The sequence below is a fragment of the Coffea eugenioides genome, chromosome 7 (assembly GCF_003713205.1).
Source record: "Coffea eugenioides isolate CCC68of chromosome 7, Ceug_1.0, whole genome shotgun sequence".
Lineage (NCBI taxonomy): Eukaryota > Viridiplantae > Streptophyta > Magnoliopsida > Gentianales > Rubiaceae > Coffea > Coffea eugenioides.
The window spans coordinates 33,801,123-33,873,211 of record NC_040041.1 but is presented as its reverse complement, the minus strand read 5'-3'; the positions used below and the strand labels follow the sequence as shown (position 1 = coordinate 33,873,211).

Here is a 72,089-nt window from a genome sequence, read left to right as displayed (position 1 = left end):
GAAAAGGAAATTCAATTTAAAGGATGAAGAAATGGCTGATGCTGATGAGGATGAACTTTCTAGCAAGAAAACTAAGCTGACAGAGGTAAGGATAAGGGAGGCAGCGATGGAAGTGGGGGCAGAGGCCAGCCAAATCTGGCCTCTAAAGGCAATATGAAGGTTCTGGTGTGGAATTGCCAAGGTGCAGGGAGCCCCTTGACAATTCCCCAGTTGAAGGAGGCTAACAACCTCCTCTCCCCCAACTTAATCTTTTTATGTGAAACTAAAAATAAAGCTCAATATATGGAGCAAGTTAAAAGGAGGCTGCATTTTGAAGGATGCTATGTAGTAGAAGCAATGAAAAGGTCTGGAGGGATGGCATTACTATGGCATGATGATATTAAGATAAAGATGATTCAGCACACCTCTTTTACAATTGAAGTGCAGATTCAAGATACAGAAACACAAACAGACTGGTGGTTCATTGGCATCTATGCCAGTTGTTGGGACCAAATGAGGAAACAACAGTGGAAAGTAATAGGAGAAAGAAAAAGACTTTGGGGGGACAGATGGGTTATAGCAGGAGACTTCAACGACATTTTGACAAATGAGGAGAAATGGGGTGGAACACTAAGAGAGGATTGGTCTTTCACTGACTTCAGAAAATTCATATCAGAAAATGACCTGATTGACATAGGCTTTGAAGGACATCCATGGACATGGAGTAATAACTGGGAGAATGAAGGAGAAGTGAGACAAAGGCTGGACAGATCCTTGGGTAGCCAAAGTTGGTCTCAAATTTTTCAAAGGGCTAAATGCACACATGTAGAAAACTTGGGGTCTGACCACAGTATGTTGCTGATTGACTCCAACCCAAGCACTCAGAGAAGGAAAAAGAGGTTCTTTTTTGATAAAAGATGGTTACAACAGGAGGAAATACATCAAGTGATTCAGAAGGCATGGAATGAGGAACAAGAAGGCTCAAGAATGTTTAAGGTTACAAAGAAGATAGCTAATTGCAGAGTAGAATTACTCAGATGGAGGAGTAATTTTCAGGATAATGCTAAGCTGAAAATCTCAAGCATCAAAAAGCAGCTCGAGGAGGTGCAAAGGGATGGGGGGATCAATGGAAAAATGAAGAAGAAAGAGCTTAAAGGTCAATTGAAGCAAGCATACATGGAGGAAGAATTGTATTGGAGTCAAAAGGCAAGATGTAAATGGCTCAAACATGGGGACAAAAACACCCAATTTTTTCATGCTAATGTTCGAGGGAGAAGGAAAAAAAACAGAATGCAAAACATACAGCGAGATGATGGCTCTTGGGCCGTGAGTGAAGAGGATTTGGGGGCAGAAATAGCAAAATATTACCAACAATTATTCAGTGGTGCAGAGGTAGATTGTCTAGATGAGATTTTGGAGGGTATACCACAATCAATCTCTCAACAAATGAATGCCAAGCTAACTAGGAAAGTGCAGGAGGGGGAAATAAAAAAAGCAGTGTTCTCTATGGATCCAAACACAGCCCCTGGCAGTGATGGTATGAGCCCCTTCTTTTTCCAAAAATTTTGGTACATTATAAAATACGACATCATTAGAGCCATTCAAAGTTTCTTCCATTCTGGTCATATGTCTAAAGCCTTTAACCACACGGTTATTTCTCTTATTCCTAAAATTGACAACCCCACCAATCTCCAACATTTTCGACCTATTAGTCTTTGCAAAGTAGTGTATAAAATCATTTCAAAAATTCTTGCAAATAGACTCAAAAAGGTGCTGGATGCTTGCATTAGTAAGAACCAGGCTGCCTTTGTTCCTGGTAGGCAGATTTTAGACAATGTTATCATTTCTCATGAATGTTTGCACTACTTGAAAAACAAAAGGAAAGGAAACAATGGTTTTTTTGCTTTGAAGTTAGATATGTCTAAAGCTTATGACAGGGTTGAGTGGAATTTTCTGGAGGAAATCATGCATAGAATGGGTTTTTGTGACAAATGGACCACTTGGATTATGAGTTGCATCAAAACAGTTACCTATTCTTTTAACGTGAATGGTGAGGTAAGAGAATATGTGAGACCAGAGAGAGGTATCAGACAGGGAGATCCTTTATCCCCATACCTTTTTTTGATTTGTTCTGAAGGCCTTACTAACTTGATTCAAAAAGCAGCACGAGAAAGAAAGATCACAGGAATGAAAATTTGCAGAGGCGGACCAGCAATCACTCATCTCTTCTTTGCTGATGATGCTATCATTTTCAGCAAAGCAGACCCTGAGGAAGCATTAACGCTGATGAATATCTTGAAACAGTATGAAAGAGGTTCTGGCCAGATGCTAAACTTAGACAAATCTTCAGTGTTTTTCAGCAAGAACATCTCTCAGCAACAACAAAGAGAAGTGTGTAGGCATCTTGGCAATATCCAGAGGGTACATCAAGGAAAATATCTAGGATTACCCATGGTTATTACAAGATCTAAGCGACAGGTTTTCAGCTTTATCAAGGAAAAATGTGAGAAAAAGATGCAACACTGGAAAAACAAACTCTTGAGTACGGCTGGGAAAGAAGTTCTCCTCAAGGCGGTCACTATGGCTATGCCTACATATGCCATGTCGTGCTTCAAACTACCTGTCCGTCTATGCAGGGAACTAAGTAGCTTGATGGCCAATTATTGGTGGGGAGAGGAACAAGGGAAGAGGAAAATGCATTGGTGCTCCTGGCAAAGAATCACACTGGACAGAAAGAAGGGGGGTTTAGGTTTTAAGGATTTGCTGAACTTTAACAAGGCTTTATTAGGGAAACAAATCTGGAGGCTGATAACAAGGCCCAATTCTTTAGTTAGCAATGTCCTGAAAACAAAGTACTTCCCTAAATCCACAATATTCAACTGCCAGGTACAACACAATTCTTCATGGATTTGGCAAAGCATCATGGCAGTCAGGGAGGATGTGCAAAGAGGGCTAATAAGGAAAATAGGAAATGGAAGGAGTACAAAAATTTGGGATGACAACTGGGTACCAGAGATCCCCCATGGAAGGCCTGCTTCAACGAGGCCTCGAAACTGTAATTTGCATAACGTGGCAGACTTGATTCAAAACTTCAGATGGAAAAGAGCCTTGGTTTTCAAACTATTCAAGGAAGAGGAGGCCAAAATGATACTCAGGATACCAATTAGCTGGGCTAACAGGGAGGATGGGCATTTCTGGTTACATAGTCGTAATGGCCAATATACAGTGGCCTCAGCTTACAAGGAACTAAACAAGAAGGGTGAAGAACAGCAGCAGAAAATGCATACAAGAGGAGAAACCAGCCTAGAGGACCAACACCTGTGGAAACACTTGTGGAAGCTTAAAGTGAAACACAAGCTGAAGATTTTTATCTGGAAATGCCTGAATAAGGCATTACCTGTTAATGAAGTGGTGTTTAGCAGAACCAAGAAAGGATCACCAATATGTGAGAATTGTGGTGAAGCTGTGGAAACTGTAGAACACCTACTATTTCGTTGCAGGATGGCAGAAGAAGCATGGCAAATAGCACCATTGAAATGGGATGGTATTGATGACCAACAAGGGAACTTTAAAAGATGGTGGAATGCTTTAACAGAGGCTAGGAATCGACCTGAAGGGCTGGAACACATTGCACTCACTGTAAACATTTTGTGGCAAATTTGGAAAGCTAGAAATGACTTTGTGTTTCAGAAAAATAGAAGACCAGCAAGTAAAATCATACATCAAGCTCAAGAAGAGTGGCTGGAAATGCAGAGAATCCAACACAGCAAGGACCAGATGAGCATTCCAAAAACAACAGAAGCTGTAGTGCAGCAGGCAGTAACCACAAGTACTGAAAGTCCTATAACCATTTGCCTAGCTTTTGACACTCAGAGAAAAGCAAGTCAGATGGGAATAGGCATAGTGGCAGTGAGGGGAAATGATCAAGTGCTAGCTACATGGGCAGTAAAGGAATATAGCACAGGGAACATTCTCATGGATACTGCAGTGGCCATCAAGCTAGCAATGATAAAGGCAAGGGAGCAGCAATGGAGGAGAATTCAAGTAGCAATCACACAGCGACAGCTTTTGAAGATGATAGAAACCAAAAGGGCTACGGACATTCGACTTCATTCTCATATTGAGGACATCTACGATTTAAGCTCAATGTTTGTGGAATGCTCATTTGTTTTAGCTAGGGGGGAAGTGACGAATAGCTTAGCTAACCTCAGTTTTTATGCGCTAAGCATATTTTTTGATGAGGAATGGTTAAATCCTCAGTGTCGAAGACACTTGTATAGTGCAGCTTGAGCCTTTGCTCATTAGGTGTAAATTTTTACACAAGTTAATATAATTCATTATCGTTTCCGGAAAAAAAAAAAAACAGCTCCAACTATAATGGAATAATCCGATGACAAGATTGTCAATATGGTTAGGCTAACCCAAGCCCAGCCCATTGAACCTAAAAGTTAATCGTTGGACTCAATTGCTATGATACAGTGTAAACTGAGTCTAGGCTAAAAGTATGGAGATAATTTTAAAAATCTCCCCTGAGATTTCTAACTATTTCACTTAGTTCCCTCAAAATTTTAAAAATTACACTTACCTCCATTGATTTGACACTTTGGTAACCAAACCTTAAAATAGGTCAAAAATTTAATGAATATTCTAAAGTGTCCTTATCTTATAAAGTTTAATCTATTCTTCTAAATAATTGTAAAGTAATTTTGCACAATTATAAAAGAAATGTGCGTCAAGTTTTTCATGCCAATATTTGTTGTTTGATAATTAACTATAACAATAAATCTTTTGCTATAATAGGCTACTTTTCATATTACTTTATTAGGGATGTAGATTCTTTTTAAGATAGGGAAGAAATTATTATCTTTTTTTTTAATTTATGAACTATTTTTTTAAGCAAAGTTTATGGACTATTCAATGATGAAACCACCATAGTTTGGTAGTGATTTTAAGCTATTTTTTTTTAGTTATTTTTATTTATTCTTGATTTTGATACAAAAAAAAAGAGCTACAAAAAAATGGATGAAATTAAAAATTATCAAAAAAATATTACTAGTTAACATCAGGATAGAAGTTAGAAACAACATTAATAGTTTTCTATATTTCTAATGAAATATAAGAAAAATGAATAACAAGAGAAAAGGAAAAAATGATAAATTCCATCGTTTGTATAAACATGGCAATAGCATAGTTTTATTAAAATATTAAGATTAGTATTGTCATTTTAAATGGACAAGGGACGTAGGTGTAATTTTTGAAATGTAAGGAGTACTAAGTGAAATTGTTAGAAATCTCGGGGGAGGTTTCTGACATTATCCCAAAAGTATAAGCACAATGTTGAAATGGGCTAAATTTGGTCTATACTAAACTTGGACCGATAAGAGCCCAACCCACATCCTATTATGTTGAATTAATCTTGTATACATTAACAGTATATAAACTTTTATTCTTGAATCTTGGATGTATGCCACTGAATCCTAAATTAAGTTTGAATATCAATTTTTTACATGTGTTATATATTCAAAGGTGATAGTGTACACACTGTGATGGTCAATTTGGTTCACAAACCGAATGAGATGGGTTGACTCACATTCGAATTATTAATTTTAAGTTGATTCATCCTCAGATTATTAATCCAAATTATCTATTATTTGGTTGGTTTTGAGTTGGATAAGATATGTTGGAAAATAATCCTATCCTTAGTTTGATTGGAGATTGGATGAGGTAAAATTACTATTTTAATGAGTAAAGTACCACTTAATTTGCAGATTCATTTTGATAAAATAATTTAATATTTTATAAAATAATAATAAAATAATTTAATAAAAACTTAATATTTATAAATTTTATTAAAATAGAATAGTTTGAAACTTTAGAATTATAAAGTAAATCAAGGATTTTGATATATAAAAATTTGCATTGACTCAAACTCAGCCCATTCAAGCTCTAAAAAATAGAGCTTGATGGAGTTTTTTAACCTAAATTTGAAATCCAATTAAATAATAGACCAACTTTTGATTAAGTTAGGGTTAAATTGATTAAAACCTAACCCACTTAAGAGCTTTAAATAAGAGTTGAGTCCAATATAGAAAATTTTCCTTTTGACCAAGTTTGACTTTGAAATCCTCATTCACAAAACCCAATTGTTAGTATAGACACCAAAATTTTACCATTTTATTTTTTAATTTTATTTATTTTATTTTATTTTGTTTCACTTCCATTTCTTGAAAAAAATTGATTTTTTTTGAAAAATTGGAGAAAAGAAAAATCAAATCAGTTTTTGTTAAAAAAAAAAATTTTGCTCACGCGCGCGTGCAACATACACGCGCCGTTCATGGCTTCATTCGGTCATTCCAAAGCCATGAACGAAACCCAGGTACAAAATGGCAGCAACAAACTCCATCCCATTTCCACTCAATTTTGTTGCATTTTTCTTTTCATTTAAGCCCCCCAGTACAGGGGACAGATCATCTTCCAATTCTTATCCCAAATCAACCATCTAAAGGCTCAAAATCATCCCTAAAAATCGGTTTCATCACACCTATTGACATTAGGTTGGAGGGGATTTTGATTCCATATAAATAGATAAAAATGGGGTCTGAGAAAGAGAGAGAAGGAGAGGAACAAGTGAGGAGGCGGTGGAAAAGAAACCAAAAGAGAGAAAAAAGTGAGAAAAGGAAAAAAATAGATTTTTTGGAAAAATACGGTAACCAGGTTGAGCCGTCAGCCTTCTTCATCACTAAATTCCAATCCTGTTTCGAGTTCTTGGAGCGGATTCTCTGTTTCTATACTTTCTTGGTAGGGATCTGAACAACTTTTATTCAGAAACTGTTTGGAAAAAATATCTCCAAATTAGTTGAATCAGGGTTCCAAGTTCCAGGTTCACCATCGCTGAAATACCTACGACAAAAGGAAAATATGGAAAATGGACTAGTATGGCTTTTTAGCCTTAATACGCTCATATCTCCTCTATAAAAAGGAAAATTGAAGTCACGAACCTTAGTCTTTCGTACCCGTTATGTTGCATTTCTCTCTTTTAGTTCACGTATATTTATATATTATAATTTTTCTTTTTCTTCGAGTCTCATTTTTGCACATTCGTGACTTCTTATAAGAATCATTTTTGGGCATCACAATTAATGTGATTCGCACCAATTAACTTTTGAAGAGATATTCCGACCCTTTCAATATTTTTTAGGTCTAGATTTGCATCCATATAGGAAACACCCTAATGTGATAAGTTTTATATGTTAGATTAAGAAAATTTTCGACTAAATCTCGTAACTAATTTTGGTTAGGTTGAAAGGGTGCTTTAGATTTGATTCTATCAAATCTTTGTCTTTCCTTTCTTCAACCGTGACTCCTGACCTCTTTTCTCTTGTTCTCAAAAACCTACAGTCGTCTAAAAAAGATTTTATCTATTTTTTATTAAAAATACATTTTTAGGTGATTTGATACACCTAAACTCGATACCAAGTGGCGACTCCTATTTTTTCCTAAAAATTCTTTTTAAACTATTATTTTGGGTCAAAATCGTCGCACTTTTTAAGTCCCATCTTAGGCCCTTTTTCTTTTATTTATTCTTTAAAATAAAAGACTCATTTTTCACTCATCATTTCCAAATAAACTCAAAATTTTCAATAACCTATATATAATATAAAATTATTTTATTTTTCAAAAAATGGGACGCAGCAGCTGGCGACTCCACTTAGGAGTTTTAGAGAGTCTAAGCATTTAGTTTTGTCAATTCTTTTCCTTTTCTAACCCTTCCACATATCACATTGGGATGTTTTAGATTGCATTTTTCTTTTCTTTTTTCTTTTTAGGGTATTTGCATTTCACACATGTAATCGTCTCTCAATATTCGTGTATACGATGAATATTTTATTTATTTATTCTCATGTATTTATATCACGTCTTGCATCTTGAGTAGGGTGGTATAGCTACCCTAGAACCTTCACACTTATTTTAATGTCAATCCCTCCTCTCAAAGGAGCACTTCATACGTGCATACACTATTTATTTCTAACCCCTCATCTTATTTTCTTTTTAGTGGTTGTCACACCACTCCTTCCTATTAGGATTTGGATCGATCCACTTGAACATATGACTGTGGCACAACATGCACGTAGCAATGTCTGAGCGATCACTCAAACCATCAACTAAAGGCCTTGGGATTGATGACCCTCAGTCTTTTGGTCTGAAGGTTTGGGAGTCTGAAACTTTATGGAGTCTAGATACATTAGTGAACCCAACCTCATGCATCCATGTTAGAAATTGCCTAAAATAGAGTCAACCTTACCCTATTAGAAACACTAGACACGAGGGGAGAGATTCTTTCCCACTTTCTTCAATTTCTGCTTTTATATCATTTATTGCTCCAATGTGTTATGTATTATTTGTTAAACTAACCTTTCCTTATTTCCTCTTGCATTTACCAATTTTAGAAAATAAGAGTTCTGGTATGGTACTCTTTTAGAGCCCACCTTAGTAGATGGATTCTCGCACGTTTAAATTATGAGTTATTGCATTTTAATATTGCACATCATTTTAGGCCTACCCTGACATATAAAAAAGTTTCTTCAGGTCACGTTTAATCCCCATTATTGCATATTTATTCGTTTTAATAAGCTGGCATCATGTATCAACCTTAGAAGGGAATACCATTTAGGGAATCTCACTTTAAGATTATGCCAACCTTTTCTCTCCTGGATATCTGACTCGCTATGGGATTTGGATATTTAAAATTTTAGTTAAAACTGGAGGGGTGGGGCCCGTAGGTAATGTATTTGACTCTAATTTTGTAATTCAGATGGACAGCCCTCGACGAATCAAACAGTTGCTGGTAATTCCGATCAAAATTCAGAGGTGGCCCACACTCCTTTCACCTGGTGAAATCCACTAAATAGCATCTCATTTGGGGGCAATTGGAAATCTCAAAAACGTTCAGTCAGATGGTTATTTGGTAGAAGCTTTAGTACATCTATGGGATCCTAGTTGCTCGACATTTAAGATAGAAAATCGAGAAATGACCGTAACAATTGAGAAAGTATCCAGTCTTCTCAATTTGTCGGTGCATGGCACCGTAGTCATAATCCCGCTTGCGTCCGAAAAAGGTGAGTTTTGTCATTTTATTGGATTAAAAGAATCTATAATACAAGGGTCTGATCAAAGTCTTTCTGTTTGATCGATTTGCGTTAAGAGATGGGTTTGACAGACATTTTGGAGATTTTTCATTTGTATCTAAATTAATGTGGGAACGAAAGAGACCGTGGGTGTATGGACTTGTTATGGCTCGAACTTACCTTTTTTCACGAAGAAACAAAAAGATCACCTTTAGGATCACTATGCTTATATTCGACCTCTTCGTTGGAGTTAAAAACCGACCATGCTCTGTAGTTCCGACCATTTTAGCCGACCTATTTATCGCCTGTACCAACTGTCAGAGAGGAGCGAAGTTCTTCCATGGTCCAAATTTGATCCTTCACATGTGAGTTATGGAACATTTCAAGAGAAAATTACCCATTTTAGATAGTTTACAGTTGGTTGGGTACAATTGGATAGCGACCCATTACAAGAGGATTGATAAGAATGATTTATCGAGAGTGCATCGGAATACGTGGGTTTCTTGAAGATGCTGTCGGATCAAGAAATTAGATGAGTTTCAGATTGGACTGATTGTTTCAAACCCTCAATACTAGGAACACAAGGCGTCATGGCTTACATGCCAAAGAGATTTCTTAGACAGTTAGGACGAGTCCAAGGATTACTGCCTACATCTGATTTAACTGAGTTCACTATCATTTTAACAATGGAATCTGTTCGAGTGAAGTTCCAATGAAGGTGTCGATCATCGAAACTTGGGGAACATTGTCAGATAATGAAAGCATTGCCTACATTCCAAAACTCAAGCAAAAAGCTTTGGTCACCCCACAATATGAGGATTGGATTAGAGACTCTAGTACAAGAGGACTACAAGAAGGACGATTCGATAAGGTCAAGAGACTATTGGCTATTATCGAGACAAAGGATAATGAGAATCTACAACTGAAGAAATCCGTCGAAACTACTAAGGATTTGGCAGAGAAAAACAGAATGTTGTATGAAGAAATGCGAGAAAAGCATCAAGAACTGAAAAGAAAATGTGGAGAGTTGTATGATCAAACGGAACGCATGAGCCATCCTTACTCCTGAGAATCCAAAGACGCTGTAATAGATAGGTTGAAAAGTACTAATGAATTTGTACGAAACTGCCTTCGGGAAATGACGTAAATATTCTGCGAATTTAGCAATGAAATGACTTATTTCTTTCATGCAATACCGTTGCTAAAAACAGGTTTGATGAACGGATCTTACTCTGAAGGTGTTGCATTATGTTAGATCAACCCTTGACATAAAAAGAGCTCCCTCTTAGGACATGCATCCGAATTATTGTGATGTTTACTAACTCATACCTTTTTCTTTTGAATAAATTATAGCAATCTGATAGAAAACACACTCCTGAGCCAATTTCTCTTCATTATCATCAGGTACTTTTCAAAATAACTACCCGTAGAAGTCCCATCATGACGCGGTCCCGCAGCCAAACCTTGAAAAATCGTGAAAACATGAGTTCTTACTCAGAGTCGTCAGAGAGATCTACCATAATTCCATCTTCAAACGCTGCAAGTCTGGGGACCTAATTGAGCGAAATGCTGAATAGATTTAATGAATTAAGTGCAGAAATAGCAACACAGAGGCGCATGATTGATCAATTGGCCTCAAACAACACTGGTGGTATCCGAAACGATCAAATACCTGTCGAAAATAACCAACACAAGTTAGAAAATCCACCATCCCACATGTTACACCATCAAACTACTTTTATTCCGCCTTTTCTAAGTCCATCTGAAGGCGCTTTTACTTATCCCATCCCCAGTTTGCTACATACATACTTAAGCAATATCTTCATCAACCAAATTAGCCATCAAATTCCCTAAAGTTATTCACAAATTAACATGCACATTCCCTCTGACCCTCAAGGATCTCATCACCCCACCACAGAACCATTCATGCTAAACACCGCCTTTCAAGCAAAGGCAAAAATAGGTGAGCCTTCTGCGTCAATTAGCAAAAATCTACTAAATAGATTGGATCATTTTGATGAATTCATGCAAAAGAACCAGGGATTGAACAAGCATGGAAGCTTGGATTACGACGAACTCTATGTTTTCCCGATATGCAGTTGCCTATGAGTTTCAAGACTCCTAAATTTAGCAAATACGATGGCACCGAAAATCCAAAGATGCACCTCCGGATGTTCGCGAACAAGTTAGGAAAGCCAGTAGATGATGAAAACTTGCCTGTGCGTCTGTTCCCTGAAAGTTTGGAGGGTGACGCTCTCGACTGGTATTCTAATCTAAAACTTGAGAAGATGAAGACTTTGTTAGATCTGTTTACTGCTTTTGTGAGGCAATATGAGTATAACTGTGAGTTTGCGCCGACAAAAACCACGCTTGAGGGACCAAAAGGAAGCCATCAGGAGATCATAAAACATATGCTAAACGAAAGCTTGCTATTAAAGTGGAAGCCCCCATGACCGAGAAAGAAATTGTTCGCACATTCATCAAAATCCATGACCCGCCGTACTTTGAGGAGATCTTTCGTATGACTGGATGTTCATTTGCAACTATTGTTAACAAATTGGAAGAGTTTGATGAGTTCATCAAGGTAGGAAAGATAGTTAACATGTCAATGTTGAAAATGCAACTGGAAACCCTGCAAGGTCAAAATAACAGTGGAAAGCAACCCCAATTCAAGAAGAAAGAAGGAGAAACCGCTTTCATTTGGGATCAAGGCCCCTCAATTAGACCCAAATTTCAGAACCACCCCACCTATTCATCACCCTACCCATATTACCAAAACTCTCGTCCTGTCTACCATACTACCGTCAACCATCCTCAATCTCGACCAAACTACACAATTGTACCCACACCACCCTTTCAAATTTCTCAACCAAACTTGCAAACCCAACCTCGGCCCCCATATAACCCAAGACCCGTTCCGTCACACAACCAAACATATAACTATTCTCAATCTCTTGAAATCCAAAATCAATATCTATATCAAATCTTTACCAATTTGGGCCGACCTCTCGACCAATTATACGAGCAACTTAAGACTGCTAGTAAAATTGGTGTTGTATCTCCTAAAACCTACCTTGGGGGGATCCCTGCTGGCTATGATCCCCAAGTTATCTATGCCTATCATTCTGAGAGTCCCAGCCACTCTACTATTAATTATTGAGCATTAAAGTATAAAATTCAAGACATGATTCAAGTTAGAGACATAGTTTTAAGGAGAAGGGATGAGTCAAGGTCAATCGTCAGCAAGAATCCTCTTCCTGAGTATAAAGGAACTGTAGGGGCTATTATCACTGAGGAGGAGTTTGAGGAGCCTAGCCAATATATTGTAGATGAGAACGAAGTAATTGGAATAGTTGAGAAACCTTTTGTGCTTGAAGAAGAGTTGTTGAAAAATAATGGAGAGCCTTTCATTCTGGACCGGTCAAAACCTTTGGTACTTGAATTTCCTAAATAATCACCTCTGCATAGTTTACAAGAAGTACCATGGGTTTATAGTGAACCTGCTTGATTGATTAGGGATATCGAGGTATCAAAAGAGGAGGGGGTTACTGTCACTAAAATTGGAAAGACTGTGGATGAGAATATGATGCCATCCAAGTCATCTGTGACCGAGAAAGAGGCATTAGATTTTCTTAAAGTTGAAGAAGCGAGTTTAATGTCGTGGGACAGTTGGACAAAATGCCTGCGCGAGTATCCATTCTTAATTTGCTTTTAACATCCAAATTACACAGGGATACATTACTCAAGGTCCTGGAGGAAGCGCAAATACCGAAGAATATCCCAGTTGACAAGTTTACTCACATTGTAGGGAATATGTTGGCTGCTAATCACATAACCTTTTCGGATGAAGATTTAACCTCTAATGGGATCGGGCATAATAGGACATTGTATAACTCAATGAGGTGTAACAGAAAGCATCTACCAAGGATTTTGATAGATAATGGATCCGCCCTCAACATCTGTTCATGGAATACTCTTGTGAAACTTGGACTTCCAGATGCTAAGTTGCAACCATCTGCCACGATATTAAGAAGGTTTGACGAAGTCAGAAGGGAATCAATGGGCGAAATTGACTTAGTACTGGGATAGGGGCCGCCCAATTTCAAGTAGTTTGCAAAGTTATGAACTTTTCAAGTGTTTATAACGTTCTACTTGGACGACCTTGAATCAACACTTCTAGTGCCGTTTCATCTTCTTTCTATCAAAAGGTGAAGTTCATTGTCAATGATCAGCTCACCACCATGTTCGCTGAGGATGATTGCACTGTGATCATTAATTTTGCATCAAAGGAGGAGAATGGTAGAAAAACTTTGGCTTCCCCCCATCATGTGGCTGACATTGTGTCCATAGGTGAGGCATCTGAACAAGATTTATTGACTAAGACCGGCCTGCCAGAAGCTAGCATCATGATGGCCAAAAAAATGATAACAGGAGGGTATAAGGTAGACAAAGGTTTGGAGCAAAATTTGCAAGCCAGGAACCTATAGAGCTTTTTGAGAAGAAAGACACGTTTGGATTGGGATTCCAACCGACTGTTAAGGGTAAGAAGGAGATGCAAACTTGCAAAAAGGTAGAGAATGAGGGAAAGCAGATCACTATGAGGACGAGCTACTGGAAGAAATGGAGTTCGCGACCATCCCTAAAGAAGCCATGCAAAATTGGACTACAGATTACCTTTTCTCTCAAAGGGAATTTCAGTAAATTTAGGGGATTGTTCTTGGCCAAAATCAATGACAAAAAGCTACTTTATTTTTAGTTATTTGTTTCCTCCCAGTGTCATGTTAATACACGTTTTGTTTAAATGAAAGTCCGTTCCCACTGCACAGTTCTATCGAATATGTATTTGTTTTGACTAATATTTTAGGTTGCAAAGTTCTTGTTTTTTATTCCAATATCTGTCTGCTTCCTTAAATTCAATGAAATGGAAGATTTTTGTCCATATTTATTATTTTTTACTTATTTATTGTGCATGTTTACTTTATTTTCAGATAGCCAAAAATAAAATCATTTGACCCTTCGGATATCATTGCTCTGGAATTCAATGATTGCCAACTCGATATCTCTCACGAATTTAAAATTATGAAATTCAAAAATCAAAAAGAGAGTGATAGCGAGGAAGAATCCGAGTTTATTTTAAAGATTTTTGAACAATATGAGAAGAAACCCAAGCCGAACTTAGAAGAGACAGAAATCATTAACATTGGCACTAAGACGGAGGTTGAAGAAATTAAAATCAGCGTGCATTTGAATAAGGGGCAGAGAAAAGAGATGATTGAATTCTTAATCAAATTCCAAGACGTGTTTGCATGGTCGTATGCAATGTTTTGAAAACCAGACCGGACCGGCCGGTTCGACCAGTTGAACCGCGAACCTGCCATGGCATCGGTCCGGTTCTATGCTTTGGTTGACTTTGCTAGAGAACCGGTCAAACTCGGTCAAAACCGTGAAACCCGGTGAACCGTGTTGAATCGGATTGAACCGCTTTTTTTTTTTTTTTTTTTTTTACTTTTTGCAAAATGCTTCTATCAAAATTCGAACTCAAGACCTTTGCAATAGAAGACCAATGTAGTAACCATTGCACCATCACATTTTATTTGTTTTTTTTGATAACTTATTTATATAAAACAAACATCTATATTTCATTTTTCCATTTTTCTTACAAAACCTCATTCTCTCACGACTTTTTATTTTTAATCTTCAACTCTTTCTTTCTCTATCATCTTTTCTTTTGTCACTCCATTTTTAATCAAACCTCATTAGTTTTAATTTATTGATGTTTTCTTCTATCTTTTTATTTTGTTTTTGTCCATTAAATTGGAAAAAGTTAAAAAAGAATTATTTTTCTTTAGCCCAAATTATTTAATGCCACAACCACTCACTTTTATCTCATTTTTTGTTTCTTATCAAGTTTGCATTTCTATTTTCAATTCTCTTAACTTCTTTCGAACTCTAAACTTTCTTTTTTAAATTACAATCTTTAAATCTCAAAGACGTAAATTAAAATTTAAGTTCACAATGTCAAATTCTCATAGACGTGAATTTTGTATAATTTCAAAATATTGTGATATTTTTGGGTTGGATTTAAAATTTTTTTGGTAGATATAATTGAAATTGAGATGAAATTTATTTGTTTTAACTTATAATTTAAAAATTTTATTTTTGAAAATCCAAATTATTCAAAAATAGTGAACTTTTCATCATATGAAGTTTTAAATTAGTCCATTACATGTCTTATTTTGTGCATATATATATTTATATAAATTATTTTTAAAAAAATTCATTGAACCGAGATTGAACCGGTCCGACCGGTTGAATCTCGACCCTTTCACCTCACCGGTTCAATTGACGGTCCGGGTTTTAAAACATTGGTCGTATGATATATGCCCGAAATTTCAACAGACATAGTAGTTCACAGATTGCCGACTGATCCAAATTTTTCGCCAGTAAAGCAAAAGCCGCGCAAATTTAAGCCAGATATAAGTCTCAGAATCAAAGAGCAGATCAAAAAGCAGTTCCATGCCAGAATCATTATAGTGTCTCATTACCACATGTGGCTTTCAAATCCTGTACCTGTTTCGAAGAAAAGTGGAGAAGTGCGAGTCTGTGTCGATTATAGGAATCTTAACAAAGTTAGTCCGAAAGATGATTTTTCGCTGCTAAACATTCATATTCTTTTGGACAGCACCACGGGACATGAAATTGAATCTTTCGGTGATTGTTTCACCGGGTATCACTAGATCTTGATAGCTAAGGAAGATAGAGAGAAGTCTGCTTTCATTACTCCGTAGGGAACCTTCTGTTATCGGGTAATGCCATTCGGATTGAAGAATGGTGGAGCTACCTATCAATGGACCATGACCACTTTGTTCCACGATATGATTCATAAGGAGATGAAAGTCTATGTGAACGATATTATCATTAAATCTAAGAAAGTTGAAAACCATCTGGTTGATTTGAAGAAATTATTCGAAAGGTTGAGGAAATACAACTTAAAGCTGAATCCTGCAAAATGTGCTTTTGGAGCTCCAGTCGATAAATTGTTACTTCCTCCGTCCCATATATTTGGTTTTATTTGGGGATATGTGCTTTTTATGCATAGTACACTTCACCAAAAAAAATTTTCTTTTCTCCACTTTTGCCCTGATGCACAGTACACTCCACTTTTGCCCATCACCCTTATCTGATACAAACACTTCTTCCGGAGACATTGATGTGACAAGTGACAACTCTTCAAATCACAAGCTACAAACTTTCTTCCGGCAAGAAAATTTCATCGTCTTTTACTACTCCACTTCCTAAATTTCTTCCATCTTTTGCTAATAAATCCTTAAAATTTTGTTCCACCTAACTTTCGATAGCAAGTTGACGCTAATGCTCAAGGAAGAGATGAAAACTCTATGGGATCCAATTCTTCAATAAAGGTTCATCTAATTTGCACTGCCTATATTTGAATTATTCATCTAATCAAAACATATCAAGATTGAGTTTTTTTTTTATTCTCTTGTTACGATTTGTTTTTATTCTTTTTTTTTTGGGTTTATGTCAAGAGGGCGTTAATTCTTGTCTTGCTTAATTATAATTTCTGGTTTTTTTGTTTTTAAGATTTACCGCCAAATTGGTCTAAAACTTTTGCAAGTTGGCGGATTTCTAAAAATTGAATTGCCTATTTTAAAAATTTGTTAGCTAAGGAATACGACTACTCACTCCTAGTTCTACTCTGTATATAAATATAAGCATTATGCTCTGTTTCATTGGCGACTTTTTAAAGAAAAATGGATATGCTTGATGACATTGAAACTTCCTGCAATCGTATAAAGAGATTAACTAATGAAGAAAGGCAATCCATTTTTGAAACTCTCTTGCAGTATAGTGATGGTGGAAAATTGAGAAGAGGGACAATTAAGAATGTTGTAGACTTATTTCAGATAAATGTCATAACTGTTAGCAGGATTTGGAAACGAGCGGCAGTCTCTTTTGCAAATGGAGGAGTAGTTGATGTAACTCGGAGATTTACAAAAGGACCTGGACGGAAATGAGTGGAAATAGATTTCACCTCCGTTATGACAATTCCTCTTCGCAGTCGAACAAACATTCGTTCTCTCTCCAGTGAAATGAAAGTGGCTAAGTCAACTCTTCATTGACAAATTAAAGAAAGTGCTATTCGGCCGCATTCAAATGCATTGAAACCACAGTTGACGGATGAAAATAAGCAAGTAAGACTTCGATTTTGCTTGTCAATGCTTGAATATGAAAGTCTCAATACTAAACCAGTTTTTAGGAGTATGTTTAATGTTGTTCATGTTGATGAAAAATGGTTTTATATGACTAAAGAATCCAAAAGGTACTATCTTCATCCTGAGGAAGAGCAACCTCTTCGAACATGTAAGAGCAAAAAATTCATTGCAAAGGTTATGTTTCTAGCTGCTGTAGCTCGACCTCAGTTTGATTGCTCTTACTACCGAGAATTTGATGGCAAAATTGGTAATTTTCCCTTTGTACTAAAAGAGCCGACAAAAAGGAATAGTAAAAATTGGATTGCTGGTACATTAGAAACGAAGCCAATATTGTCAGTGGCTAAAGAGATGTATAGAAGATGCCTAATTGAAAAGGTTTTGCTTGCAATACACAGTAAATGGCCACGTGAGAATGGTACTGAAATTTTCATCCAACAAGATAATGCCAAACCACATATTAATCCCATAGATTCTGAATTTATTGAGGCTGCTTCAATGGATGGATTTGATATTCACTTGTTATTTCAGCCTCCTAATAGCCCAGACATGAATGTTCTTGATTTAGGATATTTTAGGGCCATACAATCACTTCAACATCAAGAAGCGCCCAAAACAATTGATGAGCTAATCCTTGCTGTTGAAAAATCATTTGATCAACTATCAACTGACAGCCTCAACAATGTTTTCTTAACATTGCAATCATGTATGGTAGAGGTGATGAAGAACTTAGGGGAAAACAATTACAAGTGCCGCACATTGGAAAGCATCATTTAATGAAAGATGGTTCTCTTCCTCTGCACATTGAATGTGAAAAAGAACTTGTTAACCAAGTTCGAAGTCATATACAAGCTTGAAGATGGTTTCATTGGATAGGTTCACTTATATGCAAAACTAGTTTGTGCTTTACAGTTTATGTTCCCTACTTCTTTGTTTATGGTTGTTTACACTAACTTTTGTTTTTTTTTCTTCTTTATATAGGTATTGAAGTATACTAATCAGGTTTTTACAAGTAAATGGCAGTACAAGTGGTTCGATTTTGCATCTTATATTTATGGTAGTTTACACTTACCTATATTCTTTATCTTCTTATTTATTGGTACTCGACAGTATAAGTGCTTGGATTTTGCAAAATGTAAAAAAGGACTCAATCTTTCTTTTGATCAGTTATTCTTGTTTGCTTAATGCGTATCTATGAAATATTGATATGGCAATTTATAAAGATGCATATCTATGGAAATTGGTAAATTATTCTTGTTTACTTAATGCATATCTATGGTTGTTTACTTATTAGAAATATAAGTTGAGTTATTGGATATGGCAATTCATATTTTATTATTTTTTAGATTGATTCTTTTGATATTCTCAATTATCTGCATCTTTATTTGTTGTTTTGATTAACTCAAGTTTTTTCTCATCTTACTTGCAGGGACTTAAAGTCTAAAAATTCAAACTTTTTGAACTAGATGGTGCAAGTACTTTAATTGTGGAAAGATTGGAGTACTAAAAGTGCTTACCAATTTGTAAATTAAATGTTTTTGCTCACTTTAGTAAAGTGACTTTTGTAAAGCATGTACTCCATATAAAGGCTCATTTTGGCCGAATGTTTTTGGTTGAATCTTGTATGCTAATGCCTTTTTTTCCTCTTTGGCTGGATCATTTTGATTGAGTAATAGGTGTGGGCTACTTCTCTTACTCCGTTTGTGCCAATGTGAATTTTTATTTTTTCATAAAAAAAGATGTGAATTTTAATTTGTAGATCTCTAATTAAAATTATAGAAAAAAGATATACACTTTGTCCTGCAACCGAGAAAAGAGAAGCACTTTGTCTTGAAACCAATGATTGTGGGACCCATACACTTTGTCCTACAACCGAGAAAAGAGATGTACTTTGTCTTGAAACCAAAGATTGTGAGACCCATAGCATTTTGTGGGCCAAACTATAGTATTCTTTATGCATAATTAATGAAGGGTATGGAGGGAATTTCAGAGTATAAAGTAGTTAAAAATAGAAAACATGACAAATATTTTGGGACAACCAAAAAATAAAAGAATGACACTTTCAATGGGACGGAGGGAGTAGGATTTATTATGAGTAAAAAGAGAATTGAGATTGATCTGACAAAAATCAAAGCAATTCAAGAGATGCTCATACCGAAAACTCAGAAGGACGTGAAAAGTTTTTGGGAAGGATCAATTCTATCGACAGATTTATCGCTCAATTAACGTCTACATGTGAGCCTTTGTTCAAATTATTAAAGAAAAATGTGCCGATGCACTAGAACAAAAAATGTTAGCAAGCTTTCGATAAAATTAAGGATTATCTGTTGAATCCTCAGGTCTTAGAGCCATCGAAATCAAGTCGACCTCTGATCATGTATCTGTCCGTGTTGGGGTGAGGCTATGGGATGCGTGTTGGGACAGCATGATGACTCGGGGAAGAAGGAGCAAGTGATCTATTACCTCAGCAAGAAATTCACCGCCTACGAGACCAACTATTCTTTTCTTGAAAGGAGTTGCTGGGCCTTAACTTGGGTCGCTCAAAAGTCGAGGCATTACTTGTTTAGTCACACTACCTACCTTATTTCTCACTTCGACCCTTTGAAGTATTTATTGGAAAAATCGATGCCGACGGGACGTATGGCAAAGTGGCAGATGATTCTTTCAGAGTTCGATATCATTTTCACTACGCAGAAGGCAATCAAAAGTCAAGCCGTAGCGGATCATTTGGCCGAAAATCCAAGAGAAGATGATTACCAGCCATTACATACATATTTTCCTAACAAGGAGATCTTATTTATTGGTGTATTTGAAGATATGAACGAGCAATACCCTAGGTGCAGGTTATTATTTGATGGCGGTTTGAATTCTTTTGGAGCCGAAATCGGAGCTGTTTTAGTGTCACCTGAGGGAAACCATTACCCTGCTGCCTCTAAATTATGATTTTCTTGTACTAACAACATGGCTGAGTATGAAGCTTGTATTTTTGGACTAAAAATGGCATTTGAGATAGAGATAAGGGATTTGATAGCGTTCAGTGATTCTGATTTGCTAGTGCATCAAACACTTAAGTCGTGGGTAACGCGAGACTCAAAAATCATGTCGTATCATTGTAGTCTACTTAGTTTGGCCTATAAGTTCAGAAGTTTGAAATTCAGGCATATCCCTCACACTTGCAATGTTTTTGTTGATACTCTGGTCACTTTGTCTTCTATGATTCAACACCCGGACGAGCTGGTAAGCGAACCTATTCAGATTCAGTTCCAAGATAAATCGACACATTGCTTAACTATAGAAGAGATCTCTGACGATCATCGGTGGTATAGCGCCATCAGAAATTTATAAAGACGGGATCTTACCCTCTGGTTGCTGATTCAACTGCCAAAAGCTCCTGGCGCAAAATGTCATCAAGATTTTTTCTGAACGGAGAGGTGTTATATAAGAAAACATCTGATTTGTGCCTTCCAAGGTGCATCAATAGAGAGGAAGCTGAATATATGATGAAAGAAATTCACAGTGGTGTATGTAGACCCCACATGAATAGGCACTTACTGGATAATAAGATCATGAGAATGAGGTATTTTTGGCTCACCATGGAGTATGACTGTGTAGATTTTGTCAGGAAATGTATTAAGTGTCAAATGCATGCCGATATTATACATGCTCCTCCTACAGAGTTACGTAGTGTGACTACTCCTTGGCCCTGCTCAATGTGGGGAATGGACGTGATTGGAACTATTGAACCCCTAACTTCAAATGGGCATCGATTCATCCTGGTAGCGATCGAATATTTCACCAAATGGGTTGAAACGGCATCTTACAAGAGCGTGAACAAGAAAGTAGTATTCGATTTTTTGAGAGACCACATTATCTGTCGTTTCAGAGTGCCAAAGATGCTGATCACTGACAATGCCAGAAACCTCAATAATGACATGGTAGATGGATTATGCGAACAATTCAAAATCAAACATCAGAATACGGCTATCTACAGGCTTCAGATGAACGGAGTAGTAGAGGCTGCAAACAAAAATCTGAAAAAAAATCATTCGCAAAATGACGGAAATGCATCGAGATTGGCATAAGAAGAAGCCGCATGTATTAATGACTTATTGGACTCCAATTAGAACTTTTATTGGGGCAACGCCTTATTGTCTCATGTACGATATGGAAGCAGTATTACCCGCAGAGGTTGAGATCCCCCCTTTGCGCATTTTAATGGAAACTCAGTTGGATAAAGCAGAATGGACTAAACAACAACACGAGCAACTATCCTTGATTGATGAAAAGCGATTAAATACCGTTTGCCACGAACAGTACTATCAAAGGCGAATGGCTCGTGCCTACAATAAGAAGGTCAAACCTCATCTATTCCAAGAAAGGGACAAAGTTTTGAAACGAATTCTTCCCATCCAAGATGAAGCTAAAGGAAAATTTGTTCCAAATTGGCAAGGACCTTTCATTGTTAAGAAGGTATTGCCTAGAGGAGCACTTATTCTCATAGAGATGGGCGGACAGATTTTTCCTCAGCCAATCAATTCAGACATGTGCAAGACGTTTTTTATCTGATTATGTGAATTTTTTTGAAATACGGTTTAAGGTGGACTATAAGGCGGGCCTTTTTCTTTTTCCTTTGAACATTTTATCTCTAGTTCTCCCCTTTGAACCTCCAGAATAATCTACTCCTTAGTTTGGTAACCGCCTAAAGATCGCAAACCACACACTGGGGCTAATTTTATCTTACATTTGTAAATAAATTAAAAAGAAAAAAGAAAAAAGCAAAAGCCAAACTGGGAAAAATTTTTAAGTTTCAATAGCCCTATACTGGGGCAAGATTTTATAGGATGTGATCTTAGGATTTTTGAAAATCCTAAAAAAAAAAAATTTTGCCTTCCAACCATAACATTTCTTAACACCACGCCTGACCCTATTACAAAAGCCTTAAAGCCCCGACTTCCACCTTAGCAGTGACTCTAATAGAAATTTTTTTAATCAAATGGCAAATGATGTCAATACACTTTCGTCAATTTTGCAAGGGAAGGATTGTCACACTGATGCCATCAATTCTTGAAACATATTTCTAAATCGATATAGGCTATTGGTAAAATTTGTTAATTAGGTGAAAACCTGAAAGGGCACCTTTTCAAAAAAAAAATAACAACAAAAAAAACAAGCAAAAGCAAAAGTAAAAGAAAGAAAATAAATGGGTTGGGGCAACCTTGGTGAAAACCCGAAAGGGTGCTAAGGTAGCGTTTTGAATCATGGACTAAGCTAGAAATAGAAAGCCGAGAGATTCTATATTCGTTTGGATTTCTCCTCGTGTTGAGCTTCTTTTGGCAACACCAAATTTCAGAAATGTGATATCTGAAGGGGTCAAGTGTGATGTTTTTCTCATCATAGATGGGTAATTCGAATTTGTATTTGAGTCTCCAAATTGTTCCGTAAACTTTGTAAGAGTCATTTTTCTTGTTGAAGAATTATTTTACTCCATTTGGTGTCCGCATGAAATAATTTTGTCTAAAATTTTTATTTGCGTTCCATTTAACTCACCCAAAAGACAATCCCTGTAATCTATCGTAATTGGTGCATAAACATATTTCTTATGGTCTAAACTCAGTTGGCTGAATACAGATGCTAGCAGATCAAGAAGGGGCTACACAAGATTTTCGAATCAAACAGTTGTGCGATATTAAAAGGATCAAGTTTCCCAAGACTCGAGGGATCACATGCTAGTGGCATTATATTTCGTTGTAATTATTTCTCTTTTACAGGATTGAACTACACACATTTTCTTAAAGGATCAGAAAATCAGTAATCATTCAGTCAAGTCTAATCTATACTGGGGCAATTTTGCCACAAAGGTGACATTTTATCATTTAAGTAAGTCTAATATTTGTTTAAAAAAATAACAAAAATCACTTCGCACCTTTTGATTCAAACACATTTTTTGTCTAACTCTTTTATTTTGTTAGATTTGGATTTTATCCCACCGAACATTTATTTTGTTAGATTTGGATTTTATCCCATCAACCTTTTATTTTGTTAGGTTTGGGTTTTATTTCATCAATCTCGTCGGATTTGGGTTTTATCCCACCGAACGCTTATTTTGTTAAGTTTGGGTTTTATCCCATCAATCTTTTATTTTGTTGGGTTTGAATTTCATCCTACCAACCTTTTATTTTGGATTTTATCTCACCGAACATTTATTTTATTGGATTTGAATTTTATCGCACTAACATTTTTTTTTTTGAGTTTGGGTTTTATCCCATCGAATGTTTATTTTGTTGGGTTTGGATTTTATCCCACAAATCATGTCAAATTTAAGTTTTATCCCACCGAACGTTTATTTTGTTGGATTTGGGTTTTATCCCACCAACCACATCGGGTTTGGATTTTATCCCACCGAACGTTTCTTTTGTTGCATTTGGATTTTATCCCACCAATCTTTTATTTCGTTAGGTTTGATTTTTATCCCACCAACCACATCGGATCTAGTTTTATCCCACCGACCGTTTATTTTGTTAGGTTTGGACTATCCCACAGCTCCTTTTATTTTCTAGATTTAAATAATTAAGTTTTGCTAGTTGTTTCGATTGTAATTGAGTCAGATAGATAAATAATTGGGTGTCTACATCTTTATCTTGAATTTTTTCGAAATCTAGATAAAGAGGGGCAAGCTATAGACAACAAATTTTATCATTTTATTTTTTAATTTTATTTATTTTATTTTGTTTTGTTTCACTTCCATTTCTTGAAAAAAATCGATTTTTTAGAAAAATCAAAGAAAAAGAAAAGAAAAATCAAAATCAATTTTTGTTAATATATATATATATATATATTTTTACTCACGCGACGTTCATGAATTCATTCCAAAAGCCATGAACGTAGTCGAAGTACAAAATGGCAGCAACAAGCTCCATCCCATTTCCACTCAATTTTGTTGCATTTTTCTTTCCATTTAAGCCCCCCATTACAAGGGATAGATCATCTTCCAATTCTTATCCCAAATCTACCATCTAAAGGCTCAAAATCATCCCTAAAAATCGATTTCATCGCACCCATTGACATTAGGGTTGGAGGGGGTTTTGATTCCATATAAATAGATAACAAGGGGGTCTGAGAAAGAGAGAGAAGGAGAGGAACAAGTGAGGATGCGGTGGAAAAGAAACCCAAAGAGAGAAAAAAGTGAAAAAAGGAAAAAAATAAATTTTTCTGGAAAAATACGATAACCAGGTTGAGCCGTCAGCCTTCTTCATCACTAAATTCCGATCTCGTTTTGAGTTTTTGGAGCGGATTCTCTGTTTCTAAACTTTCTTGGGAGGGATCTAAACAACTTTTATTCAAAAACTGTTTGGAAAAAACATCTCCAAATCAGTTGAATCGGGGTTCCAAGTTCCAGGTTCACCATCGCTGAAATACCTGCGGCAAAAGCTCTTTGAGTTTCGTTTCCAAAACCAGCGCGATTTCTTGGAGGCATTTCATGTTCATTTTACTTCATCGGGGTTCTAAGGTAACCATAGTTTCTCCTCTTGTTGGTTTAACACGATTTTTCATGAAACTCAAACCTGTTAGACATGAATCTTGAGTTATTTTGCTGTTGAGTTTTGCTTCATATTTCAACCGTGCTCATTTTTAGATGATTGGCTTGGTCATGGCTCTTTGCTGTTTGAGTTTAGCTTTGGGATTGTGAAATAAAGTTCATAAGATCTCATTTGTTTGGATTTTGTCTTGTGTGGTTTCTAGGTAATGAAGAACTCAGAGTTGTAGAAGAAGAAGAAAGCTTCTTTGTACTAGACTGCATGGATTTTTTAAAATTGCACTTAGATCCCTTAATTTTTTTACGTAATTTCACTATGATCCAAAAGCTTCTGCAAATGAATCAATTTTGCCCCTTTTAAACTTTAATCTTCTTTTGGATGTTTTATGTGACTTGTTAGGTAGATTAATTTTGAGATTTAATACATAATTAAGGTCTAGCAATTTTTTGTAGATTTATCACTTTGTTGGATTTTAGTAAAATAGGTTAGGTTGGGTTAAGTTTTTTTTTATATGGGCTTTTGGTTAAAGTTTGAGGTTTATTTTGTTGGGTTTCACATGGGTTTGGAGGGTTAAAACCCAATGTTTTCGATTGGGGTTTAGGTGATAAAAAAAGAACGGGTTGGCCTGTTTGTTTTCTTGGACTTTTACTTGGGCTAAGTGGTTTCTGGCCCGAAGGAAATAGAAAAATGGCCCAATGGCCCAATTTCTTAAGAGAATCTGATGACAAAATTTGTGCTTTGACCCCCGGACTTTTAAATAATTATATTATGGCCCTAAAACTTTTGATTTCTTTCAATTAAGTTCCTATTTTAATTGCATTTTGGTCATAAACTTTATTTTTCTTTGATTTTGATCCCTAATCTTTGTAATATTTATAAGTTATCCCAACAAATTTCTTAATTTTTGCAATTAGATCCCTGACAGTTTTATTTCTTAAATACAATTTGTTTTTCTCTTTAATTGTTAATTACACCTCATTTAAGTGCTTTAATTGGTAGATTTCATAGTTATTTTCATTTATTTGTTAATTAAATTGGTGTTTTGACCATTTGTTGATTTTGAAGTATAAGTAGAGCAAATTTCACTCCATTTAACCACAACTTCAAGGGAGGTAATCTCTTTCATTATTTTAAATTCTTTTACGTGTTCCAATGTATTTTTATGTGTAATTGCATGTTTTGAGTGTTTTTTTATTATTCATGTTAAGTTTTCATTTTTTATTTAATTTTGATGATTATTTGAGAGGCATTAAAACGTCAAATTGTAATAGATAGGCGCTCAAGACATGTATTTAGCTAGATTATATAATAGATAGGTTTTAATTTTGCCAAAAATGTAATTAATTAGATAAATGTAATAGTTAAGTTATTATTTTTAAATTTTTTCTTAAATTGTAGTTAGGGCCCCGAATGTAATAGTTAGGCTTTTATTTGTGTGCGTGTTTGCATGCTTGTGTGTTTACGTGTTTATCCGTTTTCACTAGGGTTTTGCATTTAGAAATTATGCCTATGTGTTGTGTGTTTTATGTGCATTATGTGTTTACTTGCTTTAATTATGCTTTATATGATTTATTTAGTTATAGTAAATGCATGATGTCACCACACTAGTCCAACGCTAGTTGTGGCTTTTCTCCCCGATGTCTCACTAATCCAACGCTAGTAAAAATTTTGTAGAAATGGGATTGTCCAATGCTAGACCCTTTAGGTTGTTCTCGAGCTAGATTCATATTTTGCGTGACATTCATAACATTTTATACATATTTTCCATTTTTAGGATATTTTCTCATCTTGCATGATATCTCCTATATAATCTCCCTTGTCCTTATGTGTGTGAAACATAACATTTAGAGTTGCATTTCATTTAAAAAATTAGAAGTAAATTAGTACATTTGCTTGATTAGATTAAGAGAATCACCCTTCAAATATGAGAAATGAACGAGTATGACTTCTTAACTTTAGCACGCTCATGTCTCCTCTATAAAAAGGAAAATTGAAATCACGAACCTTAGTTTTCTGTACCCGTTATGTTGCATTTCTCTCTTTTAGGTCATGTATATTTATATATTATAATTTTTCTTTTTCTTTGAATCTCATTTTTACATATTTGTGACCTCTTTTAAGAATCATTTTTGGGCATCACAACTAATGTGATTCGCACCAATTAAATTTTGAAAAGATATTCCAACCCTTTCGATATTCTTTAGATCTAAATTTGCATCCATATAGAAAACACCCTAATATAATAAGCTTTATAGGTTAGATTAAGAAAATTTTCGACTAAATCTCGCAACTAAATTTCGCTAGGTTGAAAGGGTACTTTAAATTTGATTCTATCAAATCTTTGTCTTCCCTTTCTTCAACCGTGATTCCCGAACTCTTTTCTCTTGTTCTTAAAAATCTGGAGTCGTCTAAAAAGGGTTTTATCTATTTTTTTATTAAAAATATATTTTTAGGTGACTTGGTACACCTAAATTCGATACTAAGTGGCGACTCCTTTTTAGACTATTATTTTGGGCAAAAACCGTTGCACTTTTTAAGTCCCATTTTAGGCCATTTTTCTTTTGTTTATTCTTTAAAATAAAAGACTCATTTTTCACTCATCCTTTTCAATTAAACTCAAAATTTTCAATAACCTATATATAATATAAAATTATTTTATTTTTCAAAAAATGAGGCGCGACAGTTAGGGTTATGTATTTATATAAAATTTGGTTGAGAAAATAAGCTTAGTAAGGGTAATTTAGTCCAAGGGCAATATAGCCCTTTTATTATCATGTTAGTACGGGCAAATTAGTCAAAACATTAAATTAATTACTAGGGGTAAATTAGTGATAAATTTCAAAATAATGAATAGGGGCAAATTAGTGAATTTTTTTTTAATATAATTAGTAGGGGCTAATTAGTCTGTTTATTATCATATTATTATGTAAGAGTATGGTTATATAATAGTCAATATATCATTTATAAGGCAAATTAGTTCAAATATTGTTATATTTGTAGTAAAGACAAATTAGTCAAAAAAACTTTAAAATTAATTAGTAGGGACAAATTAATCCATTCATGTTATATTATCATGTGGGAGTGGGGTTATATAATTATAAGAGTATACATTTGTATTATTTGTAAAAATAAATTAGTCTAAAATATTATCATCTTATCTGTTAGTTATCCTGAGATAACTAGAACTACCTCCCTCATAAGATTATTTTATTCCATGAATAGGGATTAATTCGATTAATTAGAATGTATCATCTCATGTATAAAATGTAACCAAATATGGGATGACACATGATGATTAATTCAATCATGTGTCATTCCATGAACCAAACAGACCCTCAGTGTATATAAGAAAAGCTCTATTAACAATTATAGTATAGCTTACGCATTGTTTAGAAACTAGGTAGTGAGACCTTGCGTTTGACGCGGGGTGCTCTTATTAGGTGAATTGGCTGTTGTTTGTTGGAAGACCTTGTTGGGAGAGAGGAATCATTTTTTGAATGGTTAATACAATAGGGTCTCTGTGGTTATGATATAGTTTGATATATTTTATTAGATGGTTGTGAGACTAAAGATTTGTTAAATCGATAAAAAGGATCTATTAGAAGAGCAACAGGAGTGATTTTAGTAGAAGTAACTAATACTTGTAAAAATACTACGATAATTTGCGAGTAATATTAAGCTTTTGGTGATTGCAAAGATGGATACAGAGGTGAGAATCACATAAATTCTAGTTTATCACCAAAATAACAAAAGAACCTTGTTGTTTGAAGCAAAAGTAATGCATGCCTAGCTAGTGTTTTTGCATGTCTAGCAAAAGTAGATTTTTTGTCATTTTTTTGCTTGACTGTGAAGTTCAGTTAAGCTTTGGATGCTTTGCTGTCTTTGTCAGTTCTTCTTCAAGATTTCATTTTACCGAAGATGAGGAACCTTTGTGGTTGCCTTGATCTATTAGGATGACAGATAAGGTTGATGTTGGAGTGAGAGTCGGGGAAACTTGTTCAATGGAAGCCACGTTTTCTGTGGTGCTGTTTTTTAGAAAGGATGGCGGAGTTGCAACTAACTCTGATGGTTGTGCTTCAACAATTTGATGAGTTTTTGGATCTTGTCCTGGTTCTTCTGGGATGAAGGCTGTGAGGAAAAATAGTGGGAGAAGATGTTTTTGAGAGGGAAGATATGATCTCATCTCAGAGAAGAAGTTTTGATTTTGCAGTTTTTCATTAATTCTGGTAAAGGGCGGCGATTCTCCCTGTAAAAAGATAACTTCTATTAGTCATTTTGGTAGACAATATTGACTGAAATTGTATTTGTTTGTATAATTATATCAAAGTTGATATACCTGTAGATGTTTTTCATATATTTGAGTGACAATGAAATCAAGGAGGGTCTCAGCATTTAGATCCTCTACTGTTGCTTCGATGAAACCAATTTCATCATAAACTTGTGCCTAGAATTTAGCTCTGCGGTAGAGATGATTATTAGCATATGAGATAGAATATGTGAAGGGTATAATAAGGAATTTTAAGAACTTGAAAATGAAGTGACTTTAGTTTTGGTTTTGTATCTTTGAACCCATAGAAATTGCAATCAAATTCCATATCCATGGAGCACCAGTGATGTTGTTGCAGCTAGTACATGTCAACAAGAAAAATCGCTGATTGCAATTGATGATTCTAATTTTTCCTCTAATCCAAAAGTTCTTTATCTAATTCAAACAGAGTTATATAGATGTTAGTATAATTGAGTCAATGATACTATAAAATAATAAGATATGCAGTTGACAATGTAGATTATTGGTGGATATATGTCCATGTTTCATCGGATTTGATGATGCAAGAATCTGTCCAATCAAACAAACTTCAGTGTTGAGTGGTGCAACTGTTTTTTGTTTATTTTTCTCATAGTCTTTCATTGATAACTCTATGAATGTAGGAAATGTTCTCTTCAGACCTGTGATAGTAAAAGCAAATGTCAGTATTCATGTGGATAGTTAGGAAGAGAATTTTCAGTAAAAAAAAATGATATTTGTACATGAAAATATACCAGGTTTTGAGAGAAGCAGTCTGATGTAATGGGGCATCCAAGACAATTGTGCTATTTGGCTGAGTGCTAATGTCAATTCCTGATTTATTGTGCCAAGAAAGTAAATGAAGCTATGTTTATTTAAGTTAAATGTAAATAGCATCAGTTTGATTTTAACTATATTTTTACCATGATAGGTGGTGATTCTAGGTCATAGAATCAGAATTGATGGATGAGTGTGGATTGTGTTGATGAGTTCAACACCTTCATAGTAAATGTAAGGTTCCTACATTATGAATATTAATGGTCTACATCTGTAAATTTCAATATGTGGGTGATATAGTTGAAAGCAAATCATCAGTGATTTCTTGATATATGAAATGTTCTGTAAGTATATTTATTTTGCAGTTTTCAGAGTTAAGATCATGAGATATTTACTCGGGATTCACAACTATGAATCTTCGAATTCTACGTGGTCCTCTTGCAGTACCAACTACTTCTTCTGGGAATGCATGGATTGCTACACACAAGATATCTTGTTGAACATGAAAATTTTCTGATTAGAAAATGTATAGTAAACTACCATATAGTATTCATTATTCATGAATTTTTATACTGAATCTGTCTGCATCACTGTTCTTGTATTTGTCAAGACTCCAAAATGCAGTGATATGAAAGCGGTTTGCTAGCTGAAGTGAGTCTGTTTTGCTGATTTTCTTGATGAAGACAGCTTTAGTGAGTGTTAACTAGAGCGGAATAGAGCCAATTTGGTTTCTTGGATCAGTAACTGGTACAACAGCAGCATTTGCAATGTAATAGATCTCATAAAGTAGTAATTTCTCATGAATGTAATTGACATCTCTATTAAAGGCAATTGCTTGAATTGATTCATGCTATCAAAACAAGAGGAAAAGCAGTAAGCGAATAAGGAGATATTAATGGTTTCAAATTTTGTTTATAGTTTGGTTATTTAATCTTGTTGTTTTGTAATTGATAACTAAGAAAGTCTGACAATTGTCTAGAGAGTGATTTATTGATATATATATAATTTGATGAGAATGATTTAGATAATTAAATTTTAGTATTTGAAAGCTGAGTTGCAGAAAGAGTCTGTATTTCGATCACCTTTTTTTTTGTTTTGCTGGAGAAACAAGTAACTAAATGAGTAAATGAAATGTTTATCAGAGTAGTAATTTATTGGAGTGGGACTATAATTGGTTGGATAGTAAAATCATAATTTTTGATGTGTTAGTTATTCAAGATGACAATCAATGGTGTGAGAAATATTAAAAGTAATAGTGAGTTTTGTATTGAGGTGGTATAAGGTAAATCGAAATATGTTTCTGGCTTGTTCATCTGAAAACATTAGTCTGATGAACCAAGAACCTTGATCCTTTCATTGATAGATTGGTGATTTTTCAGTGAGGATTGCCTTGATCATCCAATCTTTTGTCTCATGAGTCAAACTGCTAACAGGAATACATCTGTCGCCCATAGCTACAATATATGAAATATATAAATTAGTGAAGACAATTATTAGTAGTAATGACTAAAAATCATAAAATGCAAGCATGTTAAATATGATAAACAAAGGAGAATGTGTTGTAAATAACTTGGATGCAAGTTGATATAGAATACAAAAGATTGGTACTTAAGTAGCAGTTGCAACTGCAAGTATTTCTTCATAAACAATGTTTCGAGTACTATTGTCTGGCATGCATTCAAGCACAACTGGTCTTAGAAGTATCTTTAGTTTTTCCGCAGTTCCTGCCCTTAACATTGCAACATACAACTGGCTATGTGAAAAAACTGGTTCTTTTAAATATATTCCAACAAAATCAAGTGTCTGGCCTTGTGATTTGTTAATAGTCATTGCAAAACATAGTGAAACAGGGAATTGAGTTCACTTGAATGGTATTGGGTAAGATTCATCATTTGAGATAAGAAGTGGAATTCAAGGAATGAAAACTTGTTTTTCACTATGATTTCCTGAAGTAATTTGTGCATGAATAAGATTGAGAGCAAAATTCAAACAAATTAAACGTGTTCCATTACACAAACCTTCAACGGGATTCAAATTTCTCAAAAGAATTATAGGACAATAAGGTTTCAAGATTAACTTGTGAGATGATAATCCTGGTGATTGGATAGTGTTGAGAAAATCTCAGTGATCAGCTTGCTTTGAGGGGTCAAGTGTTTCATTAAAACTCATGTATCTTGTTTCTTGACCAAGAAATCTTTGAATCAAAAGGTTATTTATATCATGGACAAAGTCATTCATTGTAGTAAGAATGGCTCTATTGATGACACTTGAAGTATTGTGAATGAAATCAGTGAGTGATAGATAGACAACACTTATTAACTGATGAAGAGAAACAACATCATTCACAAAAGTATCAGGATAGATAATGGCAATTGAATTTTGCTGTCTCCAAATGTTGGTTGTGTCTCATTCCCAATTCTAAGCAGAAGATCAGAAAACAGGGGATCCAATCGAGCTCAGATATTTTTAGTTAGATGCATTTTTTGCAGCTGAGGCTAGATGTAAGAATTGACAAGTGATGCAGATATATAATCTTCTTTCTGACCTCTTTGAACAACAGGGAGAGTTTATTGAAAATCTCCACCAAACACAATGATTTTGCCATGAAATATAATATCACAATCTAGAATATCATGAAGCATTGCATCAAATGATTCAATTGCATATTTTTTAGCCATTGTTGCTTCATTCCATATAATCAACTTTGCAAGTTTTAGAAGCTTACTGATACTGCTTTGTTTTGAGATGTTACAGGTTTGCTTGCTGTCTTGGTGAAGTGGAATCTTGAAACGAGAATGTGCCGTGTGCACTCCTGGCAATGGCAATGCTGCAGCACCAGACATTGTTGTTGCTAGTGCAATATGACCTCTTGATCTCACAATTGCAAGCAATGCTTTATATAAAAAAGATTTACTAGTTTCACCGAGACCATCAATGAAAAAAATAACAAGAACATTTTCATTAATTTTTTGGATTATTTTGTCAAATGCAAACTTTTGTGCTCTGTTTAACATTGAGACTGAAGCCAAATCTTCATCAGAAATAGGTATCTGATACTCAACTTCAATTTCTTTCATAAACTTATCTGAACACAACACATGATAAGGAATATCTGTGAGGTTGTAATCAGTTATATCTTTTCCCATGATCTGGAGATGCTGGTCAATCAAGTTGAGAACTTGAATTTGCATATGTCGCTGCCATAAAGCTGAATTTTGTTTAATGTCTTCTAACAGATGATTCTCAAATTTAAACCAAGCGGCTCTTGGATTTGTTGGTGTGAAGTGTACAAGTAGGAGAGTCAAAAGTGTCTTAGGAAACATGGCATGTTGTATACAAGTGCCTCAGATAAACATTCATCAAAACCATTGTCTATTTAGAGTAATCCACGTAGTTTTGCAGCTTCTTTGTATGAGGATGCTTGGTGACCATCGACAGATTTTTACTCATCAAAAGAGGTTGGTTTTCTCACATACATAAGTAACATTTTGAGGTAATATCTTTCTCCTTCAATAGGGTGTGCTGTGTTAATACGGCTGATGATCTCTCCACATTTTCTGTCGATTCATATCCTATCACCTTCATCCCAAGTAAAGTATCGAGGAAATTCTCTGTGGAGACAATTGAGGTTCTGTGCTTTTTTATTTGTTCGATTCATAGAGAAAAATTCTGTCAATATTGTCCTTGAATTTCTTTCATTACCAAAAACATCTTGCAATGTCTAATCTTTGGTAAATGATATAGGCTGATAATTTTTCAAATGTAAATGCATTGTCATTACTGATGATGACTGTTAGTTACATCAAATGCAAATATCCTTCACATAGCTTCAGGAGCACAAATCCATCTAGCAGATTGAAAATTATGAATCTCATCAATGATATTTTCTGTCTGTTGAGCAGTGATCTGATACATAACCTTGTCGTGTTCCTTGTAGACGTATTTGTAAATATATTTTACTGCTTCAATAGCAGAGTATATCTCGACATTGATGTGATAGTCAAATTTTGCAAGCAAATATGCATTATATGGCACAATCCAGCGATTATCAAACAGATGATCCCTGACAACAATATTTTTTCCATCGATGTGCCTTCTGTAAACAAAATAGGAGTTCTTTGCATGTTTAGTGTATGCATAAAATTCTTTTGGATAGTTATTTCTACACTTGCCATTTTGACATACAGGGCTGTTTGGATTCAATGTACCATATGGTCCATGAAAGCGTGTGCTTTATTACCAATGAATATAAATATGGTGACCCCTTAGATCTGGCAGTTCTGTAGAAACAATTCTATTATATGTTTCAGGTGAAAACATCTTTGATCTTTGTCTAAGGATAATCAGGAAATGAGCATATGATAATCCTCGTTTCTGAAATTCAATCACATAAGTATAAGCTGCGACTTCACCGAAGAGATTTCTTTTGAACAAATCATCTTTTAACTACTCAAGTTTTGCTCGAAATACCTGGGAAATCAAATGTGGTCTATTTTGGATTTCATCTTCATCTGTTAAATGTTTTTTTTTTATCTCTGGCCAAGGTGGATTACATGTCATAGTGAGAAAGGTGTCAGGTTTTCCATACCGTTGAATAAGTGACATGGCATCCATATATCTTCGACGCATATCTTTGGGGCCTTCTATAAAACTCGCTGGAAGAATAATTCGTTTACCAATTTTTTATCCTGAAATCTCACTACTTGTTACACTATCCATTAGTTCTTGATAAACTTCAGTTCTTAAGTGTTGCTGCCTATTTCTGTGAAATTCCAACCGTGATGTCTCCAACTTAACATAGGTCTCCACTGAGTACTGTTGTAGTAGTCTTCCTATGTGTAATAGATTTGATTCATCACTATCTCTTATTTGAAACTTATATGTATAATATCCATGGCAAGATATTGTTGGTCTCTTGGTTTTCTTTTTTTTTTTGACACTGTCAGAAATGAACAAGATATGAATTAGTTATTGAAGGGATAGAATTAAAATATAGGTAAATATGCATAAATATTTTGGAATTGTAATTGATTGTGAAAACTAATAATATAAATGAGGAATTGAATGGAAAGCAGCAAAATATAAATAAATTTGAATGAGTCTTTTGAAATTGTGATTAATTGTTATCAATACTTTTTTCTTCAGCAAAAATGACTTCATCTATGTGCAAGCAATTTTGGGTTGAGAGAATACTTTGCTTCAGGCATGTTGCACCTGATTGGTTAAGAATGTCTGATCTTGGTATTCACAGTATACCTTAGTGCCATCCAGTCTCACCCTTTGCAAATATAAGTGGATACTGAAGTGTATCATAACAGCCATAATATTGTTTTAATATGCGCTTGCTTCCTGTCTTTGTGAAATCTGGATATTTTCAGTGCTATCACCAGTGTTGTGATCATTTTTATTCCATATTGCTGCTACTTGAGACACTACAGGAAGGTTGTAGACTCTTTGATTCAAACCTGGATTTGATTTCAAGAAAATTTTGTGATCTTCAAGATCATAGAGTTCCACCAAGCTTCTTATGAAAGTGGAATAAGGATTATCATGAAGAATATGTTTGAGATGCTGGATAATGGATTCCCTGAACTTGCTAGAAATTGCCATGCAATTGGCTATCTCATGTTGCGTATCATAAAAATATAATTACAGGTTTGTTGCTGCTTCATCTTCAGAAGGATCCAATGGATTGATAAAAGTGATAAATCTGGCCCTGTACTCTGAATGTATATATACCATTATTCCTTCTACTAAGATTTTTATCATAATGAACACCAAGGGATGTAAAAGCAAACGTGTTATTGTAATTCCTGATGCACAATCGAAATTCTCAAGCTTCAGGAGTATTTGCCCTATAAAGTTGAACCAATTTTTCTGGCATATGAGTTTCTGCTAAGTGCATTTCAACTGCTGAACAACAGAATCTCGGTGGCTCCATGTAGAATTGCTCAGCACGACAAAAAATACGGTCTGGAACTTCTAGCAAAACACTTGGGTGAAGTGGTATTTTGTTCCAACAATGATATGTTTCTTCTTATACGACGTGGACCTATAGAATATGGAATATAGGTGCCTCTAACTGATAAGGAAACGAGAAAAAGTGTAAAGAATCCAAGGCACACTCACATACACATATGTATATATAAATTTATAATATCTAGCTACTAGTTGGATGCTGCAGACTACTGGTTGATGGACAGCCTTGAGATAGAACAGTTGATAGTAGAGGATAGTAAGATTGCAGAAGAGATCACAATAAAGAAGAATGGATTCAAAAGTTCGAAAAATTAATAGTTGTTAGTATATAAGAAGAGAAGAGAAAAGTATAGTTGATAAATAATTAGTAAACCTACCTAAATCTACAACTAAGGAATGATGCATGATATTTGTTTGAAAAGCTATCCAAGAAGGATGTTTTGAGAGAGCAGACAGCCAGTTGTTGCAAGAACTGTTGATAGAGGCAAAAAAACAAACAGTAACAATTTGTAAGGCTTCATATGGATTTGATAGCCAGTATAAAACAATTAGATTAGGAGGCTCAAGAGAATACTTTGATTAACAGTGTCGTTTGTCGAGTTGAAATGCATGGTTGACTGATCACAAAAGTTAACAACAGGCATTTGAAAACATGTACACTTGGCTTTCAATAGAGCTGAAAGTGATACATCATTATGGAGAGGAACATCAACAAGTGTATCATCTATTGGAGAAAAAGGTATAGCATGGGCAGTGTGGTTGTTTCTGTTTTGATATTTAGTATTCTGTTGTGTTTTTTGTTGTTTCTCTGTTGCTTTCTTAGCAATCTTTCTCATCGACGTTGATTAGCTTGTATACGATGCTCGACTTCAGAAATAAATTTGCGCTTTTGGTCCATATCACAAGATGACTCTTGGTAGCAAAAGTCACAGAATTGACAGTGAATGTGATAGCACAAGTTTTATGTTATAGATCATATAACAACAGTAACAAAGAAAATCCATACGTGCTGGAAAAAGATAAAAATAAAAATGGCAATAAACGATGGGAATGACAAATATATTTAAATAAAAAAGAAACAAAAGTAGAGAATGAAAGCAAATGATATAGCTATGGGTTAATATGCAAAATTTAAATTAAAAAGAAATGCATGTACCTTGAAAGTGGGGCAGAAAAAATCCACAATCCGAATTAGACAGGAGACAGCTGATGCAAAAACAGAGATGAAATGGAAAATGTCAATATCCTAAAATGCTATGTGAAGGATAACCAAGTTTCGATGCTAATACTGTAAATATCAATTCTAGGGATGGCAATGGGGGGCACCCGCCCCGCGGAGGGCTAATGGGGAGGGGGTTGGGGCGGGGGAGTGTACCCCCACCCCATCCCCTGCCCCGCCACCCGCTTTAAAAAAATAAATATATAAAATATATATGTATATAATTATATATATAATATATAATTTAATTAGTTACAAACATATTATAATGATATTATTAGTTATATGTATTATATAATGTCTATTAGCATATATAATATAATTGATATTATTAATTATACTAATAAATATATATGTGTACTAATACAAATTATTAATTGGTTATACTAAATTTACCAATACATTTATACTAAATCCCTAATTACACTTAATACAATAACATTTTTTTCTTAAAAAAAGCACAAGCACAATAATGAATTAGTAATTGTATTTGTGCCAAAAGTGAAAACTTGACTACTTTAGTTATATTTATTTCATCATGTTGGTATTCAAATAATTTTTATTTGATTGTTTTTATAAGTTTCAATTGTAAAATTACAATGAATAATAATTTGATGATGTGTTGATATTTTAATACTTGATTATTTGTTAAAATTTAACCATAATAAAATTGTATAATAAATTTTTATTAGCCCCGCGGGTGCTCCGGCGGGGGAAGCGAGGCGGGGCGGAGACGGGGCCGGGGGAGCGGGGGACGGGGGATGGGGCGGGGGCTGGGGGGAGTTTGTAGGCAGCGGGGCGGGGGATGGGAGAGAGGTCCCCCACCCTAACCCCGCCCCGTTGCCATCTCTAATCAGTTCTAAAAAAGAGAAAATGCAATGGATAAATACATTTTTGTGCTGATTATGATTACATGTTTATATATTAGCGAGCAAAGTACAATAGACAAAAGTGGAGGATAGTACAGGGAAAATGTGAAACGGTGACTAATGAATAAAAGTGGGAAGAAAATATTTGATGAATAAACATTTGAAGTATTAAAAAGAAATCAAATGGCTGTAAAATGTAATATAAAACATAATAAGAAATAAATATGATTGAGAACCAAAAGAAAAAACCTGGAGAGAAACAACACAAAGAAGAAGAATAATGGGACAACAAATATATTGCGGAATCGAAGAACAACGCTAGATAATTAAAGGATAAAACACAAGATTTTAGCTAAACATTTCGCAAAGTTAAATGCTCAAAACACAGGTAACTATCAGGTTAAAAATACGAGAAAAACAAACTAAAACTGCAGAAGGAGGATCCGCACAAGTATGAGTTAAAGTGTTTAATGATAAATTCATAAAACCAAGATTAAATGACAGAAAAGTATAAGAATACTATGGCAAGAAAATGGAAGAGATGGCCAACAGTTTTAAAATGAGAAGGAAAAGAGATTGCAATACATCATCAATTTAGTTAGAATACAGAAAGAAAAACACATGCATAGAGAAGACAACGGAAATGAAAGAGTTCATTAGAAAGAAAAACCATGCACACAGGACACAACATAGATGAATAACAGATGAACAGAAAGAAGCAAAATAAATGCAGTGGACATATTTAATTGTTGATGACAGTAGAACATTCCAACAAATATAAGAGCAATTACACTCATTAAAAATAATCAGCCACAAAGCAGGCAATAATTGGCGAGGGGCAAAAGAGAATCAGAGCCACTTAATGAAACTAACAAAAAGGTTAGAGCAAATAAGCTGTAAACAAAGTATATAAAATGACTTCGATGTGGACATGCAAAAAATTTAGGGAAGAAAAGACCAAATAGGAATAAAGCGGCACAACAATATTGTAAGTAATGGGAAGTAGAACTCACCAGCAAGACAAAGGGGGGAAAAAGTAGAACGCTAACGGAACAAAAGAGCAGGAAATTTCTATGGTTTTCGTAGTAGGAAGAAAAAGTGAAGCATAGAAGAAAAATCATAGAGCACCGTTGGTCAGCATGACTAAGACAATGGAAGCCTTGCCAAATATACAAATCCAATGGATAGGAAAAGTCAACAAATAGATTAAAAATGATCAATGGCGAACAAAAAGATAGATAATGAGCACACTTCACATGAACATTTAATGCAGATGAGATAGCTGAAATCCGAATTGCAATAGCAGCAAAGCAAAAAGCTCAAGACAGGTGGACATGCATGCAAAATAGACATGCCATGCATACATTGTATGCCTTCAACCACAGTAATATAAAGAGGTGCTTAATTGCCAAAAGAAACAGTGAAGCACCCACATAAACAAATGCATAGATGGTTAAAAAATGAAGTAAAATTGACGATAGGCAAATAAGCACAAAAAAACACTTGGTTTAAGGCCACGGGTAGAGTTGTGGGGAACAAAAAGATTAGACACACATGGGATCTTATGGCTCTCAAAGTGGTAAAAAGCTGAACATGTCCAAAATTGGATCGCACATAACAAGATAACCAAGACAAAAGGACAAGATAGTCCAAAAGAAAATTAGCAAAGAAAAATGAACAGTGGGAAAATTGTCCCCATGTAACCTTGCAGCTCCAAAAAGACCATGAAGGACAAAATAAGTAGTGGAATCACAATATAACCGGGACAATCAATTGCAATCTACTGTTGATCGGCCTTCCGCGGTTTATGTAAAGTAGAGATTTAACATTATTAACAAAATTTGTAATCCTAATTGAGGTTAGACTTGTGCTAATTATCTAAAATTCGATATTTTTAATTACAAATTTGTAATATTAGTTACATATAATATTTTAAAGTATGAATTTTAGAATTTGGGCCAGTTCTTTTTTTAGCCCGAAGTCCAATAAACATAAAAAGTTGTGCTTGAGTCTTCATTTATCGACCATAGATGCACCAACCCAAACTCACTTATTAAGTTTTTAATTGGGCCGAAATTTGGATATTTCAAAACTAGACTCATTACGAGTACAAGCATGAATTTTTTGGAGAAACAATCTATCTCTTGGTTTGCTATACTTAATTATCTTAACGGATTTTTGTTTTATAAAAAAAATTATATTAACGGGCAACAAGCCTTTCTTCAAGTTCCATATTATTTAGTGCAAGCTTGTCCTACACAATAGTATATTCTTAAAAAAGCATATGGAGGATTGCAAAATTGTGCTTGAAAAGTTTCTCAAAAGCAAAAATCCATCCCATCAAACAAAGATATAGAATATGAAAACTTTTATTTTAGTTTGTCAAAGAAAGTTAACAATAGATGTTAAAATCTAATCTTGAAATACGTGAATGAAAATCTTTTCAAAGTATGAGATGTTTAGAAGGTTAGACAAGATCTTATAAACAAAAAGGAAAATCATAATGGAAAGAAAATACCAACTTCACTACACATCCTAATTTTGGACAAATTAAAAGCTACCGAATTAAAAAAGAGAAATTTCATATATTTCCTTCCAATTGAATTGTACAAACTTTTTCTTGATTTCTTTGTTTTAGAGAAAGAGCTTTTTACAAATTATTGAAAAATTTATGAGAATTAAAACAAAGAGACATTTTCAACAAAAAATGGAATTTTCAGGAAATAAAAATAGAGAAAATAACAAGAACAAAAAAAAATTCATCGGGAATTAGCAACATAATCGATCCTACCAGTTTGGTTTGAACACTTGGTTTTATTATTCATACTAGTACCACCGCACTTGGCTGCATATAGGTAAAATTAGAAGCTAAAATAAGTAACAAGAAGAATAAAATTCTAAATATTTTTTCCTTCAAATTGAACCATATGTACAGAATTTAGAATTACCAACATGTCCAATCCTTACCAATTTAGTCCTTCACTATAGATCAATTTCTCTTTAGGTCATATTGAAATCTATTCGAATTAACAAGACCAAAAAGTCTATATACTTCTCCCTCGAATTGAATCATATGAACAAGTTAAGAATTGTCAAATCAAACTAATCTTACTAATTCGATATGCTTACTCAATTTCATATTTCATACAACTACCATCCCTCGTCATTATACATCCGTTTCTCTTCAGGTCAAACTAAAAGCAAATAACTAACAAGAAGAAAAAATTTTCACATATTTTCTTTTCCAGTTGAACTACATAATTAAATTGAGAATAGTTAATCAAACCAATCATATCGGTTTAATCTAATTGCTCGGTCTCGTATTTCATATTACTATCACCCCTCATCGCTATAGATCCTTTCTTTCTTTGGGTCAAAATAAAAACCTAAACTAATTAACAAGAAGAGAAGAATTCCACATAATTTACCTGCAATCAAGCCGTATAATTAAATCGAGAATTGTCAATCAGACCGGTTTCTACCGGTTCGGTTTGATTAGTTGGCATCATTTTTCATACATTACCAAATCTCAGATGGCAGAAGCCGAAAACAAATAGGAAACGGAAACCCAAAGTCTCAAACGGAAACCCAAAGTCCCAGAGGCTAGAGAGAGGAAGAAAAGCAGCAGAACTGAGAGGTAATTCAAGAAAAATTCCCCAAATTTTTGGTTAATTTCACCTTTATATTGGTTAATTTCTATTCTGAACTCTATGCGGATGTATTAATCGGGTGAATTTTGCACTGGCTCAAGCACACACACACGCACACCATGAAATACATGCAGTTCCGCACGTTTTGATTGTATCAGGTGAAAATTTTTTGCTGGAAAGCTTTTTGGCGTCAAATGCCTAATGTTTTTTCTAATTGTTCTTCAATTTTTTTCTCTTTGGTTTTCTGAGATTTTTTGGGGGGTTTTTTGGGTAAGATAAATGAATGTGTTAATTTGATTTCCCCATTCTGGATTATTTCGATGTTAATTTTAGAGATAGGTACTTGAATTTGAGTTTTTACTGTGAATTCGAGTTTTTGCTGTTTATACCTGGGAAGGTTTTGAATTTTCTTAACAAAGATTGAGTCCCGAAGTCTGGAAAAGAGTGTACGGTTGAGAATTTTCTGTCGCTTTTGAATCTTCAATTGACTATTTTTTGTGATTTTTTCCTTTTGTTGATGGAATTGTTGTGTTCATGTAACCTAGGGAGTATTTAAAACTTTGGTTTTGAGGGTTCACAAGAATTAAAGTTGTCCAGTTGTTGATTGTGCCATGCAGATTGTTCTTAAGGATCTAAAAACGATATTCTTATTTTTTAACTATTGGCATGATTGTGTTATTTGCGAAGATCCGATTTGGTAAAATTTTTGACAAGAAAGTGGATTTTAGAGGATGCATTGCCAAAGAAGCTAGGAAAGCCTGACTGGCTTCTTTTTAAAACGTAAACTTTTAGTAGTGTTTAACATGTGCAAATGCTATTCTCATCTGGGATACTGCAACGTATCAAATAGTATTCAGATTTGGAATGCTATCATAAGTCTTGCCAAATTGGCCCCAGGTGAAGATCCAGTTATTTTGTGCTTTGTAAAATTGGACAACTTTAACCAATTAATTTAATCTTTTGCAGGTGCTGACCAGCAAATGATATAAGTTTTACATTTTTATAGCTTTGCTTTTTGGAACAGCAAGAACATGAGTGCTCCGCCTAGTAAAAGGTCGCATGAGGAGGTCGGAAATGGAAGTGGGGGTGTTAGTGGCAGTCATGGTCTTTCCTCTGCTCCAAAGTTCCAGCATGAGGATTCCAGCACATTCCCTGGTGTGATGGGTAGACTGGAGTCTTCAACCTCGGGTGATTTCCATAGTCCTTATGACATAGGGCAGGATGCTCGGATGCCAAAGCTACCGAGGACTGAATCTCGTGATGCAGATAGAAGATCACCTTTGCTTCCAATGTACCGAGTGCCATCATCTTCAAATGACACTCATTTGGATCACCCTTCAGGTTTTGAAAGCAGGTTGGAATTTCGAGATACCAAGGAAGGAAATAAGGACCCTAAGTTTGAGAACCGTGAAAGTAAGGTTGAACAAAGGGAGTTACATATAGGCAGTAGGCTTGATAAGGATGTGAAGTTTGACAGCAGAGGAGATGATAATAAAGCAACCAAGCATGAAAGGGAAACATATCCAGAACATAGAGCTGACATAAAGGTAGATAAGGAGTCTTATGGTGGGGCAAGCAACCATCCGAACTGGAAAAATTCAAATGAACAACACAGGGGAAAAAGGTATCCTGATGCCTCTGGAGGGAATGTGGATCCATGGCAAGCATCACGATCCAGTTTGCATGGCCCAGTTGAGGGTGTAAAGGAATCCCCAAATGTGGAGGAAAGGGAGTATGCTGAAGCACGTGAGGCTGTTGGAGAGAACAAGGTTGATTTTAAAGGGGAGAATAAATTGAAAGAGAGAGAAAGGAAAAGGAAAGAGGTAAAACAAAGGGATTGGGGAGAAAGGGATAAAGAAAGAAATGACCTGCGAAACGCTTTGCAGTTGTGCAGCAATAGCAATAGTGAAAACAAGGAGCCAATGCGGGAAGAGAGAGAAGCTGAGAGGTTGGACAAGGAGAGGAAAGATCTTTTGAGAGAAAAGGAGAAAGTAAAAGAAAGAGAAAAGGATTTTATGAAAAAGGAATCAGGGAATGGAGCTGAAAAAGAAAGTCCTCACAATGATAAGGAAATGGTAGATGTCCCCAGCAGAGCTGCAGAGCTAGAGAATCCAACCTCAGAATTAAAGAAACAAAAGGACACTGATGGTTGGAAAAATGTTGACAGGGATATTAGAGAGAGGAAAAAGGAAAGAGATGCAGAGGAGGAAGGTGAAAGATATGAGAAACGCAATAAGAATCATGACAAGGAGTCAGATGAAGTATGTGGTGAAGCTGAAGGGGGTGCAGAAAGGGAGAGAGAAGTTTTTAATTATGGAGTTCAGCAGCGTAAGAGGATGCTTAGGCCAAGGGGCAGTCCTCAACGTACTCATCGTGATCCTCGTTTTAGGTCGCGCAATCAAGATAATGAAGGGTATGGATTTCAAAAGTTGTGTGGTTGCCTATTATTTTCTTGGAGATGGCAATATCCCATGCTTTATTTCTTTAGATGCATTTTTCGAGATAATTTGATACTTCAGGTCTTGACTTGTGGAAGTGTCTTTTTCCCCTTGTTTTGGTTATTACTCTCACTTTTAATAATTTGCGTATCAACAATCTTTTAATTGTAGCTAAATGCTAATTGTCAAGGTTGTTTAATTTATTCCTTTTTATTTGAATTTTTAAAAATAAGTTACAAAGATTGCATGCCTAATTTACCATGTCTCATAGTCGAATATAAGGGTGTACTTTGATCTGTTGTAAGTATTTAGCTGCTAAAGAAGAACAAGATCTTTCTTGGTAGATCTGGTTTTTCTTGATCTTTGTATTGATGACTCGGGAGGAAGGATGTTATTCAGAGGGAAATGCATTTTAATGTGGTTCCTTCCTGGAAGTTTCTCCAAGTGTCTTGGGAAGCTAGAAATACTGAAGTTTCAGGATTTTATGAAAGATCTAATTTTAATGCCCTTTTGAACTGTTTTGACATCTTTATATCTGGATTTAGGAGAACCCGATCTTATATGTTTATTTAACATAAAAGGCAAAAGGTGCAGTAGTTTTTGTGAATTTTTGAGATGAATATTAGTATTGTTCAATACTGATTCTCATTAGATATTTGGTCTGGTTTCTTCTTCTTGATGCTCTCTCCCTCTCTCTCTCTCTCTCTCTCTCTCACCGGCATTCTTACACAAATGCTCTAAGTCTTTCATTTTCCACTAGCCAATAACTTGACTATCTTAACATAGTAGTTAAAAGAAACAACGCCTGTTTATTCACTTATTGAATTCAAAAAGCTGAGGGCTCGTTGCTATCCAATAGATTAGATAAAGTTTTCAAGAAAAAACATGATAATGGTTGAAGATTTCGAAGGGATAAAAGAGTGCAAGGGAAGATCTTTCGCATGCACTCGTGCGTTATCTCGGTCATATCTGAACTGTCATATCTGAACTGGTGTTTAGATTAAACACTATATGCCAGAAAAAGTACGTAATGAAATGGAGATATCAAGCATGTTTGCATATCGATCATGCATGTCTCCTACATTATACTTATAATTCCATATTCAAAATGCCATATAGATGAGCTTGCAATTATTAGGTTCATTATCCCGTGAACCACATAATAGAATTTCGAAAAGGAATTGCCATTTTTTATGAAGACTAAAAGAAATGGTATATGACTGCTTAAAAGAAAGAAAATCAGAATAAGTTGAGTGAGTGTGACATTTAAGTATCAAAAAGAGGATTGCTCACCTCTTTCGCCCTTTCAATCTGTTCATAATAGTTTCATCTTGTGTGTCTAGCAAGCGGTATTTTTCTCTGTCAGCAGTTAGCATGTTAAAATCATTGTGGACAAGTGACATTTCAGAAAGGGCCTCAAAATAGCTTCTTGATACCAAATAGCACAACAGTGGATTGTGTTACAGGTACACACCAACTTCGTCATTGGTTTACTTATCTATCGCAAACTATAGTTACGCTAAGGTAAATATATTGCATTTTGAAAGCTTGGTTTTGTTGCATTATATTGCAACTAAAATTTTTCACAAGAAGAAAATGGCTTTAGAAAGAATTTTTGTAACTATAGTTGCTAAAAAAAAAACTCTTGTGGAAACAAGATTTTCTATTGAAGAACATAATAAATGGCCAATATCAGAAATTGTACTGTCACATGTCTACTTAAATTCTAATAAAGGAAAACAACTTCAAAATAAAATCTCAGTCATTTAATAACTCATTTTAACTTGACCAAATTAGACAAAACAAATCAGAAAAAGAATTTCAGAAATCTCAGTGACATTGGGTTTTAATTCAAAGTTGATTATCTCACTAAGAAAGTTCCTAGTAGTCATTGATTGTATAAAAACGTTTAAAATTTAATTCTATGTTAACCATAAGTAAAATATTTTTATGATATACAAACTTTTAAATGTAGCTTTTTCTATTGTAGAATGCATGGTATTGTCAAATGTCATGTGGTATAGATTGTAACTTTGCAATGCTCTTTCATTCCAAAGCCAAATTAATCATACTTGGTTGTAGCAGGCTCGGGATATGACGAACTGGACTCATTCATTGATTGAGTTTTTTAATCCATTTGACTGGCCTGCCTAGCATTATTGATTGGGTTTGAGCATGGTGTTAGAACATTTATCCCATCACATAGCTATCATTTCCTCTGTAATCTAGATAGAGCCCATGGGCCTCTATAGTTTTCTTTAGCTTTTCTAAAAGTTGGTCAGAAATTATGTCTTGAAAGACTCTTTAAACAATTCCAAGGATTTGTTTGTTAGAACAGCTTGAAAGGCTAAAGCTATTATGCAAAAGAAAATCAAAGGGTGCTTGAGAGCTTGGATTATTTTAGCTAATGTAAGCTAAGAATAAAAGTGAAAAGCACTGGGATGCCTCAAAAGAGTTTTTAAGCTACAATGAGCTTATTTTGAGTGAGGACAGCCTTTTAAATGTGACTAAATAACATCAAGCAAAAAAGAATAGCCCCTGACATCTGTTTCAATTATATGATAGATTTTATATAAAGGTTTCCTGTGTTACTGCAGCTTGGGATTGGGTAAATGCACTATATAAGCATGTGAAGTTTATGGAATATGCTCAAGGATTGAAGGAAAAAACGTTATTAATATGAAATCCTTAGATATGAAGTCGTTAGGATCTTATTTTGTTTGGGCAGGAAAACAATATGCTCGATTTTTTACCCTCATCATCTCAATGTTAGGCAAGAGTGTAATTAATCTGAGACACACACCAGTTTACAATACATTTCAACTCCATTAGTTTCAGTATTGTATGCATAGTGCATTTTGCTGAAGGTTTGAAATCCATAAGAGTAACCATCTAAGTGCTTGTCTACGAATTTGATTGTATAGGTTTGAAGTAATTTGTATTGCAATTACTTGACCCTATTAGACCCCTATTTTCCTTTTTCTGTGACTTGAAGTGCTATAGTGTATATAGGCATGAGCCATTTGGCATTTATCAAGGTCAGCTAATTTTGTGCAGAATCAACGGCAGTGAATTGATATAGAAACTCTGTTAGCCACATGGCAATATTAGAAAGAGCAAGCGTTACATTCTATGTTATAAATCGAGATATGCTCTTCTAGTTTAAATCAAGAAATACCCTTCTAGTTCCCTGGTTGATCCTGAACCTGACCTATTTCTAAACATGACCCTCGGTAGGCATATTAGTCCTCCAAAAGATCCTCCATCTAGAACAGATCTCACTGATCTACTCCTCGTTTCTCTTGTCACCGGGATGCAAAAGTAAGTTAATTTTCTCAATTTTGCTGTGGTTCAAGTTGTACGGCACAGGTAGAGTTAGGTTTTGCATCTGTATGTGTGTTGATCTACATTTATAAATTTGTTTGACTTTTCTGAGCATCTGATCTTGGCACAAATCCTTGACGAATGTGGAATTTAGGATACTTTTTCCTAATTTGTCTTTGAACGTAATCGAACCATCTTGCTTTTTGTCCTAAATACATCTTAGAGACAGCAGATTGATTTGGACTGCCTTTTGAACATCTTAGAGTAGGCCTAAGGTGATTCGCCGACTTATCAATCAAGTAATCACCTTGATTGTGGTGTCATTCTTCCCGTTCTAATCAATCTCGCGCAGTCCTTGATTGATTATGAATTCCATCCCCGAACGTTATACCTTAACCTAGGTCCAGGGCTTGTGGTTCACGTTCTTGATTCGTCTTGGCATATCGAGAATCGTATCGTTATAGCTATTAAATAGAAGCTTAGCTGTGCTTACCATATGCTTGATTAATTTGAAAATCTGGTGCTTTGATATTCTCTGGTCATTTTCCTATTTAAGGGGGAGATAAAGTTGGGCGAGTTAAAATCAATGCATATTTATCCTAGATCCTTACCTTGTACTAGTATATAGTGCTAAAGTTACAAGTTTTAATGCTTGGAAGGGTTGATGGGTGAGTATGGACCTAGAGTAGGAAGGGTGTGGGTTTAATGGGTGAGTATGGATCTAGAGTCTCCAATTAAAGTTACATGTAAAAGTTTCAGGGCTTGTGAAGATTTCTTTTGATATTGCTTTCAAGATCCTTATGTGCATGTAATAGTATGAATATGACACCGATATTTGATAGTATTATATAAGATAGAACCTCTTACCATGTTGCTTGCCGATTAGTACACTTGATCATAAGACTAGATGTGCCTTGCTCTTTTAACAAGATGAATTTGGTTAAGTTTTGTACATGTTTTCTTCTTGTGTAGGAGTACTTTTAATCCCATAGTGACCAAAAAAAAAAAAAAAGAAAAAGAAATATGGTTATGGTATTTCTGTGCAATACTTTCTTTTATTGCTGTACAGAGCTGATAACAAGGCTTACATTTATCATGGTCAAATTTGGTGGAAATTTGAGTAATATTTACTACTGATCTGGCTGTTAGCTATTTTGACATGCAATTAGAAGTTATTGCACTTGAGGTATGTCCATTTGAGGCATATATAGTATATTCATCTATTTGTGGTGTGGCTATTCTTTGGAAATCTTATATCAATGACTTCAGTTTTCCATGAATTTGAGTAAAAGTGTCAATTAGTTGTGTTTTAGTTTGTTGAACTCTTTTACGTGTCCCCAAAAGAATGACTTTCTGTGTGTTTCTTTTTATTCGGTGCTGTAGTGTAGGAGGGCTAGTACACTTAATGTTGCCTTGTACTCAATATGGCCCAAGTTTGGCTTGCCTACTTGATCTACTGATACCTTTTAGTCTCCTAGAGGGTGTCCATTATGTGTGTACCATTTTGTCAAATCAAATAAATGCCATCTCCCACAAGGTCTTGATGAAAAAACTGCTGATATAGATGAGCTGAGGGAAAAGTTTGTTAAGTGGTGGTATATATGATATTGAGGTAGTGATTTTGTTTGAAAGGCATAGGTAGACTAAAAGTATTAACCTTTGTAACCTTTGGTTTTTGCATGCACTTCCTTACCTGCTTCTAACATATTCTGTTATAATTTCTAGGCCGAATAATTACCTATCGATTGTTATAACCTCTATTAACTGTTTGAGGAATTATATATACCGCCTACGATAAAGCTTCTCAGGACCTTCCATTGAATATTGAAACTAGAAGAAAAAACCCCTGTTTCGAAATTTTGAGCATGACTTTAGTTGTTAAATTGCAGAAAGGTAGCACAGTGCCACCTTAAATGAGGTCCACTTTATCAACAGTAAGTTCGTACCAAGGAATGAAAAATTGTATTTTATATGATTCTATGGTCAATTAGTTACTGGCATGATAGAAACACTTGACAAGTCAGCTCATGAGTAAAGGTTAATGTTGCGACAAATGACTATTTCTGTGATGATGATATGATGTTAATGGAGTTATGGAATTGCATTTATCATTAATACTGATGGCGAATTTTATGTATTGAGCGGTCTACCATCTACTGCATAGTAGTTTGCATGCTCATGTGAAAAGGAGACTTTGAGTTTACTCGTACAATGTTACAAATTCTTGGATAGGTTCAAAGCTATAGGTTACTTACTGCCTTTTGCCCGTTATTTTTTTCGCAGGTCTCAAGGTAAGCTGTTATGTTAATTCATGCAACAGAGAATTATGAAGTTGATTCATAGAAGGGGAGTATGTGCATATTAATGTTGGCATGATTTTTTTCTTCTTTCATCTGTACTCTTTTTCATATGCTTTCAGACCCTTCGATGGCTACACAAAACATAGAACATTTGAACTGTGGCATGGGACACTGTGGGACATGCAGAACAGAAGTGCTCCATACTCGGATATATTTTCAGCTTGAATTTAATGCATGCTTTACTCTGTGAATCATTTATTCCGTGATGCTGTGTAGGAAATTTCTTATGCATTAGATTGCTGATGTTGGGCTACTGAATTAGTTATATGAAAAGGTTACAAAAACTTGCTTTGCCTCGTAAAAAGTCTGCATTGATATTCTACATGAAAAATTCTATTGTGTTGCATAGACAGAAAGTTACACTTGATGTGTGCCCCTCCTGGCTTAAGATGTTAGAATTGGATTATGCCCGATATGGTTTGACTAGTTTAATCAAGATTTGATTGACATTTTGTTCTGCTGTTATAGCCTCTCATGGAAGCACCCCCCTCTCTCTCTGTCTCTCACACACACACACAACCACACACATATATGCACCTGTGCACACACTTGTAATGTGTGCCAGTCTGTAATTCAGGTTGTTCACTCAGCTCTCTCCTCGTTGCATCATCAGTGCCTTGCTTTTGTGAATCCTCATCCATTATGAGCATCCATATTGTCACAGACTCAGTGCAGTTAGTGCTGCTAAGGAGCTAGTTTTCATGCATATGTTCTACTCCTAAGCAGCATCAATATTTCTTCTATGTTGAACAGCAATTTGTGATAAAGCCAATGTTTTATTTTTAGACTTTTGACTTGCTTTAACAGAGTTCTGAGATCATACTTTATGACCTTTGGTAGAAAATGGCTCCAGAAATTATAAGTCACGAGGGAAGTATAAAATTGCAACTCATCCCATTTCTTACAAGTGTCCCAGTTCTTAACTATGCAGAATATGCTTCGATATTTGTTTCCTAGCAAGTAAATTAACAAGATTTATATTGAACAATAGTAAAATTTACTTTTCAAACTTATTTTCAGGCTTTCTAGAATGGTTCATCTCGAATGCTTTCTTTGAATTGTTCCCTGTCAGACTTGTGGATTGTTTGGAGTAGTGATTTTCTGTGTTTTTAAGTTGTGAAAAAATCAGTTGAAGAAATAACAAAATTCCAAGTGAAACAGATCTGTGAAATTACTGATATAGATTACCATGTGGAAGCAAATTCTGAAAATGAAAGGGGGAAAAGATCAGAAAGAGTTGTTACTTCCCAAACCTGGAAGTTAAGGACATTGAAGTTTGGTTGGAGGGAGTATCTCTGCTCCATTCTTTTCATGTTTAACTCTTGAGAATGTTATGGTTGCATCATGTGTATGATGGGGGTAATTATTAATTTTTGTTAGAGTCTAATGGTTCAAGACTTTCCCCTCCTGGATGCAGAGAGGGGTGAACCAGTAAGTTCCCTGGTGACAAACTGGCAGTGTGATTTCGTCTAAGATCCCATCTTGCATATTATAAAATACACTTTGACAGATTATTGGGTTATCAGAATGCTGATGATATTAATACATTTCATGGCTTGCTTACAAATGTGTTACCATGCTGCTTCATCTTTCCTCGGTAGTTCAGGACCTTTTACCATATTAGGTTCCCTTTTGTGTGATGCTTCTTCATTTGGAATTGATAGTACATTAAGGACCTTTGACAATATTAGTTTCCTCTTTTTCCATCTTCCAAATTCACGAAAAGACTTCCTGAGCAGTTCATGGCATGCTTAAAAAGGTGATACCTTGCTTCTTTATATCTACTCAGAAAAACAGTCAGGAACTTTGGCTGTACTAGGTTTCATTTGGTATGGCGCTTCTGCATTTGTACTTGGTAATGCATTAAGGGCCTTTGACAATATTAATTTCCTCTTTTTCCATCTTCCAATTCATGTGAAGACTACCTGAGCATCTTTAGACTCTTTCAGAAACATGTTTGGCAAAGACTTTTAAAGATTTTAAGGTGCTTTTGATCCTCATTTGTTTTTAATTGGACCTTCTGAGTTATTCGAGTACATTCAGTACATTGTGAAAGGCTTTTTTCACTTTCATGTTATTCTCTGTGTAAATTACTCAATCATTGGGTTTAGATTTTTTATCATCTTCTGTATCACAATTTGTACGTTAATGTTGTTTTAATGGCAGGTAAACCTGATGTGTCCACCATTGTTTATAAAGTTGGTGAATCCATGCAAGAGCTAACTAAAGTATGGAAAGAATATGAAGCATCTCAAGCAGATAAGATGTCTGAAAGTTCTTCAAATGGTCCTACTCTAGATATTCGGATACCAGCTGAGCATGTTTCTGCAGCAAACCGCCAGGTGATTCTTTGAGTTGTTTTCCACCCTGCTTTTGGGTCAAGTAGGTGTTATAATCCAAGTTTGAGGTGTATGCTCCAAAATGAATGGCTGTAGTTGAGGAACTAAAACAGATGATGAAAATGTATTTCTTCATTTGGCCAAAATTTTCTGTGGACAAAAAATGAAAGACTGGATAACACATGTTTACGATTGGCTAGGTTAAACTTTTAATTAGAAGAGATCTATTGTTAGTTGGGTTTCATAAATAGCACCATGAGGAATAGCTGGCATCTTGGAGCAAAAGTTGTTGCAATTGTAGTTTACTTTACAAAATGCATTTTTCCAAAAATATCCATGTTGTCACGTGGAATGATGACAATTCCAATACTTAGTGCTTGGTACACTGGAATGGCAATTGAAATATTGGAATCATGTCCAATTTATGTTTCCTGACTATATTGGAAGGAATCACTCAAAACCCTCAACTCATTTCCAACAGTGAATAAATAAAAGACAAAATATTTTGTTAAAATACTTTCTTTCTCCCTCTCCCAGACTTCCACCATCGAACCTCCCCTTCCTTGCTGCCTTCAACACCTCTCTCTCCCCCATGGCATCTGGCAACTCCTCCCTTTTTTCTTATTTTTCCCTCTTTATCAGCATTTGACAACACCCACATGGGCTTGCCGGCAGAAAAATAGATTCAAATGGAAGAAATCGAAGAGGAAGCAGCACCAGCAAACGCCGACGAGTCATCACCGTTATTATCTGAATTCTCCCCGTAAGATCCGTTCGGTTAGAATGAAGGTGCCCGAGGTCAAGGTCCACCTCTACAAGCTTGGCAAAGGACCCATTGATGTCTTCAAGTCCAGCCTTAGTGGGTGGGACCAAGACCAGTTGGAGGTCACCGATTTTTTTCCTTTTCCATAGCATCTGACAAAATCTCTCTTCTTCTCCCACAGCCGGTCACTCCCCCCTCACCCCAGTAGACCCTTTCTTCTCCTCCCTTGCCATCAAATCGTCCTCCTCATTGCAATCGTGCTCCTCAAATCGTTCAAATCTTTTATTGATTAGTCATGAGTTTTTGTTGATATTGTTGAACAAAAAACAAAAAAGATTTGGATTGGTAGTGATTTGATGGTGGGCGTGATTATCAATCCAAGAACAATAATTAGAAAATAAAAAATTAATTTTGATACCATTCCAACTATATTTATACCAAGCACTAGTCCATGGAATAATACCAGGGGTTCAAACCCATACTAATTTTTTGTATATCATTCCATCTCCAATACCAATTCCAAAACATGAACCAAGCACCCCCTTAGTTATGAATTCTGGTGATCTTCTCTGGCAGCATTTCTGCCCTTTGCTTGGTTCCAAAGCCATCGAATCTTCTCTGTATCCGTCGCTCTCCCTCTCTCTCTCTCTTTTTTTTTTTTTTTGTTCCTGCTAACTGGACAATTTATTTGTACAAATCACCAGCAAGGACCTTTGTTCAGCTCCAGGATGTTTGCTTTTGTTTTGTTTTGCTTTGTTTTATTTTTTTTCACCACTTTACGAGACATTATGTTATCAAATTGATTGCCTAGAGTGTAAGGTACTTGTTGCTGGTGATATTTTAAACTAGGTATCACAGTATTGGTATGGCACTTTTCTGTCACTGAGTTATATCAAGTATTTTAAGTGCCTTCACAAGATCTACTTTTTTTCTGAGCTTGTGATACTGGAAGCTCCTTTGAACATATCAAAAAGAATCAGGGAACACATTTGGTTCCCTTGGAAGAACCTTCTGGTTAGGTTAAGCTCTTAATTGGTTGAACTTTGTAGACTTTATGCAGCATGGAGTTTCGATAGCCATTGGACTGAATAGGATTGCTTTTGCTCCTTGGAACCACTTCGCTGGCAGCATTCTGACTATAATGTTGGAGATTGACTTCTGGACATGATAAGAAGTGCCCTTAACTAACATGGTTTCCATTATTGTATGAAAAATGTTATGAAACCAAAAATGATAATTTTCATGTCAATTTGATAGTAGGAGATCTCAAAGAATGAAAAAAGATAAATTGGGTATTAATATCATGAACTGTAAGAATTAAGTCACCTTTAGGGAAAGTGTGTAACATATCGGAATGTATACAAATAAATGTGAATTAATTGATTTTACTCTTATTTTCTTTTCATCAATCAGATTAATCTAATTTCACTTTCTTTGTGAGATCGCCATCTCTCCTGTCTGATTTTTTGTGATCACTACTTGCTTGCATCAAATTGGACACTCATTTAATCTTCTTGGCACTACATATGCGTAGGTAAGAGGTGGCCAGCTGTGGGGGACAGACATATATACTGATGATTCGGATCTTGTTGCTGGTAAGTGGTTTTGTATTTTATTTGTGTTTTGATATTCTGATGACCATTCTGGGAATTATGAATTGCATGATATGCTCCTTTCTCTCTAGTTCTTATGCACACTGGCTATTGTCGTCCGACTGCATCACCCCTTGAAGCTACAATTCAGGAGTTACGTGTCACTATCAGAGTATTACCTCCACAAGACTGTAAGTCAGCATGAAACTCGATATCTACTGTTTCTGGTGTTGAGTGCTTGCAAAGCTAGTTTAGATTAAAATTTGCATCATATGAGTGCTTACTGTCTTGAAAAAACTTATTGCTAATTTATATCATGTTATAGAGTACTCAACAGTCACAATTTGCGATCCTAGTGGTTGACGTTATATATATAATATTTGCAATCATATTAGTTTATATATACATCAGTCGATATATGTCTAATTCGCAACTGAATTATGTTAAAGGCTATCTTTCAATGCTGAGAAACAATGTTAGATCGCGTTCTTGGGGAGCTGCCATTGGCTGCAGTTACCGTGTTGAGCGTTGTTGTGTCGTGAAGGTTCGAGTTCTTACATTCTTCATTTTTTCATTTCTCCTATGCTTTCCTTTCTTTATCTGCAACACTTACTACTATGTTATCTCAACTTTAGAAGTTGCATTGTATGAATCTTTTGTCCCTGTCATTCTCTAGCAATTTTAGTTGTCAACTTTGTGGTTGTTAATTGCTTGCTAACAATAAATGACTTGGTTTAAGATCTATATTTCATTGGTTTATTCTATGGGCTGAGAGAGCAGGCAAGTTTTATTTGCTGGGGCACAGTTTAATGTTTCGTCCACCTTACATGTGCTTCAGAAAGGAGGGGCAGTTTTTGATGTACAGCCATGTCTTACACATTCATCTTCTATGGAGCCTACTCTTGCCCCAGTTGCTGTTGAGCGCACCATGACTACCAGGGCTGCAGCTTCGGTACTTATTCAAAACTCAGATTAAACTCTTTCTGTGTGAACATTTGCTTTCCACCTTCCTGATTTTTGCATCATCTTTCCTAGCATTGTTGTCATTACATTTTAAGAACTTTAAACTTTATTTGATGCTTCTGGGAAAAACAAACACAACCTTGAACAATAATTCTTCTGAAAGATTTACAAAAGATGCTCCCTGTAAGATGCTAAAGACAATGCAGATAACTTTATTTGGGAGTTTAATAGTTCCAGGACTTATTTTCTTTTTTCGCTTGTTCTATATTGGTTTTGTTGTTGCCTGTGGATCTCAATAAGCTGCTGTATTTATTCTGGTATTCCTCCCTACTTTGGTTTCAACTAAAGAGCTGCCCTAGAGCATCATGCCTTAGATCTGCTATGTTCTTAGTCATGGTAGTTCACAATTTTTTCATTTAAATGGGATTTGGTGGTCATATTGTTATGGTTGAGGTCAAATATATGTTTGAAAATGTTGATTTTCCCTTTTTTGGGTGAACTTTTGACAGCTGCTATGTTTCTTTGTTTATGTGATTTCATCATCTTACGAGAATGTTCAATTTTCATTTTTGTGATGGGGAGGGAGGGGATGGTGGGAGCTGTAACTGCAAGCTTTTTAGTGTCTTGGGGCGGACTTGCGCAACTTGCGCATTTGCAGTGGCAAACATAAATAGTCCACTTCTGATTACTGGAGCTGTGTTATAGCGGCTAATAGCTATCAAATACTAATTGATTAGGCAGGAAAATTTTTCTTCTTATCTCATCTTTCTTTATCTTCTTTTTCATTTTCATTCCATTGGTTTTGCTTTCGTTCTTATCTATTCATTCTTTTTTTCCAGAGGAAGGAGTATTCTTTAAGAGCATTAGATGTCTTAAGTTCTTGTAAGATACGGGTTTTCTAAATGTTCTGAATAGATGGATTAGCCCTTCTAAATTTCAAAAGACACGAGAGATGTGCTCAAGGAGCGTTGTAAGCTTGCTGAGTAGTATCTAACAGATTGCAAATGTCAAATATGCATATTATGTTTGGTTTACTAAGGACGCTGCTATTGTATACCTTTTTTGTATTATTTTTAACTAACTTTTTTTATTTCTTTACCTCTCCCCTTCTCCCCTCCACCCCTCTCTCTCTCTCTCTCTCTCTCTCTCTCTCTCTCTCTAGAATGCACTACGACAACAAAGATTTGTACGAGAAGTGACTGTGCAATTCAACCTATGTGGTGAGCCTTGGTAAGTAATATGACTTGGACTGTTCTAGTTTGCTTCTTTTGAAGGATTTTATTTTTGTTTTTGGGAACTGATTATTGGTAAGTATTAGAAGTTTTTTCGTTGGTAAATAGAGTAGGAAGATTATGGATGCCAGGGGGATGGGACCATTGGCTGAATTTCGTAGTAAGATTTTCTCGTGTTTTTAAAGCTACAAAAAAGGATGGAATTAGACAATTTTCTAGTATTGTTGTAAATTCTGTTCACTTTCTTTGTTTCTGGCTTAATAGATAAAGACATGCATTTGGGGGTGAAACATCATATGTAATACATAAAACTAGCAATGATTCTTAAGTTCTTGAATTGTGCTTTTAGTTGGCAAAATTGGTCGTCTTTCAAATCAAGAATTTTTTGGCTTACAAGTAGTACAGACAGAAATTAGTGGAGCCCATCTTCTACTTAGCCGGTAGAACCTTTTCTCATATGTGCATTATAGTGATAATTTTGCATGTTCATCTTTTCTGTGCTGCAGCAATGAATTTATAGTGACTGAGAATCCAAGAGAGTTCATATAGACTATTAAAGAGACATGCTTGTATAAATCTGTTTACCTGAACTGATTAGAAAATGACCAATTTATTGTGAAACTTCATAGTGATAAATCAGATAAGCTCTTGTATATTCACCTATTCTTTGCTCTTTTGATTAGTCTATTTCCTTTTGTCTGTCTAGGCTTAAATACAGCATCAGTGTGGTTGCAGACAAGGGGCTTAAGAAACCCCTGTTTACAGCTTCGCGCTTGAAAAAGGGGGAAGTACTCTACTTGGAAACCCATAGCCGCAGGTAATGGTGGTTGGTAATAGTAAGCAAATGTTTTCTTCATGCTTCTGGTTTAAGTCAATGTATTTACCTTTCGAGAAACAATCAATTCTTCATGTTTGAATAGAATATCTAGACAGGAGAAAGGATGTGCTAATCAAACTATTTGAGTATTATTGGTATTTTTTTTTAAAAGATTCATGTATCATATTATGCTCAGTTTTATTTTGAGCATCCTCGGTGAAATTATTTTACAATATCCGTTTTGTCAAACAGGAAAGTAAAGAGACTACTGGGGCCTCCTCTCTCTCTCTCTCTCTCTCTCTCTCTCTCTCCAGGACAGCGATAATTGAGCTATACACATAATTTTTTGTTATGATGAGTTTTGCTTTAGCATTTTCTGATTAGCCTGGATCAAAATTTTCTGACTTATTTGTTTGTTAGTTAGAGGCTGTTGCAAGAGGAAATGAATGTTTAAATCTTTTTCTTTTCTTTTTATTTTACATAAAAGCAAACTGTTAGCACTTTTATTTATCTTGATGCATGGGAATATCTTCTTCTTTCAAGATGCAACCTGATAATTGCTATTGCCTTCCTGGCAAGTTGCTATTCATTTACTCTTAACTCGTGCAAGTATAGGTTTGAGCTTTGCTTTGCTGGAGAGAAGATGGTAAAGGCTACATCAGTGTCTCAGGCCCAAGAAGCAGAAGCTGACAAATCTGTAACTCATAGCTCACATACTTCAAATGGTGAAAAAGGCCTGATGGATGGAGAAAATGTTGTTATAGATGCCTTCCGATGGTCTCGTTGTAAGAATCTCCTTCGCCAAACAAAGATGATATCAATTGGGATCCCACTGCCCCTTGAGCATGTGGAGGTAATCTCTTAATGTGATATGCAACTCTTCTTATTTGGAAAGAGAAAGGAGTGAGATATATTGAGATTTTAATACATCTATGTAGTATGGTCCTTCTTCATTCATTATGAGATTGACCTTTTTTAGCATACACTGAAAGTAGATCAGCCACCTTTTGGGGGGGTTGTCTTTTCTTTCCTTGTCTTATGAGTTTATCTATGTATATTTAGTTTGACATGAAGAGAGCACGACTAAAAGCATTACTGCAACTTCTGAAATCTCAAGTTTTGGTTTCTTGGGATAATTGTAGTTCTCTCAAATTATCAAGCTTTTAGTTTTTTTTTTTTTTTGAAGAACTCGTAAATGGTATCCCTTGCAAGTTAAATGGACAAATCAATGAAAATGGAGCAACAAACAATTGTACATGAATGTGTAGACAAAATGAAATGACTTGGACTCCTAACCTGCAAGTGTCACCTAGGAAAAATTAGCATAATGTCTCTATGACAGGATCCATTTTTCTAAACTTTTGCTGTGTGCATGAAATTATTTGACAGGTATTGGCAGACAATCTAGAATGGGAGGATATCAATTGGACGTCTACTGGTGTTGTGATTGCCGGGAAAGAATACCATCTTGCCCGGGCACATTTCATGTCTCCAAATTAGCTGGCAGAGTTGAATTATCATGAACTTTTTGTCATGTAATATATATACTTCCGAGTTTCATAGACTGATGTACTGGTTTGGATGCTCCAAAACAATGCCATACAATGAATTTTAGACTATTTTGGAGATTGCTGTTATTAGCTCGTAGTTGTTTTTAATATCCTCCTATATAACCAGAATTTCTTCAAAAGAAATGCTCGTGGACTACACGTGCTTATGGTGGGAAGGAAGCTGATTTATTTGGTTGGTTGGTCGGTTGTTTTTCGGAGGTTTCCTTGTGTTGTGTTGGGGGGGGGGGGGGCGGGCGTTGGAGTTGGGCTATGTTGTTGAAGTAAATGAATATTGGGGTATTTGTGATAAGGACTTGCAAATTATTTTAAGCTTGAAAAAGGTTCAAGGTATTCAGGAAATTTGGCTCGTACCAAATCTGTGAAAATGTGAGAGATGTTTGCTAGATAGGTCGATATGGTTCAAATGCTTAGATGAGGGAACCGTAAGGGGCTTACTCCAGCTTTTGAACATCATTGCTTGGACGAGGCATCAGTGTCATCACAGAAAAAGCAATGCCATATATCAACATGTAAATACGAAAATTCTAAAGAATGATAAGAGTGGTTTGGGCCTCTGTGGCTAGTTCAACTGGTTTCGTAATTCGATAATTACCAGCAGGTTCCAGAATCGATTTTTATGTGTTATCTCGTTGTATATTCTTCAGGCAAGGCTTTACACACAGTTTTAGGAGATTAGTTTGATCAAAAAATTGGGATACCTCTAAGTGAACAGAAAAAAATAGGATAAGACTGGTTTGAAACAACGGTGGTAAAGCTGTACGGAGGAAATATATGAATGCTCTTTACACAAGCGCATGGTATGATTTTTACGTAAGCGCGTGGTATGAAAAAAAACTCTTGATACACAAAGAAACCCGTATTGTAGTGAGGAGAAGGGATTGATTACCTGATTCGTCTATTGCATATTCATGAAATTATTAGGTTATAGTGATTAGTTAGAAGTAGAGTTGCTAAAATCAGTGATTTCCCCTGTTTGATAATCTAATTTAAGATTGAAACTTAATGGATTCAGATATTAACATATTCAGACCATTTGATAACTAAAAATTGAACATCCGAATTAATTAAGTAGCATTGAATTTTCTAGGCAAAACTTACTCCCAAAATTAAGTGATAAACTATTCACTTATCACTAAATGTGATATGCACTTAAATGTATTAAATTTAATACTTAATAAATCAATAATTTAATGGATTCGGATTTCAAATTTCAGACTTCAGTTTTATCAAATGCACCCTTAGACTTGTTTGAATGGGTTATAATTAGGTGATGAATATAATTAAATCAACACGTATATATCAATTTGATTAATGGTTAAAATGGACGAGTCATAAATATATATGATTTCAAATGGGTGTGCGTTACCCAATTCTATATATGCCCCACTAAAACTTCTACTTTTTTTCCCCTACCATATTCTATATAATAAGAAAAAACAATATATCATTGTAATAATAATAAAAAAAAGGTTGAAATACCAAGTTTGCGTCTTCAGTTTGAAAAAAGACACGGATGCAACTATTGTATTTCACCAAAAAAGACACAAAAGGAAAAAGCTCATTATACCCAACCCTATCCATGTTGAGATTTAGGAACAAAAACTTCCTTCATCCATTTTAGCACCGGGTTGTCTCGTCTGATACTTGTGTGCCCATGAAGAAGCTAAAAACGTTATAAAAAGAGGACTTACTGTTCTAAAAACCTAGCCACCATATGCTAAGAGACTACCAGAAATTAGGCTAACTTCATTACCACCATTCCAAAAATTGGCAAAGTGAAATTGACTTGCACCGACCAATTTTTTGTTGATATCTCATGGAAGAAGGGTTATCCCAAAAAAAAAAAAAAAAAAAAAGTGAATGCTGTGTTTGTTTGATACTTTGATGGCTTTTTCATCTTATTTACATAATTGTTTAGATACCTTGCTTGACTACCTTTTTTCTTCTTAGAAACACAATTATCAACTAAATGCAATAGTTTTTGTTAACAACTCTTAATAGAAAATGAGTTCTGACGCTCCGCGTTTTTACCCAAGAACCACAAAAAAAAAAAAAAAGAAGAAGAAAGAATGGAATTCTTCCAACTTCAACAGGCGAAGCTGAATGCTGATGCGAATGATACAACATATGGCTAAAAGGGAAACAGGGGACTGGAGGAAAGGCTCTAAACCTCCTCAAACAGTAATGTCGTATACTAAATAAGTAACAGTTGTAGCTCCATGTATGTAACGGTTGAACCCCAAGCCACCTTGTCACGTCCCAAATCCGATAATCATATTTTAAAAAAAAAAAGTTATTTAACTTATAATTTGAAGCGTGCAACCAATATACCCTTCCAAGAGGATATAAAGCCGTCTATCGAGTTTATAACTATAAACCAACATTTACATATTCCTTTGAATGTGCTTAAAAAATGTTCCAAACATAGAAAATCACTCATATGATACTTTATACTAAACTTTCAACATATATACATTACTAGGGTACAAAAGTCATATAGGCTACAATTTAGCAAAATTTAACTCTAGAATATAACTTGATCAAAGCTAGTCTTCAACTCATCCTAAACTGGATTCTCATTTGCATGAGAGAAAATTAAGAGGGGGTGAGCGTCGGCTTGTTCAATAAGAAGTCAATTCATATATGTACTGGATCGAACATATTAATAAGAAATATAACATTTAATAAAATCATTTCACGTAATTCAATCATAATTGACATTTCACATATACGTAATGCATACTTATGTACAAATTCATATTTTGTAATTCTTTAATTTTGATCCGTGTGAGCTTTTCTTATTCCCACTTTGCCTTCAGTTAAAAAACATGTTATGGTCGCTTTATACCCGTAATAGGGCCTTTACTCATTATTTTTACCCGTGATAGGGCCATATTCCATTTAAATGTAACTCCTGATATCATACTATGTGTCACTTTATACCTGTGGTTGGACCGTTACCCACTATTACATCCCGTGGCAAGACCATGCCAGCATTTACATAGCCTAAAGCCTTTTCCTATCATTTACTTGTTTTAATAAGTCCAATGTGTCTAAAACATCAAATGGCAATCACTTTTAAACACATAGTATAATCATTCATAAGTACATAGTCCTAAAAAAATTACATATGTTCAATCCAATTTAATATAACAAAATACAGTTTTTGCATAACAATTAGCAAATAAAACCTTTTTACAATACATTTCAAAAACCATAGAGATAGGAAGGTGCCAATTACCAACTTCTAGGATAATTCAAGGTCCGGTCAAAAGTCACTCCGATCCTCCCTTAATCTTCCCCTAAAATAGCAAATTAGAACATTAACAATCTAATGCCAATACTGTGCTGTCACTTGTTAAATCATCACTAACGTTGCTCCTTTAAAAATTTGCAACTTGGGTTATATATGTCAAAAATCACAAAAATTGTGCTGTTAGAAACTAGACTTGAAGCACTAATGATCATTAGAAGAACATTTTAGAAATTTGGATCATAAGCTAGTCTAAATTAATTTGCAAGTCACTGCAATTTTTCAGTCCCTAGCTGTGCAGGTCATGATTTCATGCCAAATTTGCAAATTTTCCACTATTAATAGACAATGAACTAGAGCTAGAATATTGTATCTTTGGAAAGATTTTTGAATCTAGTTTCAAATGCTATTGACAGCACTCAATTTTGACTTTTCTATACTAAGTTATAGTTGATTTTTCAAAACTGCTCAGGCTGACTGTTGGCCGTAAAGTTACCTGCAGCACATGGTGTTCTTGGTGATTAACGCTAAAATTCTTCCAGTTTCTTGTGTATACCCATTGCAGATGTTCAGTTACAAGTCAATATAACAAACAAAACACAAGAATTTATTCGAATCAAGTTAATTAATAGCTGTCCAACTTTATTTCCTCAACTAGTAATTGTCTAACTCATCACTTTTCTCTATAAGTTTATACAATTCAATCCAATTCAGCTTTATATAACTCAAGTATATGATTTATTTACCTTAAATTACTTGAAGTCAATCAATCCTGGTCCCTTGATTCTCCCTGAAATTTCCGTCTCTCCGTTTTGCTTCTTCTGGTATTTACGCATCAAGAAGATGCATACAAACATGACGAAGCGGCGGGGAAGAGATAAACAATGCAAAATTTGCACTATGGCCCTCTAGTTATTGATCTGATTATAAATTGTACCCTCCGCTTATGCAAAATTCTCAATTGGCTAATTTACTTTTAGTAATCGGGATCCTAATCAAACTTTGTCAAAGCAACCACAATATACAACTGATGACATGACACCACGAAACCAACATTGGATAGGTTCTCATTCTATAATTGTAATTTCACATAAAGGTTTCCAAGTGGCAATTGGTAGTTCAAATATAATTTGGGAAGTTTAGATTAAAGGAAAATCATTTAAAATGTTCCTCACATTTTGTAAAATAACTTTTTTCGTCCCTTACTTTTAAAAATATAATTTTATATCCTTTACAAATTCACATTGATCAAATTTGGTTCCTATCTAGATTTCCAGCTAGTTTTTGGCCGGAATTCATCATATGCCTTGTATGTGATAAAAATTTACATAATCCATCTATAGTTCTCTATATTTTATAAAATGAATTGTTTCGTCCCTCATATTTCACAAAATAAATTTTTTCATCCCTCATTGACCATGTGTATGAATAGTTTTTTTAAAATCCATGTATATATCTATTTGATTTTACCTGGACAGAATGAATATCATATAATATATCTCTATTTGATTTCACCTAAACAGACTAATTGTATCCGTACATATGCTATTCAATAGATATACATGGGTTTAAATTTAACAATTTTATTTTAAACCCATATATATATATATATATATATTTGATTTCACTATGTGAATGTATTCAATACTTATAACCTTTTCTATTTTGGTAATAATTCATTTATTGAGTTGTGTAATAAGGCCATATAATTAATCGATCCTAACTCGAATTCTATAGTCATGCTAACAAATTACAATTTAAATTTGAAATTTTTACTCACCACCTTTAAGACCAATCGTTGAATTTCTTGCCTTGTGATTATCTTAAAATTTAAAAACTTCTTTTTGTCATACTTTTCTTTGTTTATTTTTTCTATCCAAATTTAATTCGATATAAATAATTGATAATGTTTAGGATTAAATGTCTTCTTTATTTTTAATTTTTGAATAAAAGAAAATAAACATGAGTAAAAAAACTAACAATTTTTTTAAACCCCTGTATATATCTATTTTAATTTCACCTGAACAGAAGCGAAATCAAATAGAGATATATTACATGCTATTCGTATTGTTCAGGTGAAATTAAATATATATATATATACATGAGTTTTAAAAAAAGTTATTCATACACATGATCAATAAGGGATGAAAAAATTTATTTTATAAAATACGAGGGATGAAAACATTTATTTTGTGAAATATGAGGGATGATACAATTCATTTTATGAAATGCGACAGACAAAAAAATTCATTTTATGAAATGTGAGAGACTATTTGTCGGATTATGTAAATTTTTATTTGACAATATTGCCCTTCAAAAATGATCACGTGCAAGGTATGTAGTGGATTCCGACCAAAAATATTATATTGGTAATAGGAAATTACTCAAAAAACTTTGAAATTAATTAGTAGGAGCAAATTAGTCCATTTATATTATATTACTATGTGGGAGTAGGGCTATATAACTATACGAGTATAAATTTGAATTTGTAGTAAAGATAAATTAGTATAAAATTTTATCATTCTATCTATTAGTCATCTCGGGATGACTAATACCACCTCTTTCATGGGATTATTTTATCCTCTGAATCAGGAATTAATACGGTTAGAGAGGATATGTGTGAGGACCCGATAAATTCTTTTACATGTTTAATTACTTATTTTTATTAATAAATAAACCGGTAATACCTTAGGAAATTGTATAAATTACACCAATAAATATTAGTATTAGTTAGCATTTGTTTTATATAAAAAAAAGAAAGACAAACGTAGAAAAACATTTGCTTCAATGCATGTAAATGCCTAACATGTGCAAGAATCAAAATCTTGCATTTTCCATTCTAGTTAGAAACTAAAAGGAACTACTAGTACTTGTTAGAAATCAAAACTCTTATGAATGGGTATTAACTCCTACCGTCCTACGTGAAAACAAAAGGAAGGATTGAACTACCAATATGTGTCTTGTCTGCCATTAGAACCTATAATGGGATAATATACTAGTATTTATTATTGTCTTCTATTAAGAATTGAGAATGCTATACAACCTACTAGCACCAACTATTGTTTTCTATGTGGAACCGAGACAAGCTAGTCTAATTCATTCTTGTCTGCCACTAGTTACCAATTTGAGACTCTTATGCTTCATTCCAGCCGATACATCACTAAGAAAAAAAAAGACTCACAAAACCATCTCTTCTTCTCCTAACTTGGCCGGCCATTTCTCCCTCCATTTGCCAAGAAAATTTCAGCTTCATCTTCTTCATTTTGTTCCCTAAATCTTGCTCCAACCTAGCCCATTCTCTTAGAGTATCCTCAAGCTTAGTAGGAGACTTGAAGGAGGAGAGATTCTTGTTGATTTAAAACTTAAACTCTTGTGGTTTTGCCTACAACTCTTGGAGGGAAGGTAACTCTCAAGGCTCTCATTTTTCTTCCATCTTATGGTTAGTTTTAGTTAGTTTTTCACTAGATAAACTTGGGCTGTTGATGGGTTCCATGAACCTTGACTTTAGGTAGATGTCTTGAGGCGGATTCTTAAGTAGTGGCCTTGAGGATATTGTTTGTTTGGTTGTCATTTTAATGGTTTATAGTTTGGTTTTGGTATGAAGATTTGAAAAGAAAATTTGAAGAGAAAAGGGAGCAAGGCTGCCCGATTTCGCTGGTTCATTTTCTCTTGTGTTAATTTCAAATTTAGTGGTTATATTGATGCCAAAATGCTTGTTATATGTTGGATTATATGTATGTAAATTATCTCCCAAAAAGCATTTCAATTGATTAAGTTAAAGTTAAGTTAAAAGGGAGGAAGTCAAACCTGGAAAATTTCTGGTCAGTGCTGCCTTCCAGGGTGCACTTATCAGCCCATAATTTTTTGTACAGGAGTCGAAATCAAGTACTGTTTGCGGCATATGAAACTAGACTCCGAGAGCTTTCTAACTGTATAAAATACACCTACTAATTCATTTTCTATGAGCCACAGTAAACTGGCAAAGCTGGCTATTTTTTTCTCACTGTTTTAACCGGGAAACAAGCATAGCTGCAGTTTGTAGCTCACTTTCACTCCCTTTACGAAATGAATTTGAAGACAGTTTCTTCTAGTGATTTTTATAATTTTGAATCTAGTTTTCAACTCCATAAACCATGCTAAATTTGGATGTACGTAACCTTATTTATGACCTAATTTCGAAACTGCATCAGATACTCCAATGCTGGAATTTCGTGAACCAGGGTTTAAAAATCAGATTTCGTAAAACTGTTGTATCTTGGTGTGGGAAGATCTAAATTGAGTTTTTCTTATTGCATTTGAAACTAGACTTGGAGTTTTTTCAGTGGTATAAATTTCAGGAGCTAGTTCGATTCTTATGAATTTTTATAAATTTTCAAATTTCACTGAAATTCAAGACTGTTTTGCCCTGTTCTTATTGAAACAGTGATTTGGATCTCAGATTTGATTGATTTCTAATTTGAATCTGAAAAAAGTATCTTCTAGAGAGTTTTAGTTTATTGAGTCTATTTTCCAACGGTATAAGATTTGAAAATTTTTGACTTATGGAACTCAAGTTATGATTTTTCAAAAAAGGTTGCCAAAACTGAAATTTTCCCTATAAAGTGACAAAAACTCCAAAGTGGTTTGGGAACATTTTCTAGGTTTCAAACATAACCTTCTTGATTATTTGCACCTCATTTCATACATGGGAAATGGATTTCACCTCCTAGTCTTATGCCCTCGATTTCCATAAAAATGAGTCATAAATGGAGCGTTTTAACTAGAGTAATTTTTGAGGAACTTCACTAGCTTTATATTTGAAACTTGGAATTTTAACTTCAATATTTACCACGAATTAAGTAGAGTTTTGATGGTTTTGACTTCATAAGTTTAGAAACTATGAACGCTCATTTATATTCTAAAAACTTGGGCATAAGATTAGAAATTTTAAGATATGAAAATAATTTTTTCTTTCCTCGATTTTCGTGCCAAAAAATTAAGCATGGTACTTCTCTTTTAAAATTGAAATTTCTTGCCACGACTTGACTCGGAAATGACTTTTGAGTCTTCCTTGAATATTATTTCAATAATTAAGCGAGAAAGTCTCTTTTATTCAATTTGAACTTATAGCTCTTGAGTGTGGGTAGCAAGGGAATATTTTCTCTTTTAGTCTTGGTCGAATACCTAGGTAACCGTGATTGTACATGTCTCAAGTGATCACGTGGACATCGAGGAGCACGTTTGACTTCTTGTTTTTGCTCCCGTTTTGCTCTTGACTTTTGGTGAGTGTCAAGTGCATGCTTCTTGTTGCTATGGTTGATACAGTAATTGTACGAGTACTATATGATTCGTGTGAACTTGCCAAGGCGAAAGTGTACTTTACCGCCCTTGTTTTCATTCTCTTGAATGCTTGTTGCTTGAAATATAAATTTGTATAACTTGTACTCGAGCATGTCTTAACTCATGAGTATTGAGCGGCAGTATGTACTACACCATATTTGGCTAGGAGGTGCCTCTCATCCCGACTCAATATTATGACCGATTTTAAGTCGATTGGAGCGTTATCTCATCAACTAATTGTACTTGTGGTGACACCCAACCCATTGGCTAACCTCGTAACTCGAACCGGCAAGGGCTTGGTCGAGAAGTTTGGTGAACCATAGGAAATGTTATAGCTTGATCTTTTGAGATCTTACTTGGTATACTCGAATAGTATCGTCATCTTGTGCTTGTTTGGTTCCGGATCCGAGAAGGCAATATGATAGATGGAGGAAGTAAGTGGAGCTCTACGGACATGTTGCTACTTGAGTTGACGGAGGGTCAACCAAAGATGGCATGAACCGGTCGAGACGTGGAAATAGCTCTTGAGAGCTCATGTATCCTTTTCACTTGTGTTTTATTTCCTACTTGCTCGTTTATATGAAGTTGGTGTTAAGTCTCTCCTAAGTGTTCTATTTGAATTAGTTTGTGTTACTTGTTTACTTGCTTGCTTGATTTCTTAGCTTCACTGAGCATTAGCTCACTCCAATTTGTTTTTCTTAATAGGTTTTGAAAGTGAAAGTTGGGAAGTTCTAGACTAGCGGTTTTGGTTGAAACTAGAAAATTTTTTTGTATGATATTGGAGACATTGGAAGTGTATTTTTTTATATTTGGGTTTTGGGTTGTAATCGTACACAGTTGCCTTAGAAGAATTTGGTTTGTATATTTGAAGTATTCCTTTAATCTTAAATCTATGGTTGACTTGTGGATTTCTTTTAAACTTGAATGAGTGCGTGAGTCCTGACGAGAGTTGGGCGAGTGCCTCGCTGATACCCCAGGATATGCCCTAGGGAGAGGTGGGGACGTTATAATAAGTCATTCCATGTATAAAATATAACCAAATATGGGATGATTAATCCAATCTCGTGTCATCCTATGAATCAAACGGACCCTAAGAATGTCCACCATTAGAAATAAGAGGACCAAAATATTGTAATATGTAATTTTACGCCACAGCAATGTTTTGATATAAAAAAGTATGCATTTACATTTATCCTTGAAATACTCAATAAAATGGTGTTAATTTAAGTGATGAAGAAATCAAAGCTAATAAAGAGAATACTTTTTTTGAGAAAATGAAATAACAAGGAAAAGAAGTATCTAATAGATTGTGTGAAGGAAAGTTCAATTTAAAATGGAGAAAGGTACCAGTATTGAGCAATCCAATTTTCATTAATTTGTTAATGGAATTTAATTTAGGAAAACACTTAAATCATATGGCAAATAAATGTATCCTATAGAAAAGAAAAAAAGAACAAGAGGGGCCAAAAACTTTTACATAAACAGCCATACAAAATAAAATTTACTAAACAAAGTGTGTTATACTAAAAACAATATGTAAAAACGTATAACACTTATCCTCCACTTTGATCAATAATTTGAATAGAAATTGATGTTTGTATAATTCATCATTCAATTGTATACTTCAACTATAATCATCATGGCATTAAATATATTTCTCTCCGTGATAGATAGATGTGTATGGCATGTAATAGGGTCCAAAATAATTATTTAGATTTCTATTTTGACCCTTGAATAGTATGCATTCTCAAAACTAAAAGATGCCTTTCAAATTGAGTCATATCTAATTGTAAAGAAAAAATAGATACAATGATGCATTATTTTCTTTATTCTTTTCTTACACATCATGTCCAATTTACAAAACCAAGTTAAATTGGCTCATCCCATTCATATCTTTCCATCTTCATCATAAAAATAAGGGTAAAAAATAAAAAAGTCCCCTATGGTAAGTCTAATATACAGAAAAGCCTCCCATAGTTTCAAAATATACAACATGATACCTCATACTTTGAATTAAATTGTAAAGGTGACGGAATCCATTAAACTTAATGAAAATGGATGAAATGACCAAAATGCTCTCATATAATTAAGCAAAAGACAGCTCCAAAAAATCATTTGTTTTATTCTCTAAATAAAGAGAATTGAGGATTAAGGGGTAGAATATGTATATTTGTTTAAAATTAGATATAAATTTTTTTTTAGATTTCAATAAGTCATTTCCATTAAGTTTAACAAATTCCGTCATCTTTACAATTTAGTTCAAAGTATGAGGCGTCGTGTTATATATTTTGAAACCACGGGGAGCTTTTCTGTGTATTAAATACAACAGGGGGTTTTTTTGTTTTTAACCCTAAAAATTATGCAATCTCATGTTGTGAATAATCACAAATTTATTCATTATCAAAGATGTAATATTTGTTACTTTTTTTGTTTCATATTTTTGTTTTCTACAATTTATACTTTAATTTTAAAGTCATTAACAATTTTTTTGTGGTAAATTTTTACCCTAATCTAGAATGCTCATCTTAGTTTTATATGAGTGTTGCAACTGCTTCATAAAAGTTATCTTCGAAAGGCATCATTATGTGATTCAAACCAAGAGCTAGTCTAAATTCAATCACAACTAAATCAAGTTTCCTGTAATAACCTACGCAGAGTTCATTTTTTAGCCAAGTTGTCAGATTTTTTGGCATTTACAATCAATGAAACAAATCGTTGTGTTTATACCATTGGAAAGATCTTTGAGTCTAGTTTCAAATACAATTGATGGCACTTAATTTTGACTTTTTACACCAAGTTATAGTGAATTTTCCAAATTGTGCACAGGTGATTGTCAATTGTGGAAACTCATGGTTTCTTGGTTTTAACATCTAAAAACTATCTAATCTTGCATGTCTCTCCATATCAGATGCTTGGCTACCAGTCCTAGCAACATATGCAAGAAATCAACCCGATGAAATTGATTTATAATTGCCCAATCTGATTCACAACAACCAGCAACCATTGGGGCAACAGTATTCATTAAAACCACCAAGGCTATGTTAAGCTAAATATGTATTTATGAATATACTAGGCAGCGAAAATCTAAATACACTTATGTCTAGTCATTGTTATCATGCACAAATTAATCCCTCATTGTCTCTTTGCATCTTTCTTGTCTATTCTAATAAAACAAAATATGTAGAAGAAGAATTTAGAATAAGGGAGCTTCTAATCTATGGCTTACCAGAGAAACTATACTATAGATGGAATACCAAAAGCTATCTATGGATTAGGTTAGGAATTTTATTGACAAATATCAAAATCTTTAAGGTTTTCTTCCACCAAGAAAATCTTACCATAAATTATAACTAAAAGTAATATATCTAATTATTGATTGATTATTTAATTGAGTGAAATATCAATTAACAGAAGATACAAATCAATCATCACTAACTAGAGATGCTAATCAATCATTAACAAAATGTCAATTAATAATCAGGACATCAATTATTTTATAATAAATCATATGGGTCACAATAGCCCCCACTACAACAAAATAAGCCTTCAGTGATAGTGAGTTTTCATTGTTGAAACATCAAATGATGTCACAGATACCAATAGTGATGACATTTTGCTGTGTCACAGAGTTGTCACAAGTTCTATGCTACACTTCCATCTACCTGACAACATCTCTGAGTAGTCACATATTTTAGTACTTTAGTAATGACTAATGTCATCATAAAATAGCAGATCATTTTGTGATGACTTTTTGTAGCACCAATTGAGTGCCACAAATAATTCTAAGTTGTCAATGAAGAGATTTGTACTGATGACTTCCTCATCACTAGTTGACCCTATCAATTGTGACAACTTTTAGATGTCACTCCTTTTCTGGTTAGTACTAGTACAGAAGCTTTGGGACGATTGCAAATATCTCATTGAACAATTTCTACACCATGTTTGTGATTTCTATAACTAAGCCATTTCTAACAGTGCCATTTTCAATAAATATAATAGCCTTTTATATAATAAACAACCAAACTTGCATAGTTATAACCATTTCAAAAAGTGCTGAAACTTACATCATTCAAAATACTTGTGCCATCCATATCAGTTCAACTAAATACTAGTCTTAAAACATCCAGAATTACTAACTATTTTATCTACAATAGAGTACTAGTACATCAGTACAGCTCCACAAAAGCTTGTACAAAAGAAACCATGTCTTAGACCCAAGGTTATCTTCATGTTCTCCTGCAAAAACCAATGAACTCATGTCTCCCATTGTACAAAAGTATCCTACTACATTTGCAAGTAGAATATCATATGGATTGAAAAGGGCAAACAAAGCAACTCTTATTACAAACTCCAACATAACTCTAATGCAAGTGGCAGCCATAACTGGAAATTCAGTAAATCTAACAATTAAAGTAGAATTCTAAGTCTAAACGTCAAATTAAATCCATTTTAGAAGCCCATAATAACAA

General features: G+C 34.7%; 4 protein-coding genes across 5 annotated transcripts; 3 read left to right on the top strand and 1 right to left on the bottom strand.

Moving 5' to 3' along the window:
• The first annotated feature begins 17,386 nt into the window (after window positions 1-17,386).
• LOC113777274 lies at window positions 17,387-18,112 on the top strand. Its single transcript, XM_027322310.1, has one exon. It carries the CDS (start codon window positions 17,387-17,389, stop codon window positions 18,110-18,112), a length of 726 nt encoding a protein of 241 aa, XP_027178111.1.
• Window positions 18,113-21,388: 3,276 nt separating this feature from the next.
• Window positions 21,389-21,901, top strand: LOC113777273. The gene has a single exon (XM_027322309.1). It carries the CDS (start codon window positions 21,389-21,391, stop codon window positions 21,899-21,901), a length of 513 nt encoding a protein of 170 aa, XP_027178110.1.
• A 10,598-nt stretch (window positions 21,902-32,499) lies between these two features.
• On the bottom strand, window positions 32,500-33,123 carry LOC113777272. Its single transcript, XM_027322308.1, has one exon. It carries the CDS (start codon window positions 33,121-33,123, stop codon window positions 32,500-32,502), a length of 624 nt encoding a protein of 207 aa, XP_027178109.1.
• An 8,425-nt stretch (window positions 33,124-41,548) lies between these two features.
• Window positions 41,549-59,171, top strand: LOC113777876. Of its 2 annotated transcripts, none has more exons than XM_027323096.1 (12): window positions 41,549-41,636; window positions 42,616-44,062; window positions 49,695-49,702; window positions 51,938-52,113; window positions 54,408-54,468; window positions 54,558-54,656; window positions 54,915-55,009; window positions 55,304-55,417; window positions 56,591-56,658; window positions 57,367-57,477; window positions 58,093-58,262; window positions 58,867-59,171. In XM_027323096.1, the coding sequence occupies exons 2-12, from the start codon at window positions 42,681-42,683 to the stop codon at window positions 58,998-59,000; spliced, it is 2,418 nt and encodes an 805-aa protein (XP_027178897.1). In that variant the 5' UTR covers window positions 41,549-41,636; window positions 42,616-42,680; the 3' UTR covers window positions 59,001-59,171. The 2 variants fall into 2 exon arrangements, with proteins under 2 accessions (XP_027178897.1, XP_027178896.1); XM_027323095.1 differs by having other exon boundaries at window positions 58,093-58,330.
• Window positions 59,172-72,089: the final 12,918 nt, after the last annotated feature.

Bases quoted from the DNA above. Each gene is read 5' to 3' on its own strand.
- LOC113777274 (XM_027322310.1), top strand. From the start codon at position 17,387: ATGTTTAATGTTGTTCATGTTGATGAAAAATGGTTTTATATGACTAAA.
- LOC113777273 (XM_027322309.1), top strand. From the start codon at position 21,389: ATGACGGAAATGCATCGAGATTGGCATAAGAAGAAGCCGCATGTATTA.
- LOC113777272 (XM_027322308.1), bottom strand. From the start codon at position 33,123: ATGCAAATTCAAGTTCTCAACTTGATTGACCAGCATCTCCAGATCATG.
- LOC113777876 (XM_027323095.1), top strand. From the start codon at position 42,681: ATGAGTGCTCCGCCTAGTAAAAGGTCGCATGAGGAGGTCGGAAATGGA. The intron at 54,469-54,557 runs GTAAGTGGTTTT...CTTTCTCTCTAG, and splicing joins TGATTCGGATCTTGTTGCTG to TTCTTATGCACACTGGCTAT. The intron at 58,331-58,866 runs GTAATCTCTTAA...ATTATTTGACAG, and splicing joins TGCCCCTTGAGCATGTGGAG to GTATTGGCAGACAATCTAGA.